The following is a 72089-nucleotide window of genomic DNA, read 5'->3' on the forward strand; positions in this document are numbered from 1 at the left end:
GTAATGTAGTAGTTGTAGAAGTGACATCACCCAATCTTATATTTTGAGATTATTAATGTCCAATGTTTTACCTTTACACTATCCACAGTGTTCCGTGGTAGCTCAAGGGTTAAATAAAGTTGTTTGTGTAAGTTATAGCTTCATGTAGTTTTTAGTCATTTGAACATACATCTGATTTTCATACAGTCATTATTCATTCGTATTAAATTCCATAACATGTAGAAAATACATTTTAGTTCAGCTGGTGAAGAAATTTAGTAACTGTAAAATGACTGTCATGTTTTGTGAAGTTGTATCACCGCGCTAATATCAAACTCAAACAAAACCACACCGTCCCGGCCAGATTCACATGAAGAGTATAACTGGGAACTCTGATGGCCAAGAGGAGACACAAGGTCTTTCTTTCGTTTCTCTGATCTCCTTATCTTGCATTTAATGTGCATTTCTACCCGCCTTCTGTCAGTCACAACGCAGGTAGGCCAACACACACCGGAGAACGGGACCGGGTCCCGGGTTTCCCTGAGCTCTGCCACGTTTGTTGTGTTTGATATTATGATGAATAGATGGAGAGTATCCGGTTGGTTGACCTCAGGTCTGGATGTCTACGTTTTGCTGGTGTCGTTTCTTTGGCTTCATGAGACCAAAACCCCCGTTGAGCACTTGACGGGTCTGCAGGCTTGTGTAGTAATGGGGATAGGCCGAACCTTAACCCTATCCGCCTGAGCCTGTCGTACAGAATGAAAAACAGTATCTCCAATTCATAGTTTAAACATTTTACAACCTTAGGAGGAAGAGACTTACCAACACTGTGGCCGTCAAGGTGGTCTTGTTAGTGTTGGTTTTCCTACTCAAGGTTTTCTATCCAGCCTGGAACTTTTTGGGGGGCAATATTAGAGCAATAATCCAAACGTTTACATACAAATTTGATCCACTTTAGATCAATAATACATACATTTTTGGACGCCGATTGCCACTAGCTCTGATGCTAACCATCCATTTTGTTTCCCATGATCTTTTGGGAGACACTTATTTTTGCCCTGTAAAGCAACAGAAGGCAGGTCCTTCAGACATAATACGAATACGTCATCCAAGGATCAACAAAGATTGTTTATTGTGAGGAGAGATCACTCAAAGTCAAAATAGTAAGATGTGACCAAAGATCATCTATTACCGTTCTAAGCGTTCCACAGAGAAGAATGACATCACTGTTTTCAGTTTTGAAGAAATGTAAAGTTTGTCTTTTAAATGAGTTATAATGTTCATTATGTTTATTTGTGTTTAACTGTTTTAGACAACACAAATGCTTGTTCAGCAATGCTCTGTGTGTGATATCAATAAACAAGACGTTATTATTTGGAGTAACGGCATGTGTCTGGACTTTATTTAAAAAAGAAAATGTAGATATTTTGTCAACTCTATCTTCCATCCATCTTCATCCACTTATCCGGTATCAGGTCTCGGGGGCAGCAGCTCCAGCAGGGGACCCCAAACTTCCCTTTCCCGAGCCACATTAACCAGCTCCGACTGGGGGATCCCGAGGCGAACCACACGGCAGTGGCCATGTGCAGATGTTGTAGAAAGGAATTAGTTTTGAAAAGTTGGCAATGGTGTAGTGGCTTTAGGAAGAGTTGCTTCTCTAAGGGATGCATATCAACAGCTGTTGGGGCGATGACTGTGATCCCTTAACCCAACTGAGGGGACGGAAGGTGAAACTAACTGTACACTTCTGATTTGTTGTGACAAAAGTTGAACACTTAAGGTTTGATGAAAGGTCAGCGAGGGGCTGGAATATGTGTAACTTCTAACCATCAAACCATTCATGGGAGCTGTGTGTATGTGTGAGATATGACACACAGAAAGCAAGGGGGAATCTAAAAGCATCAGGCGAGATCTCAGGCAGCGCTGAATCAATGTGTAGTGCCAGCTTTCTGAAACAATAAAACAAGCCCGCTGCCTCAATTGCTGAAGAAGTACTTAGAGATTCTCACTTGGATTCATATGAGAAGATTTGCCACATCAAGGCTAAGTGCAGTAAGCCAGGATTACTGCTCTCTATGTGAGGATAAAATGTCCTCATAGACCTTTCACTTCGGAGCAATGAATAAATACAGAATCAACAAAGGAATAATTTGAGGATTTTTAAAATGTATACAGTAGTGAATAAACCGCAAGAAAAGTGTTACGATATGAACAGAAGGACTGAAATGCAACGGCTCACCAAAAATAAAAAGGATTTATTTATATAGGGAAAAGGGAAGTGGAGAGGCCAACGGCAGGGACCGGGACGCAGGAGACGGGAAGCTGGTGAAGTTTCGGAGAGTGAGGATACTCTGGGAAGCATGGGGGACAGACGGGAGCAGAGATGGAGACAGGTGGAAGCAGGGGGCCTTGGGAGGGGGGCCGAGAGGAGAAGTCCGCTGAGTGGAGATGATAACTGGGGGAAGAACACAAAAAGGAGGTACATAACATGAAACCCAGAGATCCGAAATGCTTGAGGAATACTTGTACCAGCGGGACTGGAGAACGATCAAGCGACGTGGGTTGGAGAGCCGGGACCGAAGTACCGTAGCTGATTGGAGGTGGCAGGCAGGTGATGATGGATGAGAGTCAGGTGTGTGCGGTCAGCTGGCTTCAGCAGGAGGGAGAGTGAAGAAAAAAGAAAACAGCTGGGACAAAGAAGGCAGGCCAACAGAACGCACAGGTAGAAAACCAACCCCCCCCCGGCTAGCCGGACCCCAATCTTAACAAAAAGTAAGACACGGATGTGATTAAAGATTAAGAGAAGTAGACTGTTGATATTTGGAATAAACCAAAACTTAGAACTTATTGATTGATGAAACGTTACTTTGACATTGAGATATATGTCAAACATAATCTGTCTATGATGAAAAGATCTATGCAAAGCTGCCAACTTTTCCCAAAACCTTGGAGTGAGATTTGGGGGGGCCCAACGCATGTTTTGCCACGTACAAAGCAATGTCTTCAGCAATATTATCCTTCAAGGTTGAAGTTGGAATTTGTTATGTTTGGGGGGGTGGGGGCACTCCCTAGGGGGGTCTGGGGGTATGTCAAGTCTTACATGATATATAAAAAACTGTAGGGTTAAGAACCTTTGCATTGTTGTAGTATCAACAGGTATTAGAGCATTGAGCATTTACATTATTTACATTATTAACTTCTTATGATATAACAACTGACCCAGACAATGAGCCAAACATAATGAACCACATGAAGAGACAGTAGCATATGTCAGCAACAGCTGAGAAGATTTGGGTCTGTTATGAACAGGTCCAGGGGTCCCTGCCTGGTGTAGGGACCAGGGACCCAAAGTTAAATTAATGTTGAGGGATTAACTAAGACCACTGACATTCTAAAGAATAAGAACCATTGAGTTACATAGATTTTTATCCTTTAACCTTTGTGCCAAGGATCAGTCATGTTTGGCCCTCATCCTCTGTGCCTCACTTACTGGATTTACTTTTTTGGGAATTAAAGACTGTTTGTTAATTTTATGAAACATTGAATGAATCCTTTACAGTTACATTTAGAGATGCACCGAGGTTGGAGAAGCACAATAGTGGCCCGAGTGTTTACAACTTTGTGCACATTCAAAATTTAACTCATCCCATCTCTGTTGTCTGAGATTTGGAGAGTTGTAATATAGTCTGCTATGCATGTTATTGCTCCGTTGACATAGTATCTCATTCAGACCGTCACACAGACACAGAGGCCCATTTGAGTCTGAGTGGGCCGCCCTGCTATGTGTGTTCAATTCAGGTCTGGAATAGTCCCTCTCCATATTGAAACAGGACGTTTGTCAGGCACCAGTGAGAAAGACAGACATTCATTTTGCTTTGTATTGTCCATATCATTATTTAAGATTATTTAACAAAGTTGAAGTAAAAGAGATGAGGCAGAATACAAATCTATTAGTTTGGTTGTTGAGACAAAACGTTTTTATTTGCAGACTTTTTAGAACAAGCATGGGCTCAAAGGAAGCCTGCTTTGTATCAATGAATCTCTGAGTGGATGTGACATTCCCTGTTATTAGGATTTTTTTTATAAATAACAGTGGTTTGTCTTTGCTTTTGTTTTTTGAGTGGCTCTAGTTGGATAATGTATGGATTGCAGTGTTGGGTTGTGGCTGCTGTTGTATTGGTGTCATGTGATTCCCTGTGGGATGGGCCACTTAGTGGCATGACACATAGCTAAAAATATCATCATCACCATCATAATCATCATCATCATCATCATCATCATCATCATCATCATCATATATTGTTAACATATGAACTACACAATGTTCATTGTTAGTAACACAAAAAGCTGTCTGTGTGATGAATTAGACACACAAAAGCAGTAATACTTAGAAGTGTGAATCAAACTGCTGCCTCGTTGCTCAATATGGCTGAATCCAACTGTCCACTGTCTTGACTTTGGTCATGCATATTTACACTCACGGCATCAGGTCTGCAAGGGCAATGAGTCCTAAGGGTAGACAATGTACACTAAAACGAGATTACAAATCTGCCATACCGAGTCATGGTGTCTCTGCTAAATAGTCTCAGGAAGGAACTTGTTTTGGTGGAACATGTGTACGATCAGAAGAAGTTTGAGTCGTCAACAGAGAACTCTGATTGGACAGATAGTCTAGCTAGCTGCATGTATGTACACTGCAGAGATCTGAGGACCAGGTACCCACAGTCCTCAGATTGGACAGATAGTCTAGCTCGCTGTCTGGATGTACCCTGCAGAGATCTGAGGACCAGGTACCCATAGTCCTCAGATTGGACAGATAGTCTAGCTAGCTGTCTGGATTCATCCTGCAGAGATCTGAGGACCAGGTAACAATAGTCCTCAGAAATCCACCAGGTTAGAACGCCAACACAGAGACAGAGGAAGGTTTTGGACATCTGGCCAAAAAGCGGGACATATGGCGTAATTTCCGACGGCGCCGGAGCATTCCAGAAGTGGTTCATCGTGAATATAGACTAGACACTGCTAAATCAAGAAACCAGTTGAAGTGTCCCAGCATTGCGGTGTACGTGGGTAAACAAATCCCACCACAACGTCCATGAAGGTTTTGGAGCTTTCTATCACGGTACATCATTTCTCAACTCAGTTCCAACACTGTGTTTTAAAATAATAGTTGACAAGTCAGAACTAGACTGGAAACACAGAAAAAAAAAAACAATGGTCAATATTCGAAAAAAAACAATCTAAATAAATAAAAGCAATATGGAAAAAAGTGAAAAGGGAACATTGTATAACATGATGCCGTTACACGTTTTTGACCTTTTTTTAACGACTGATAGACGGAAGCCAGATCTCTCTGTGTAGCACCACAACCTGTGTTCTGTTTCTTGCAGGCCTCCATTGAGAGTTTCCCAGCTCCACTGGACTATTTCAACTGCTGTCTGTTTTTCTCTTGTTAACTGCCACCAAGGACTGGAGATGAAAATACCCAACATTAGGAAATTTCTCCCCCATTTGTCCATATGCTCAGGCCCATTAAAATCCCCATCATTCTTTACTCACGCCATTAAACCTGATTCCAGCTCTAACCTATGTGTCCTATCTGTGATGCGCATTACTCCAGTGTGCAGCACATTTCCATGTTGTTTGTAATGAGCGGACGTGTAGAGACAGACATACAGCTCTGTTTTGCTAACAGGCTCAGCGGTAACAAGCACTATGCTAATCGCAGTCCTAATGAAAGCATATCTGCAGGCCTGTTTCGGTTGGAGAATAAATGCCTTCATTTAACTCAGCACGGGGGCCCTGCCACTGGAAAAATGCAGTTTTTAAATACACAAGTGGAATGGCAACGCTTAGCTTTTCTACATAGGAAAACAATTAGTTGTGACTGTCAGTGAGCAAGGTGAAAAAACCTTGCCCCCCGACACACAACACGCACAAAATACTTGTTATCAAAAGATTTCCCCTGCAAATAAAGGCAGACAATCACAGGTAACCCGTTAGACAGACACAACACAGTTGGCTTCCTATCACGTTTGAAACATGTAGGGTTACCTTAATCCTCCAGTAGCAACAGTCTCTCTCACTCACATCAGGGGAGCGATGTATCAGCTCCTGCAGATGGTTCTCCAGATACATTTGCTCGCTTGTGTGATTTTTGGATGATATGCACATCTTATCTCACATGCTCCAACACTCACCTCAGTGCGAAGCCAGTGTGTAAAGTCTCAGAGTCAGAAGCACATGAGACATAGATTCTCTGTTTGAGATGCAGATCTGACAGTCTTTCCAGAAAGATAAGCCCGATGAATAGCTTTCACAGTTGAATTTGTGTCAAGGTGTGTGTGTGTGTATGTGTGTGTGTGTGTGTGTTTGTGTTTCTGTGTCTGTGCACGTGTGTGTGTGTGTCAGTTACTTCAGAGTGACTACAGATAAGCCTTATTCCATCTGAGTAACCTTTAATTTACTGAAAGGAGTAGTTAATGCATGGGAGGAAGAGAGCATTGATAGTGTGTGTATTTGTGTGTGTGTGTGTGTAATGTGTAATGTGTTTTATTTCTTAGCCCCTAATTTCGTTTGTTTTCTTGGTATGCTGTGTTGCCAGACGTCCATGTTGATAACCAGGCATTGTCTGCTGTTTGTCTATGTATTATCATATCCTAGATAAGTTATATTTTCCACATGGATATAAATGAAAGTTGTGCATTCAAACATTACCATAAGTGTGTTCAGAGGGCATATGAGTGGGTGTTTTGGGGGAACAAGGAGGGACTATGGAGTTGTAAAATTGACAAAATGAAATAAAACAATAATACAGTGAAAATAATTCAAACTTGCCATTTGCTGTCCCTGAGCACCACAGAACATTTAGACGTGTCAAGCAAGATAATTGTTCCAGTTCTCACTTATGGTGCAAAGTGCCTGAAACAATGATTATCAATGAATAGATCCCTGTTTTGTGCATGCATAATAGGAAGCATATGTGGACTTGACCAATCTTACTAATGGTTTCACACTATTTAGGATATGCTTCAATGTGCCAACAAAGAAAGTAAAGCAGAAGACGTGTACTGGATTTAAAAGACTTGGGCCTAGTCCACATGAACACAGGCATTTTTTAAAGCAGCTTTTTTCATGCGTTATGGCCTATGGTCACTGAGGACAGATCTTTTGTAAAACTCTCACAATGTGCGCTGTTATCTCCTTTCGTGCGACGGAGGACGCGGTCAAAATAGTGCCGGGTCTTACCGCTAACAGGACTTTTACGTTTGACATACTGATATACAGTAACTCTGTCAATATATTGAGCAATAGAGGCGTCAAAATGCTACGGAGCGATCAATGCACCATGGCAGCCAGGTAGATTTTCCCGACTTCTGATTGGCCAACATGGCTTTAGGGTTATTTTTAGGCAAAGCGCTTCTATTTTTTTTTTACGGCTAAAGGTTTCCAGGAGGAACTTAAGGTTGTGAACTTTGGTTCTGTCTTCCATGAGTGGGGGTTCCAGTTTTGCCTGAACAGTTTACAGGCCCCCTAAAGAGTCAGATTTAAGTGTAACTGAGCTGTGCGTGGGCTTGACGCAGATCGTTGAGATTGTCGTGAATGCGAGTTTGGGATGCCTGGGATGACCATCGGCCTGGGACCTGAATGGTTTGATCGGAGATGCCTGATCTGGCAGCTGTGGATGTACCTGGAGCTGTTGAATTTGATCGGTGGTTCGTAGGGTTGAGGTAGGAGGTGAGGCGGAAGATGGAAATGAGGAAGGAAACTCCCAACTGATTCGCTTTACTTCTTTGTAGTGTGAATATGAAAGAGTTTAAGGCGTGAATGGTGATGTCTGATAGACTGGGATGACGAGTAAGATTATAGATGGATGAAGTTGCTGCAAATTCTGAACACCTCCAAAAGCCAAAAAGAAAACGCAAAAACATGGATTCCAGACAAAAAAAGGATTTTTGAAGCCTCGAGGGTAGCACCGGAGACTAATTAGAGCTGGAACAAGGCAGTTTTATTGGTGTTGCGATGGAAGGGAATGCCTTTTCCACTGAGGTACCAGTGAAGGCGGGCCACGGTCCAGTCTCTGATATCGGGTGTCATCTGTGGAGGTAGAGACAGCCGCGCAACAGAGGAGGGCACGCTGCGCCGAGGACAGTAGTGGGCGCCTCTACGAGAGGAAGGCTGATGACGAGAAGAGGGTAGATGGCGAACCCAGTGGCCATGATTGTCTGACCTGGCAGAAGGAGGTGAAGAAGCCAGAGAGCCGCTGGGAGACGGGGACCGTTCGGTAGAGTAGTGGAGATCGAGGCGAGGCTGAGGCCCGACGACCGTGGACCGCAAGCGGTGCCATCGAGACACACGACGGAGTTCCGACTGCTGCTGGTGGCCGGAACATACCCTGTTTCTAAGAGGTCGTTGTATAGATTCTCATCAACGTATGGTGGGTTCAGTTCTATCTCAGGTTCAATGACGGAGAGCGTCAAGCAATCAGAGATAACGAGGCTGCTGTGTAGCACGGTATGTGTAGGCTTGTCTGGTGATTAGAGGTGTGGTTTAGGCTTGGCCCTGGTTTCCAAGCCTAAGTTAACAAATTAACTCCATCAGTAGTGGTAAGACAGTAAGGTTGCTGTTTGGTCTGTTTAAAACAAACCCTGAAGCGTTTGGTCAGATAGGTGTGTGCGTTTGGGCCGGTTTGAAGGCTCATCAGAACTCTGGTGCTCTCTTCAAAGCGACTAAAGCAGAACCAGAAAACCCAAGACGTTATACAGTTGGTGTTGCTCCAATTTTTCTGAGACCAGGAAGTGTCGGCGAGTACAAGATATTCGGTTCAATAAACAAGCCACCATCTTGATCTCGTGACGTGTTTACAGTGGTTGGTGCCTTTGACAAAGTGCAGTGTAAACGCAAACCAAACCAAATGAGAAATGCACTAATGCTGCAACTTTAGCCCTGAATTGTCCACCAAAACTTTAGGCGTGAAAGCACCCTAAGTAGTACTAAATGCTTCAATCCTACCACAGTGAACTAGAGCTGCTGTGAACACAGGGTTGCATTGCTCTCGGACTCTCTAGCTCTGTTTAAACTTCTGATAAAACAGTATGTCTGCTTTTCCCACACATTTAATTTCAGTTTCCTATGCTGATAAATCAGGTGCAGCAGCTATTTGTACACAATTCAATTTCCTCGTCCTATACTTCTTTTAATAGGAGTGTCTTAAATAAATAATGCATTAGGCTGAAAATACAGTTTTTAGTTGTTCCTTTAGTAAATGAAGGAAAAACTGTTTATTGGCATTCACAGATAATATTATTTCTCCCTGCAGCTCAGTCTGGAAACCTGCACGTTTAATTCTCCTGCTTCAGTTCACATTTTGTGGAAACCAATAACAATCTGGCTTATCTACCTGGCTCGCTATTGGCTGGTATAACATGATGATGATAGAGAAGAGACCAAGGAGCTTCTAGTTTACATTCAACATAGCCGTGGCCACCGAACGCCACAGCGACCCGTTGATGCCGCTGTCGCGTCTATGTCACCCGGATCATTGATCCGATTGGTTAAAAGACTTTCCAATTGCACACAGAGTCATCTTAACTGTGCCCCATGGGTCACGCTTCTTGTGCAGAGAAGATACAGAGCGGACTACCCAGACCAACGCTCAATCTCAAATCTGTTAAGCTTGGCTTGGTCGGCTGATAGCCGGATTAAGATAACATACAGTATGTTCAACATAAAACGTATATGTGTGTGTCACATTAATGTGGCTTCAGGTTTTGTAAATCACAACGCATATTTCATTTGCATTGAAATGTAGCTGAAAAGGGTTCTCATTACTGTGTATTTATCTGATAAAAAGTGTAGATCCATGCATTTCTTAAATTTGATCATTTAACTGTACATCGTGCCATGTGACCAGGAAAGCTCAGTTGGGAGAGCGGGTGCACGTATATAGAGGGGTTTGACTCCGACCTGCGTCCCTTTGCTGCATGTCATTTCCCCTTTCATGTCTTCATCTGTCCTGTCAAACAAAGGGAAAAAAAATGTCCTTTTTTTTACACGTTTCGTTCTGTTACCATAGTGTTACAATATTGAAATATGAAGCCTTGCTCAGTGCTGTACTGTAATCTTTGAAGGCTGCTGCGGTTTTTGTTTCCACTCAGTGTATTCAACTCAAGGAAAAAGATCTCTTAAGCCAATCAATTTGAATCAAATCAAAAGCGAAAAAGTCTTTAAAATAAACTTACTGTTTGATAAATGAGTCTGAAAACATGTTGTGGCCCTTGTGTCAAAGGCCAAGCATGCCAGTGATGAATGGCATGCTATTCAAAAGCCCTCGCTCTGTGGAAAACTTGTTTGTTGTTGCTTTACTTTGAAATAGAACATCAATCATGTGAGGAGTGAAAAGGATTTACACAAGCGCAGTCTTAATCTAATGGTCTGCCGCGCGAGGCGATGAAGAAATCTCAAACCAAATTTGACAAAGCCAATTGTCAAAACATGTCCTGGTAGCGTTGGCTCGGTCCACACCGTGGATCTCAGCGGAAAGTCTCCAACAGCAGAGGGAAGCGAAAAATGTAAATGGGAAGCAGAAGAAAAAGCAAAGGAATGGAAGGAGAGAGAAGTATGTAAACTCTTTCAACCATCCAAATTAGAGTTTTTTATCGGATCAAAGGCACCACGGCTTACACAGTGGCACACGCACACGCATACACACACACACACAGTGCACCTCCCGTTGTGTTTACGGCAGGGCTCACAGCAGTTCTGTGTTAATGCCAAGTGAGTAAAGGGGAAGGGAGGAGGGAATAAAGGCGACGAATTAAGCAAGGCTGGGAGGGAGCGATATTAGAGGAGTGATAAGTACAAAATAATTCTCTCCTCTGCAGTGCTGCACAGACTGACATTGTCAAACAAATTGTCTGTGTGGCTTCAACAATGAAAGGAACTTTTATTTTCTAAGCCTTGAAGGAAAAGGGGAAGGGGGGAGAAAAGAGAAGAAATTAAGGAAAATAAATCAAATTTAGACACATACATAAGCCCAATGTCAACGACAGGTCATCTGCATCGGAGGGATTGATACAACACACTCAATGCAACAATTAGCACTGGTTGCTTAAGGAAGAAAAACTCATTAAAAATTAAGTCATTTTGTACACAAGACATTTTGTAATCTTGCAAATGACTATGGAGCCAGCCTTGGAACATCACCATGCTCTACAGTATGCTAATCAATCCATTGGACTCAACATGGATCTCATTTGGTTGGATGACCCCAGATATCAGGCTGGACTAGGGAAGTAAAGCAACAATTCAGTCTAATAACTATCAGGTTAACACTGCGTTCCATTCAGCTCGGAGCTGGGAATGACATCACACTAGGATCGATGTCCCGATCGGATGGGAAAAGTCTTGGATCGGGTCCACATGGGCCTTTATTAATGGAGAACTTACCCTGATCAACTCACTCCAATGATTTTCATTAGTAAATTCTCCACCATTCTAAGAAGAAGTCAATTTTATATGTGAGTTACAGATAGAGCAGGTCAGACCACTCTATAATTTACAGATAGAGCAGGTCTAGACCACTCTATAATTTACAGATAGAGCAGGTCTAGTCCACTCTATAATTTACAGATAGAGCAGGTCTAGACCTCTCTATAATTTTCAGATAGAGCAGGTCTAGACTACTCTATAATTTACAGATAGAGCAGGTCTAGACCACTCTATAATTTACAGATAGAGCAGGTCTAGACCACTCTATAATTTACAGATAGAGCAGGTCTAGACAGCTCTATAATTTACAGATAGAGCAGGTCTAGACCACTCTATAATTTACAATTCTAGTAATTCCCCCAAGAGCAAGCATTCAGTGGCGAGGAAAAACTCCTTTTAGGAAGAAACCTTGGATAGACCCAGGGTCTTGGTAGGGGGAGTCTGATGGTGCCGGTTTGGGGAGTGATGAATAGTTGCAATAACTGTCAGAATAAAGACAATGGTAGAGTGACTAGAAAGAGTAGTAGCAGTACTTCATGTCATAGCATGGCGCTGCAGGTCATTAGAATATGTAGCAGGACACAGCCGAGCCTAGTAGGACACTGCAGGGCGTAGCAGGACACTGCAGGGCATAGCAGGACACAGCACGACACTTCAGGACACTGCAGGGCATATTAGGACACAGCAGGACACTGCAGGAAACAGCAGGACACTGCAGGACACAGCAGGACACTGCAGGGCATAGCAGAACACAGCAGGACACTGCAGGACACAGCAGGACACTGCAGGGCATAGCAGAACACAGCAGGACACTGCAGAACACAGCAGGACACTGCAGGACACAGCAGGACACTGCAGGGCATAGCAGGATGCTGCAGAACGTAGCAGCGTGTGGAGCAGAAGGACCACGGCGACAGCTGCAACCAAGATCTAGACCTATTCCAAGGAAATATGCTGCGCATAAAGAAAACATTGCATTGCACATTTTCAACATTGCCATGTCGAAAATGACATAACTAATAAGTGAATACCTTCTCAAGGATCTTGGAGAGAAAGGGAAGGTTAGCTGTAGGTCTGTAGTTGAGGAGGTTTTTTTCAGGAGAGGTTTTATCACAGCTACTTTAAATGACCGTGGTACATAACCTGTTAATAGAGACATATGGATTATGTCTAGTAAGAGCGGTAACCATGGATAAAGCTTCTTTAAGCAGCCTCATTGGGATAGGAGCTCATAAAGTGGTCACTACTCATAGCTATAGGAACAGATGGCTCAATAGAGCTGGGACTCTCTGTCAGCCTGCCTACAGTGCTGAAAACAAACCTGGGGTTGTTCTTATTTTTTTCTAGTAGTGATGAGTAATAGTCTGATCCGGCATTTCTGAGGGCTTTCCTGTACATTTTCAGATCGTCTTGCCAAGTTTGGTGGAACGCCATTTACTTTCAAGTTTTTGTGAGGTTTGTGTTAATTTGCAAGCTTGGGAGTTGTACCAAGGTGCTAGGTGCTAGATCATCTGATATCAGATGGTTTACTAGTACTGCTTTAGAGGACAAGGATCAAATATTTAATAGTCCACATCTAATTTCCCTGTTCTGTTCTACCATTGCAGTGGTGGTTATAATTCCAGATAGGTTGTTTAGTATAGCCCCTCTTTAGTTTTCCTTTGATTTAATCTCGGGGGACAGACACCGTGGTTATTAGACTACGAGTGGGTGACTGCTCCAACGGAAGCATCTATAAAGATGCATCATGTTCTGTCGGGTAAATTACCTGGTGTTTCAGGTGAAATGCCATAGTTATTGTTAGAAAAAAAGTGTGTTTTTGATTTGGCTTTTACACAGTAGTTTAAAAAAATAAATAAAGGTTTCATAAAAAAAAAAAAAAATCAGTATTTCAAAATACGGTTCAGGATCTTGGGGCCAAAAAGCTGATTGGGACATCCCTACATCAAACCCAAGTTATATTTATACATATATATTTATTAAGAATGTTCCATCATCAAGTCAAACACCGGTTTATTTAACAGGGGGAGGGTACTCTTTTACTGGTTAGCGTAAGGGGGGTGGATGAATGGGGCTGGTGGGTGGGATAATGTTTTATGTGTGTTTGTGTGTGTGGGGGGGGGGGGGGGGGGGGGGGGGGGGGGTTGTGCTACATTTACATTTACAAAAAGTGCTACAAAAATCGAGTCTGCTTGATTGATACTGGGTAGATTTAATGATACCCAAATAAAAGGGAGCTTTTCCGATGAAATTTCTGAATTATGAATTATATTCAGGCTTTCCAGTTCAACTAGAACGCATCATAAGTGCACAGATGTGTTTGTCCAACAGCATCAACAAAGTGGCGGCCCAACACAACAATCAGTGCACCTCTTATTTTGGCTCAACAAAAGATCAATTTCATAATCATCCGTGTTGTAAAGTGTTTTTAGTCGTTGGACCTGCAGAGAGAAGCATTAGTGTTGGTAAGGCAACAACAGGTCACATCCTGTCTGCTGCTCTCTTCTTTTAATGGCAACTGAAGACTCTCACTTTTGTTTGTGAACATAACCAAACATTAACCATGCGGGGGGTGTTGTAAAAGTGATGTGCCTCATGGATGGCACTGACAGTGTTGTTCAGCTAATAGAGGCACAAGATCAGAGAGTAGATTCTGAAGGCAATGACAAACAACGCAACGTGGTATTGTCGCTAATGGTTACCTTAATATATCCCCTGCACTTTGAGATGTATCCACTTGGCTTTAATGGCCACAGTGTAAAGTTAAAGTTACTTGTAATAAGTCTACAGCTAATGTCCTCAGGGTTGGCTCTGATGCAGTCCTGTGTGGACTCAATGGACATAATTCCATGTAGGGATAGCAAAGACTAACTGGGAGAGAAAGGTCAGTCACAGTCAGGGTCAGCACCTGGGTTTCTTTTCTCCGGACTTCTCTCTCACCCCTCCCCAACCTCTCTCTCTCACACACACACGCACACATACACACAGACCTCTCAGTCAACAAAATAAAGGCATGTATTTGCTGTTGTCGGGAACTGAGCTGGACTGCTGACCTATAGCCATAACAGGCCTTAAGGGGAGCTGTGATCGCTTTGCTCTTTGAAGGGTGGACTCTTGCCTTCGTCTTGATTATACAGTAGGAGGCATTTCAGCCAAGGAAAACATCCTGGGGTTTGTCTCTCGTGTGCATCTGAAAGCCTGTCATTCAGTCCCAATTTATTAGGTTAGAGGGAAGTTTATCTGCAGTGTAACACTGGGGGTCGCTCAAATAATTACAAAGTTCAGTTAACAATGAAATGCAATGATTACCAAATTGGGATGTTGCAACAGTAAATGATAATAGGATAAATCCCAATAACATCAAAATAACACGGTATGTAGAGAAGAGGGGTTTACACTTGGATGCGCATTAACTTAAACAATTCCTTTATGTACATGAGATGAAAGATCTCATGATTACAAGAATTCACTGCCCGCAAATGATAATGATGATCAAATGCTTATGCCAATATATGAGTCCTTAAAGTGCAATGAATAGCTACGACTGAGCATCCTCCTGCTGGTGATGAAGACGGTGATACGGTGGGGGTCCAGAAGAAGATTGGTAGTTTGGATTCCTTGTCGAAAAACATGTCTGAGGTCATGAATTAACTTTTAACCGTTACAGTTACCGAATAGCACACTCTTGACTATCCATTAGTACATAGATTGAGAAACATTTGCACAAAATATAATTTATATACATGTACATATATCTTTGGAAACTGAAGAAAGAAAAGTCATAAAAATAAAATGTCCCATATGTGTCTGGGCCATTTCCATTTTATTAGTACAGGCAGGTGTGTGTGTGTGTGTGTGTGTGTGTATCAGTTGCAGACAGTGGAGTTGAGAGTATTCTTGGCAGGCCAGAGTGTCAGGCAGCTCCGATAAGCAGTGACAGCTCACCTGCGGTGCAAAGGGCAGCGCTGGCCTGCAGGCAGACTGAAGGGGGGTGGCGATGACACGAACCCAGCATGACTCACCCACGTAGACACACACTGTGGGGGTTAACACGATCGCATTACTTATTGCACAGCACAGGTGGGGGATGGAGGTGTTGGCGGTGGTGGGAACCGCGGACGACGTGTATCGCCTTTGATGAATAAGGATGGAAGGCTGGAGAGGAGAAGGGGGGGGCGGGAGGAAGTGGACACAGATGGATAGAGACAGGTCTCCACTGAGAGGGGGACATTTAGGATATAAATGGAAAGCTAAATCTAATAAAATGCACCTTTAGATATACAAAGGGAGCACTTTAATTCAGCGTGCTTGAATACACAGTCAATGCATGCTCTGTTCATGTGACCACAAACCAGAGGACTTTGCAACACTGGTCCATGTTTAAGAAGCAACTGTGAAGCCTCTATACAACAGTACCAAGTAAAATTCTTACATGACATTAACTAGACTGGTGAGGATGTGGATGCAAACATTGGAAGGCCTTACGACTTGGACAATAACTAGTATGTGAGTGTCCCTGAGAGCCATGTCTCTCAGTGTGACCATCACTTTCACTGAGCTGTTCAAAGGCCTCCCAGATCTCCAGGTGTGTGTTAATCCAGGAGCCCCCACTGCTGGCGATCAAATGGTGCACACGCACACGCACACACACACACACACACTACATCTTTTGTTCATTATCACATCCAAAAATGTCCATTTTGGACACTGTATGCATGCACATGTTTAAAGGGTATACTTTTTCATTTGCTGTTTTACTTGTAGCTCTTATGTTCGTACTTGTGTTCTGATATTTGATTCTTTGTTCAGTGTGGTTCCCCCATGCCTGACTGGTCAGAACAGCACGATGTTCTGCTGAGCACAATCCCGCTGATCCCCATCACAGCAGGAGCAGAAGGGCTGGATGGTTGGCAGCCACATGGAGGAGGAGGAGGAGGAGGAGGAGGAGGAATAGGGAGTTTAGAGCGGTTGGAGCAAAAGGAGAAGTTTTGGATGGAGGAGGAGGAGGGAGGTGGACGTGGGAGGAGGGAGAAGGGTGCAGTATCTTAAATAGCCATTTGTCCCTTCTGCTGCTTGGCAGGCCAGCAGCACTAATGAAGACTGCAAAGCGGACAGACTGTCCATCGCTGCTGGAGAGCAGAGGCCGAGAGAGGAAAACAAAGGAGTGGGAGGGCGATGATGAAACTAACTGGCCCAAGGCTCGCTTAGAGCCGAGCTGCTTTTGGACACATTGCTTTGTGCTTTCCCCTGGCTGCGTGGTCCCTGTGTCAGCTCTGTCAGCCAATCAGGAAATAAAGATTTGAACGTGTACAACGAGCCTGAGTCATCAGAACATCAGTTCTGCAGTGTAGAAGTAAATGCCTGATGCCAAATGTGACAGTTCAAACAACTGTACACGGCTTTCAAATGAGAATGGACCACTTCAAATGCTCAGATGATATTAGACACTGCTGGTTGATCTAATGTTGGGTAGCTAGACGCCGGCTGTCAGATGTATTTGTTTGGTCAAAAAACATTGCAGAATGAATAAAATTAATGAAGATTAAAACAAACAAATGGTGCAGTTGTTACATTGTAAAGGTGGATCTCAAAGTTGCAACTGGGTGTGTGTGGCCACATGTGTATTTAGACCAGAGAACATCATGAAACACTAAGAGTGACACATTTGATGAGCTGGATGCACTTGCTTGATTCTTGCGTTTTTTGGGGTTTGTCCATATGGATGAATGTGCTCATTGTTACTTTGGATAAAAGCGTCAAGTTAAACACATTTAATGTAATGTAACATGTAATATGATATCAAATTTTGATACATCCACATGCATTTTGGATCATGGGTGGACTATTGTGAATTAATCAAGAATGTTAATGATTTGCTGTCATTTTTAATAATAGTTACCAAGAATTAAATCAAATTTAGATAGAAACTATGAAAAAAATGGGCTTTTATTTGATAAGAGAAAGATGAGGTGTGATGCACTTTTCCTTCTAACTGTGAATGGGAGGGTGATTAGCTGCAGGGGAGGGGGAGGGGGGGGGGCAGATTGGATTTATTTGGCCTGAGAGTCTCAGGGGCCTGATAGGAGTCTATCTAATGAAACTGGCCTAGAAGAACCCCAGACCGCCAGGGCAATAACTGTCCATCCTGACTGTGGTCAGGGCTAACGGGGGGAGGACTGGACCAGCTCATCACAACAATAGGTGTGTGCGTGTGTGTGTGTGTGTGTGTGTATGTGTGTGTGTGTGTGTGTGTGTGTGGGGGGGGGGGGGGGGGGTTGTAGGAAGATGCATAGAGCAATACCTTTTTATTCCACTTGCATATAGGTCCCTACACAGACATGTTTTAGGTCACATGAAATACTGGATAAACATAAAATAATAATTTGTCTAATATGTATTGTAGCTTTTGTTCACTAAACAAGTTAAATAATGTAACTCTTCTAGGAATACTTTGACTGTTACTTTGACAGACAATGTGTTTAAAAGAAAATCTAAAGTTGATTACTAATGAATGAAATCATTGACCATTTGCCAGTTTTGGATGATGAGGACTTTAAGAAGGATAAAGATTGTACGGAGAATAAAAGAAAATAGAAGTATAGATGTAGGAAAATGCAAATTGACTATATTAATCACGTACATATGTAACTGTTTATTCAAAATGTGTCTCTAAGATATTGGAGAAAGAATAATGCGAGGTTGGGTCGTTTCAATGAGAAGCATACATGAACAAACAAACAGAACAACATATGGCATTGATGGAGTTATTACAATAAATAACCTGTTATCATACATTTAATAGCATTCGAAACCATAGACCTTGACATATTAAAAAAATGGAAAATGGTTGAGAAGCTTTGAAGGTGACCGTCAACAATCAGTCCCAGTGGGTCAAATCAACATGTGTGAATGAATCTGACCGGTGGAGTCCCCCATGGGTCGGTAAAAGGTCATCGATTATTTGTTGTGTAACAAAATGAAAAGCGAGCGCTGTAAAAGGTTTACACACTTAAATTACAGGCGTGTCTCCTGTATAACTAACCTCTCCAGATGATAACTGACACACCAACCATTTCAAAGTGGCGAGTAGTGTTGGGTACCGTTCACATTTTGACCGTCACCGATACCTCAACCTGAAAATCAACACCAGAAGCAAGCAGTACCTTTTTCCAGTACTTTCCCACGGTAATAACAACAAAATCCAAACTCATTTATCTTATTCATTTAAAATATGCATATGCATCATGTCCAGATTTACAACAAAGCCTCTTGGAGCCATACCCTACCCAACAGGAAGTCAGCCATTTTGAATTTACTTGCACTATTTTGGACCGATTATCAATTTAATTGTTCTTGGTTTTATTAGTTAGTTAGCTTTAGTGGTTAATAATTTATTAACAACTTAAATACGGGTCCTTCTTTATTTTATTTCTACGTTCTCGTGAGCAACTTCTGCTGTTTCAAAGGTCTCGAACTTAAATCATTACATATCTTTCTGCTTTGTTGTAACAGAATGCTAACAAAAGCTTGTTGTTACCTAATTGGCATTACAGAAGCAGTGAGGTTTCTTCTCCTCCATGCCCCAAACCAACACTCATTCAATTTGAGCGATCACGGATTCAAAGAGGCAAGTTGCACACAGTTGCTCATTAGTCAGAAGTTTTTTTTAATTGCCAGTTTGAATGAACTTCTTTTAAGAGTTAAAAAGTGACTACTGACAGTTCCACCCACCCTTCATACCGATCCAGGTTCCACGCTGCTCAGAGAAGCATTTTTCCAACTTTTAGTGATGTGGTGGGCGCTGACAGGACTGGAGCAGCCTGCCTGACAGACAACAAGCTGCCGCGCGACTTGCTGCATAATTTATGAAGGCAGATGTACAAGGCGGGTTATTAGCTCCCCATGCTACGCTGCTCCCTTGATTTACAGTTTAAGGAAGCGAGTATAACAAATAGAACTCATAAACAAATCAAACCGGTGACAAGTTTGTTTGTCTGCGGGTGAAAAGGTTGCAAAACGGAAGGAGACAAGGAGCAGGGAAGAGAGAAGAAAAATACACAGCGGCCAATTAGTGGATGTTGGGGTGATTGTTAATGACGCAGAGGCACTCGGCATTCTGGGTGGGAGATACGTCACCCTTGCTACCTCTCATTATAGGAGATGGATCTCACAAGTCTACAGTGGCTGGAGCTATTAGGCAACAAATAGGTGGCTATCATGCAGGACATGGGGCAAAGACAGCTTCATCTTAATGAGAGCTTTTCTTATCCGTAATGCGCCTAACTAACCCTCCCTCTCTTTATGTTTTCCCTCTCTCTCTTTCTCCCTCTGAGGATTTCATCCAGCTTTTCTCACCCCTCCCCTCTGTCCCCCTCTGGGGGCCCTGTGGTTTATGATGATGGAGCTCTGAGGGTAATATACATTTTAATGCTCTGTAATGGGAGGGGATGGAGGGATAGCAGAGGAGGGGAAAGGAAACAAGAGAAACAGTGTGTGGATTAGGAAAGGCCTCCTCTCTGAATGTCTCAGTTTTAAATTAATGAGGCCGAGCGCACCATGATAAATTTAGCTTTCATGTTTAATTATGCTATGACTGCGGTAGTTCACTGAGAATAAATCACAGAATTATTATGCTCCTCACCCAATGTCTGTTGTTTTCTCCCTTCTCTGGTTTTCTCCTCCCATCTATTTGTTGTTGTTGTTGTTGTTGTTTATTCATAAGCTGATCGTGATCCTTAATAGTGCTGTGTGTGCGCCCTGATGTTCCTTTCACAGGAAGCAAAACTCCCTCTCTGACAGGTGGAGACAAACTGAAGAGAGGAAAAGGAGAAAGTAGATCAAGAGAGAGAGGACGACGAAAAAGAGACTCAAGTCCCTTTAGCACATGCCCTGCAACAAGAACTTCTCTAGCATCACCTGGACAACCAGATCTCACACAACTCAGTGGAATGAACACAGCCCCTCCACTCAAAATCGGTGGCAGATTGGGCTTGATGGGTCCACGGAAGACTTCTGTGGAATAACCACGGCCCCTTAAGGTAAGGAAAAGGTCATGAAGGGGGGAAAGGCCCCATGACCCGCGTGAAGAACGGGACGGATGGGTTTAGGAAAAGAAGAAAGCGACTTTAGGAAACGTTACATGAGGACCTGACAGTTCCTCATCGTTTCACAGGATTCTGTGAGACCAGGCTGACCCGGAGCAGCTGTACGTGAGACGGTCTTTACCCCACCAGCTCACGGGCACAAAGTCTGAGTAATGACAGGTCATGGTCTAGAGAACTCTCAGCGAGCATCGTGCCGCTGGCGCCAAACCGGAAGAAAACAAACATCCGAGGGTGAAAAAGAAGAAGAAGGCACATCTGTTTTGTAGTAGAAGAGGAGGTCATCAGGATGAGGCCAGTTGAATCCATTCTTCCAACCCATCTGTTGCACTTCTTCATCAACTACCTGAATTCAACAAACGGCTTTTCATCATATCATATTGTTTCATAAGCTGGTCCCAACTCTTCAACCGTTTCTAAGCAAAACCCTATCAGCTATCATCACTGCCATATCACTACTAAATACAACTGAGTCAATGTTGACAGTTTCTTACATTATCTAGATGCCTGCCTCATTTTCAAAATATTAATATTACTTGCACTTCCACCACTGAGTGAATTTATACTACAGAAGAAGAGTAGTGCCCAGGGGAGTTCTACAGCAGTCTCTGACTGAGTCCACTGGCTTTATCAGCTTTGTTCCACTTTAAACAGCTGCTTCTGGAGAGATGAACCAAATCATGAGTTAAAAGGGGGGAAGCCCACAGAGTTGGGGATAGTTCTTTTTGGGTTTGTCACTACAACTGACTCATACATCATATCAGTTGATTAATGGAGACACATTTGTAGTTGTGGTGTCAGTAGTGGAGGTTGCATCAAACCAATCATTTTCTTTTGACCTTGTTGCTCTCGGATCATTACGACTGCACTCTGCTCTCCTGAAGCTCAGCTTCCTGATGTCAATTTTAAAGTATGTTCTCTGCACAGCTCCTTGGTAATTGCTTGTTTTTCAACAGTTTTAAGGTGTGTGTTTTTGTGTATTTAGTTAGCCTACTTCTCATTGTCAAAATGCTCTTGTCTGATTTTTTTTAGCTTGCTGCAGTCTTGTTGTTTTTTGTAAAGCAAATCAATGCTGATGCTTTTGACAAGCTTGGTCTTACCCAATTTCCTTTGGCCAATTTTGAGATTTTCAGTTTCAAATGAATAGGGGGACCCCTGTCGGAGCTGACTGATTGCATTTCCACAGAGCCTCAGTGGCATGTTGTGCCTGAGATCAACTTGGCATCCTAGCATGAAGGCAATTTCCATAAAAACGCACAACTACTCCCATGTCTCTCAGTTTGCACTACACAGAGGCACACGTCTGTGCAGTGATACAAATTAACACCACTACATCAAGTCTCTCTCTCTCTCTCTCTCTCTCTCTCTCTCTCTCTCTCTCTCTCTCTCTCTCTCTCTCTCTCTGTCTCTCACAGAGTCAGGACCATGCCCAAGGCTCTGTGTCTGTGCAGCAGTCTGGGGTGGTCACATGTGTAACCCTCTCCTGACTGTCATCAATATGCTAATCGGGAGGGGGGGGAAATTAACGAGTGAGGGGTAACTTCTCCACTTAAACACACACCAAGAGAAGAGCACGGGCCTTGTCTCTCTCTCTCTCTCTTTCTACCTCTCTCTCTCACACACACACACTATAAACTGTGGATGTTCTGGTAGTAGTAACTGCAGCAGGCAGTACAGGACATATGAGTAAGGTCAATACCCGACGAGATATCCATTGTCAGGTATTAATGTTTCTCGGCAACCAATAATGATAACAAACTTTAATGCAGAACACCCTTTACACAAGATAACCCAATGACGTGCAGTGAGTGTTTTTACATGAACATAATTAATGCAGAATAAGATGGGATAACAAATGGTGATGAAGTAATATTTTCCACTGGGTTGTCCATGTTTGTAGAGCCTGCATGAACAACCCGGTCTCACGGCAGTGAGATGCGTCAACAGGGAAACCCTTTGCTTCTTCATGGTCACCACGGGCGCCAGGACACGATCTGCGGTCTCCAGGGGACGCAACAACAGGGAAATGAAACACTACACGCCGGTGACAGCAACGGGACGGACCGCCACACGCGGGATGCGCCACAGCAACGGGACGGTTGTGGTTGGGAGAAGAAGAACGCAGCAAAGACCTGCAACACGCAGGACACGATCTCCAGTTTCCGGGGTGAAAGTCCTGTGTTGACCCCCCGGACCAATCTCCCCACTACTCGCTACCATAGTCGTGATGCTTCCCATTGAAATACATGAGGTAAACAATCGATCGCACCACACACAAAATCGTATCCGTGTAAACAGATCAATAGATTGAATGACGTCACCGTTTCACGAGTGTCCACACAGGTGTCCCCATGCCTTTCTGGAGTCCACCTTCAGAACAGTGGAGTTAGACCCGCAGACCCACGTCAATAGCAACAACCATCACATGATTGCTGCTGAGTGTAAGGACGGTCAGACTCTCCTCTTTTCCCAATTCTTCTTCACAGCTTTCCTTGACCTCATGGCGTTTACTATCAGGGTTGAGGAAACGTGGTTAGTAAAGGACTCAGGATGTCATTCTTGGACTTCTCGACCGCAGCAGTCCTTTTGCCCAGAAAGGTCCCTAATGGAGCTGAGGTATCTAAGCAGCAGCCGGCATAAGAGCCAGAGGCATTGTCCGCGTGATAAGGAAAGATGCTCCACTGCTTCCTTTCTTATCTCCTTGAGCATAGGATCCACTGGACCATCTTTTACCAAAGTAAAGCACATAATGCTGTCCCATAATTCATTGTGGCAGCAACATTTAAAGCGATGCATCACGATTCAGCCGTTCATAATCACAACATTAACAACAGCACACCATGCAGATGCAGATCTCTAAATATCTCTAAATAAAATATAACATTATTTTATACAAGAAATGCAGCTCAGTGCTTTACAACTCCACATGATGATCCACATGAATACACATAATTTAAGATTGAAAATAAAATGGTATTTTTCTACTGGGTTGTGCACCTTTATATAGCCTGCATTAACCCTTGTGTTGTCTACACGTCAACATTGAAAATTAACTTTTTCTTACGTTTTGTCCCTTTTTTAACACTTTTGATGCTTTTTCTTCAATGTTTGTCACTTTTTTTTGACGTCTTCAACACTACGTAACACTAACTTATTAACATTAACTTTAAAGTTATTCAATAAACCTCATTTATAGGAAATTATACCTAATGTTTGAGCTAGAAAAGCAGAAATTAGGAATTATTTAGACAAAAATTGTCTTTGATGGATAACCACGGACTGGAATATGTCAACCTCTACTCAATACTATTTCAAAACCATTTAAATTTGTTTTTCAAATGCTATAAAATAAAATAAGACGCCCCAAAATGAATGAAAGTAGAGATTTGTACTTGCCAAAGAGCGTTGTGTGGAATCGATCATGTTATTTTGGGGAATTAAAAAGAACACTATTATAGGAAAACGGGTCAATTTGACCCGAGGACAACATGAGGGTTAAACAACACGGTAGGGATGCTCTGTATGAAGTATTATGCACTTTTAGTAGTCCATCATGGACCATAGTACTTACACAGTGGCAAAGCCAAATCAATGACATCCGCCGTCACATCATTACAGAGCAGACTGTAAGTGCAGCCCGATTTGCCGCGGGCACCGCTGTCTCTATTCCTGAATCCTTATGAATTATCATCTTCCCTTCCACTTATGACATTTTCCATTGAGGTCGAAGGAAAAGTGATTAGGACAGGACAGAGGAGGTAATTGACTATTCAGCCGCAGCCAAAAGCTGGAAAGCTAGGGCAGCAAACTAGACGTTCTGGCAGGGAGTGGACATGGCTGATTAGGGACATGGGAAGCAGGTGAGCATGTGGGCAGGGAAGGTCATGTGATGGAGAAGGCAGGGCAACGAGGGGGGGGTCTGAAGTGACAGAACAGTTAATACACAGAGCAGGTGACAGAATGGATAGCAGGAGCCGACTGGAGTTACGACAGCTTGTGTTTCCAATACTGATGTAACTGGAGTTTGCAGAGTTATCGTCCGCCTCACATCAGCGCTTCGTTTGGAAATCGTCACAAAGTGACGTCTTCAGTCAGCAATCAGCAGGTTTTCAGCTGATGGGAGCTTCGCAGCACCTTCGGAACATGCTTCCTGCACTGCTTTTATCAGCATGGCCTTGCCGCCACTGGCTCTGTTGTGGATATGATAATGCATTCAATAACATGGTTTTCTCTCTCAGATTCTGTTTTCCCCAGAAACCATCAGGGACACTATTTTTTTTCTTCCTCCTCCCGGGAAACCTCGACTTGTTTTCACTTTGAAACTAAATAGCCTATTTCCAGACAAGCTGTTAAGTGCTGGAGGTAATGCTCTCTGATTCTGCTTCACCTGCAATGCACAAGAAAAAAAAAAAAATGGAGTGAAAAAGAAAAGAAAAGAAGAAATGCTCAAGTGGGATATCTAGCTGGCACAATCCATTTGGAGTAAGCAAGCAATTGCTGCTCATTGACACGGCAATGTCTTAAGCCTGGTCGGTGAATGAATATTTTTGCAAATATATTGCATGATTTTACAGTAGAGGGCCTGCCGCAGTTGCAAACACAGTAAAAAGCAAGACAATAATCTTCAAGGGAAGCACGGCGTGTGACTGCGATCAGCTCTTATTTCGCTTTCAGGAGCCCAAACAATTTTTCAATATCATGTAAGATGCACGACAACACAGCAAGAGGAAGAATAAAACTCTGCATATGATAGCGAAAGCGGGACGCTGAAGAGGATTACTGTTTGTTTCTCCTCCTCTGCTGTGTCTTCTGTGGACAGTGAGCCTACGCAGACACCGTGTGCGCTCTTAAATGAAGAGATACTATGTAACTAAAAGCTTATTAGCTCATCAAAGGCTTTTGGAGTCGCCCCGCTTCTCTGCTCACTACGCTCAAAGTGTCAATGTTAGCAGAAAGGATCTCATTAATTTTTGGTGGATGAAGAACAGTGGCCAATACTCCAGAGTAAACAGCAAGGTTTTAATAATAATGGGCCGGCAGCTGGGGCTCTTTGTCTGTCTCCCTGTTTGCTGTCCTCTGAAGGCATAATGAGAGTGTGTTGGTGTAGTTGCTCAGCAGAGGACAGGAGAACACACTCTGCAAAGGTAAGAGATGCACCGCCAGGACCGCTTCGACGAGAATGAACCCTGAGGAACAGACAGGCAGAATAAAAGAGAACCCTTTGCAAACTAGACCAATTTAGACCGTTCTCTTATCCACAGTCACTAAGCGAGGGGATCCAGAGTTGTAGTCTTTCAGGTTAGAACACGTCTGTCTTGTTAGTCCCAGTCACAGTGACACCGGGGACCTTTCCTGTATTATGATTGGATCCTAGAAATACTGTGATCATAGTGTAGTTATTGCATCCTCATAAACGTCAGCTCACACATTATCAGTGTCAAAATAAAACATTAATAAAATCGTAAATGCATAGTGAAATAAGCAAAATATCAAAATAAGTCTAGAAGCAAAGAGATGATTTACAAATATTAATTACAGCAAGATCACACAAGCATAAAACTCAGACCACATCAGATAGAAAAGATGTGTGATCTGACAGCTACCAGCATGCCCTTTCCCATTCACTACAGTTTTAATATTCAGAAACCAGAAAAGATGTGCAACTGATCTGATTAACTTCTGCATGAGGCAGAGATGGAGACTATCGGCTAATCTTTTTGTTTCCAGTTAGATTTAAATATGCTTTAAATCATATTGTATTTAATGACCCAGTTACGCAGACCAATTCAAAAGTCAGGAAGCTGACAACATGACTGCATTTTGATAACCTCTTCCTAATATTGATATTAGTGGCGTCCAGTACTTCCTTTGTCTGTGAATGACGTGGTGTACAAGTTGTAGCAGTTCTGGCATGTGTATTTCCTGGTAGGATTGTATAGATTTGAGAAAACCTCTCATTTTACTGCAGCAGGGTCTGACACTGCCTGGCTCGGTCCTGCTTCTGGTTCTCCTGTGCCTCCAGTGGGCCGAGCAGTACGGCCTGGGCCTCCAGCAGCCTGGTGTCGCCGTTGGCTCCCAGGAAGCAGGCCGTTAGGTCCAGTTCCTGCAGCCGCAACCTGCAGCTTCTCCCCGTCTGCCTGCACATGCAGGGAGACCGAAGTCAAAGTACAGGTCCTCCTGGACGATGCGGAAGATCCTCCTGACTCCCACCTAGTCTTTGGATGGACCAGGAGCGACCAGCTGCTGCAGGAGTCTAAGCTGAAGGAGTATCTGCATGTTGTAAATCACTTTGTCTAAATTCACGTGAAATCAGACCCGGTAGCACTTAGAAATAGCCTTCACTATATATAGACTTGTGAAAGCCATCCCGCACCCAGTGAGAGTCCCTCTGTTGAGATCCCAGGCCAACAGATATATTAAAGGATTAATCTGGGCTCCTCTGCAGCTAAATAAATGTCCTCTGTAATCTATCAGAGCCCTGGCGATGAAGTAGACAGGGCGGCATGTGTTTTATCAGCCTGGTAATTGTTCATGTTGACACACATTGTCTTTAAGAGGATGGGAGGTGAGAGACATTCCGCCTTATTAATGGTTTCTAATAAAGACGGCCGTTTATCAGACATTATATTGCAATTCCGGACAGATCAGGGTTCACACACACATACGCACACAACACATGTGAAAGAGTTTTTTGTTGTCTTTTCACACCTTGGAAATGCCTTATTTCACAAAGTGGACTGCAATCCATTATTCTTCATAAAAGTGATTGAATCACCATGTGGCGGTTGTTTATTGGTGGAGAACACGCCTGTCTCTGTCCAAAGCGAGCATACATTTTCAGATCTGAAAATTGAAGCCAATGCTAAAGTGTCTTAAGACCCCGATGGCCAAGAACTAGTGGTAACGAAAGGCGACTGTGGCGTTGCGTCACGTTGACTGTCGTCATCTTTGTCTTGGCCAAAAACGAGCACTGGAACACATCGGAGACTACGGCCAACAGCCAGTACCACGTCCATTCTGTGCATACGTGCAAGGAATTCCCTCTTCATACCAGCAGGCGTTGGTAATCTATTCATCGTTCTTAAAGGAAACTAACGTTATGATAATAGAGATGCTAATAGCGGGAGATGCAGGTGCTTTGAGCTTCTTAACTAAACTACAACATTGGTAAGTTGCATATTATAGGAACATGTGTTACAAGATTTTCTGATGACTTAGGCACATTTTTTGTAACCACTGGCTATTTTTGCAAAACTCTACACACAGTCAGCAAAACATTGTAGTTCTCTTGCAAAAGCCTACAAACCTTGGTTAACTCTTCAAACCTTTGTAAAATGGTATTTTCATAATAAACAGTTAATGCAAGCCATCGCATTAATAAGCACAAAATGCGGCAACGACACAGCGATGGCATGAATAAAAAACACACTCGGCTTGTGCACAAGGTAGGCTATGTCAGTCTGAGGTCATACTTTTTCATAGTTCTGTAAAAATACAGGGATCCAAACTTCAATTATTGGTGTTTATCTACATACATAAAAAAAAAATCTGTCTACATTGTGTCGTCTCTCTGGGTCCGGCCACAAAGTCACACGCGATGTTCTCTAGTTCAAGGCACCGGGGAAAATATCTTCTGGAATGCCGTATCCAGCCTGACGTGATTCCTGGTCAATATCTCCACATGTGTCATCTGTTGGCTGTAAAGGGCTGTGCGCTGATGACGATGAACCTCGTAGACCTTCTAGCGCCGGGCAGAGAAAAACTCTTCATTTGGATACAACAGTGGAAAGTACAGTGAAGAGTGGGTGATGTGTAAACCGTTTGCGGACCAAAGGAGCCCTATGGAAACTAACATTGTCCCATATAATGACCTACCTGGTCGGCTCTGGTCCCTGAACCTTGGTGAGCATGTCATTGTTATGGTTTTTGTCTTATTTTATTGTGGCAGTCTGTTTTCCTGTCTTTATTTCTTAGCCTGGTTCAGTCATGTCTTGCGTTTGATGTATGGTATTTTTGGTCTTGTCCTGTATATGTTCTGTTTCCTGTTTTATTTTGAAGTCTGGTCTCTGTCTCGTCTTGTCTTCAGTTTTACTTCCTGTGTTTTCCCGCTTTTGTGATCACCTGATGTTTTCCACCTGTTTCCGGGCCCTCTTGTCACCTGCCTCTTGTTACCTCGTTACTCTCTGGATTTAGTCTTTGTGCTTCCCTTGTCTTGTGTCAGATCATTGTAGTGTCATGTCTCCCTGTGTCAGTTCGTCTCTGGGTCCTTGCTTCCTACATTAATTATTGTTCTCTATTTCTGGTTTGTTTGGCTTTTTCTTTCGTACTCCTGTGCTTGTTTTTTGATCTCTGGATTTAGTTTTTTGCCTGCCCATCTCAGTACTTTCCTTTGTTTGTTTGAACTTTGTATTTTCTTTTATTAAAACTCTCAAGCTTGCTTCCTCTCTGCATTTGGGTCCACAAATTAATGCATCTCCCAACAGTCACGTGGGGTGTCCAGGAATGTAATGATGTGTACATTGCCTGGAGTTGCATGATGGTAAACAACACCATTTTAACTTATAGCTGCACACATAGTTATGTTGCCACCATGATGTCCTGGGACATTGGTTATGGGACAGTGTCCAATAATGTTCCGGCCACGTGTCCTTGTTTCAGTGAGGTTAAAACCTGCCTCATCCACATAAAGCAGCTCATGATCCGTGGCATCTGCCTCTAGCACCATCACTCTCTGGACAAGAGTACCCAAATGCAGCACAGCAGGCCCGTGCACAGCACTCCAGTATGCAATTCCAGATTCAGTACCACTGTCTACTATAGCTTACCAGTGCATAGACAGTTTACGTATTTTTACATGTATGCCATTGTTGTTTCTCATTAGAGTATTGCAGTGCTACAAACCTTAGTGCAAAGTGACTGTACTAACTCATTCTCATTTTGAAATGACCTTATGATGCTTGATACAGTGTAGCGGCTCAAGTTAGGCTGACCCCTCAGGGTCATTCCATGGTTGAATATATGGTCCATATTGTAGCTCTGATGTCATGAGTAATTCTATTTCTTACTTTTCGTATCCTCCCTCCATCCCATCCTCATCCTCCTCTTTGTCTAACGTCACCTCCTTGTCCTTGTTGTCCTCTCCCTCCTGCTTCTTCACCTCTGGGTACTCTTCCTCGGCCTCCTCTAATTCTCACTCTTCTTGCTCTTCTTGCTCCCTCCATTGTATTCCACACGGACAGCTCACCTGTGGCTTATTTGCAGTGCTTAGGCTGATTGCAATGTGGCCTAATTATCTAAACCAGTTTTCACATGTGACAGTGTGCCAGTCAATTGGCCAAACGGTGTAAATAATAGCCATACATGTGTATAGTTCTGCTAGGCGTGTTGGTCATTGGTAAATGAGTGTAAAGCAGGGAGTTGTTTACAGTTCCGTAAAAAGAGTGCTGTGCAGTGGATTGTACCCGCAGTTTGGCAAAGTGTGTGTTACAAAATTGCAAACTGAGTGCAAAGCAGTGTTTGGACTTTTAGTTCCGCAAACTCAGTGAGTGGTTTTGCTGTAAGCATTAATAGTTTTAAAAATGGTGCTATGACATTCATGGTTAGGGTTTAAGCAGTCAGAAAAAAGAACTGTAAATGTTGACAATCACCATGCTGCTGATATGTTCAGCATGCATTGTATTGATATGTTATGCTGATGAAAGCTCGTAGTAACTTCTTGTCCCACTAGAGCATTGCGCCCCCAGCATGCAGAGACCTTTGTGGTTCCTAGAGTCTCCAAAAGTAGAATGGGAGCCAGAGCCTTCAGTTATAAGGCTCCTCTACCGTGGACCAGCTCCCAGTCTGGGTCCGGGGACCACAGCCTTCAGCTCTCAGGCTTCTCTACTGTGGACTGGCTCCTAGTCTGGGTCCGGGGACAAGAGCCTTCAGCTATCAGGCACCTCTTCTGTGGACCAGCTCCCAGTCTGGGTCCGGGGACCAGGGCCTTTAGCTATCAGGCTCCTCTACTGTGGAACCAACTCCCGGTCTGGGTCTGGGGACCAGAGCCTTCAGCTATCACGCTCCTCTACTGTGGAACCAGCTGGGAATCCCAGTCTGGGATCTGGGGCAGACACCGTCACCACATTTAATAGTAAACATAAAACTCTCCTCTTTGTTCACCTAGACCGGCGGGTGAGGGTGTATAGCTACAGACACGGCACCACTTTACTTCTCTGCTTCTCTTTATAGTTGTCAGACTCATCAACCGACCCAGAAGAACTGGCTAAGGTTTTCCTCGCACCAGCTCTTGTTATGGTGTAATAGTTTTAAACTGCCTGGGGACTTCCTCTGACACACTGAGCTCCTCTCTCTTCTCTCTCTCCATCTGTGTGACTCCATGTCCCAGAAAAACTTGTTTCTAACTTCAGTGTGGGGAACTTATTCCCCAGAGTCCATATATTTTCTCGTCCAGCAGTTTTCATTAGATTAGGGTCGCACCTAACCCATGGTTTAAGCTTTTTCCGTGTTCTTGCTCAGTGCCCTGCCATGCCCTACTACACCCCTGCTATTCCACTGTTCATCGTACCCCCAACCGGCACCGTCAGACACCATCTCCCAAGAGACTGAGTCTTTCAGAGGTTTCTCCCTATAAGGAAGGCTTCCCTCACCACTCAAGGTTTCTGCATGAAACGGAGTTTGAAAAGTAAAATTCAGTTGGTATTGCACTTCCTACATAACCATGTCATCCACCAACGCAGCACCAGGCCCCCACCCACCAATGAAGCACCTGACCCCCAACAACACAGCCTCTGCACCCAAACCACCAACGCAGCCCTTGTCCCCCACCAACACGGTCCCTGACACCTACCAACGCAGCCCCTGTCCCCCACCAACACGGTCCCTGTCCCCCACAGACACGGTCCCTGACCCCTACCAACGCAGCCCCTGTCCACCACCAACACGGTCCCTGTCCCCCACAGACACGGTCCCTGACCCCTACCAACGCAGCCCCTGTCCCCCACCAACACGGTCCCTGACCCCTACCAACGCAGCCCCTGCACCCCACCTACCAACGCAGCCCCTGTCCCCCACCAACACGGTTCATGACCCCTACCAACGCAGCCCCTGCACCCCACCTACCAACGCAGCCCCTGCACCCCCCTGGCGCTGTTTCAACACCCACTAAAATATGTAATTATGTGTGACACAACGTTAGCTGAACAGTCTGTTTTTTTGTGTAGTTACAAAAGTTGTGTTGTAGGAAAACAAGTCTTTCAGAGTCCATGTCTTCAGTAGCTTAAGTCTTTTACATGTGGTAGCGTGTGCTTTTATTGGTTAGCGTCTCCCTCCGAAAACACTACTACTTGCAGATGCTGGGTTTAATCCGATCAACCAAATCCCCCCCCCCCATGTGTCATTTGTCAGTCTGACCCTCTCATCAGGCTAACTACACAAACTACTGTCTATACAAACTATACTGTCACTAAAATAAAAAATATAAAAGAAATGAATGAGAATGGATTGGTTGCACTCTTTTTTAAATATGACTATTTTCCCACACACACCTGGACAATAAACACTGAAAGGTAAATCATCTGTGGCTGTGATGAATGGCTAACGCAGACCGTGGTGCTGCTGAATGCGGCTGATTGGATGGAGAGGGGGAGTTGTCACAGTGCCGTGTGCTGCTGCTGCTTGTGTAACCGGCCTTGAGTGATGTAAGTGGACTCAGTGGCCTCTGCAGCCATTCTTACTCTGGTCAGGATCATTATTTTAAAAGCCTCTTTCCTCCCTTTTTCATTCGGTCTCTGCTTCTCCTCGTTCCCATCCTCTCTGTACACCATACTTGGGGAATTTCCCTACATTTGGCTAAGATGTCTCACCACTCTTCTTAGCTCCTCCTAACACGGATGGGAGGAGCGATGCAAGAACAAGATGCAAGGATGGAAAAATGTATTATCCAAAAAGGAGATCAAATTATTTACAGAGGACCACATTAACTGAGGAACCAATTTCCTCACTAACCTACTCTCTCCCTGCTCAATGTAATATGAGTACATTGGTTGTACAAAGAGCATGTCTCTTTACTTTCTGTTAGCTCTAATGTTACATTACCTTCACCTGCAACCAATCATAATAAAGGCCTTTTCACTCTTTAGTTGGTTTACTAGTTTATTCTCAGATCCCATTGTACATTTTATTAATAGTTTTTATAGTTCCTATGAAGTAGTTTGGATCATGTTGATAATAAGCTAATAATTGGCTAACTTTCTTTAAAAAAAGAAAAAAACTCAGGTCTATTTTAATGTCCACAGTGTTAGCATGGTTAGCTTAGCTAATCCTCTTTCCTGATTGACAGGTCCTAAAGCATCCCTTGCTTTATCGGCTGTTAGAAAATAAACGGGACCATCATTTACTAAGTGAACATCATGCTGTGTTGAAGAAGACTTGAAACTAGCGATTAAGAACATAAACTCATTATAACATAATTTACTGAGGGAATAAATCAAGTGAGAAGTAGGGTCATTTTCAGACAGAACGCAGCTTTCAGGAGTTTCAGCCTAGAAGGTGCTGCTTGGTTTCATCTCAGTGCGTGTGACAGGAGAACCGGAGCATTTATGTGGGGGAAACTGATCTTATAGTTCTAAACTGTTTAATATACAGTATGTGTACATGTATTTAAATATTGTATTTATATGTAGCCCATACAAGCATTTGTCTACCCACTTGAAGTGAGACTGTTTCCAGGTGTTGGGGAGTGAGAAAGCCTCCAGTGTGTCCAGAGGGAGCGGTGTGAGTGTGTCTAATAAACAACCTCCAGTCATGTCACTTGAGTCAATCGCTGATACAACTGTCAGCCGTTGCATTGTGGGTAACGTAGGCGTCAGGTTTGGAAAAGGAAGTAAACTGTGTGTGAAATACAACAGATGATGTTTTGACTCTGCCTTTACTTGGAGCAGTTCTACCGTAGTTCCCCAACAAGTCTCTTCAGTGTGGCTAATGGAGCTGTACGCCCACCAGAGGGCATGTTCCATCACCTTTAATGTAAACGAAAAATAAAAAGCTATAAATATATGTGAGGAAAAATAAGTTATTAGTTTGGTGGAATAATTGCTCTTATGACAGTATCTCCCAGCACACACACCCACAGCCCAACCTTTTCTTCCCAGCGGCCAATTATCCAGGAATAATCAGGGGAAACTCAAACTAACACGTTCTATCTACACAACGGCATGATGATAATGATGATGATCATGTTTTTACCTATCGGCCTATCCGCTCGTCCCTCATCTCTTGCTCTCTCTGGACCACAGAAACGACGGGGAAGGGAAAGCGGGGGGGGGGGGGGGGGGGGGGGGGGGGGGGGGGGGGGGTTATGCAGCCCAGTGAAATGCCCCCATGATTGTCATTTTCATGAGGGCTATACTAGAGTAACTAGTGCTTATACTAACAAGCACAGAGATGACAGCGGATGGTCAAGCCCCCCCGCGGTAAAGACAGACATTATGGTCACTGTGAAATCATCACAAGGACCGGGGCTGCTAATGAAGAGAGATGGATGGCTGTTGTTGCTGTTATTGCATTCCACCATTGATTGTCAGACAAAACTCTTTCCCCCTGTTTCTAAATCCCTTTCTGTCTTTTTCTCCTTCTCTGTTCTTCATCTTCATTTCTTCTCCTTAGTTCAGCAACTGGAGGAGTAGTGTCTATCAGAGTCCTTCCCCAGCACTAAACAAGGCATGCCTCAGTAAGCTTGTTTAAACAGCTGACCAAACTCCCACGTAAAGCAGATAAATCTTAACACCTTCCTACAACATGTAGCCATGCCCTAACTGCCAGAACCCATCACCACCCCACCCACCCGCCCACCCCTCCCATCTCCCTGCAACACTGTCAACGCTTAATCTCGCAAATCAATGTCAATTACATACTGATTATGTTTAGTGCGCCTAACCATTTGTCTTGATTTGGGAGCCGTGTAAGTGTGGAAATCAGCAATCCGTGTACTTGGATATTGAGGGTGTGGGTGTGGGGGTGTCGCGGTGCCACAGTACAGTATAGTAACTTCAAAGGTCATGTTTGACTGTTTCTGCATCATTAGATATGAATAGTGGTCTTGATTTACTGGGAAACACAGAAAGGTCAAGCGTGAGCGCTCTCCCTCTGCCTCTCTCGGGTCGTGGCTGTGCTGAGGCTCCATGTCACACTGGGAAGACAAAATGGCAGCAGCCGAGGGGCCAGGGCGATGCTCACTGCAGCCAGCGCAGCGGGGCCCTGTCTGCATGTTGTCCACACGCCACTATTCCTTTGCGTTGCCATTTCTCGTCCTGTACAGGTTGAAACACACTGACTTGAGTCTAAAAATAGACCCAGAGTCCACCTGTTTCTGCTTTGAAGTCTACTTCTATTTTCCTTCAGCTCTTTTAACTGCGTTAACAGGCCTGAAGCTTTTGCTACGTGCAGATAAAATGACACCAAGCATGAAACTAATCACAAATGTCAAGTATATCTCAAACCCTGTAATCCAGTACACCCTGCTAGTAGTACTCAAATACAACATTAATGCTGCTGCCCTGTTTTCAGGTAAACATTTGTCTGTCTCAGTGTGGTTGATACAGTTATTGAAAATGCAATTCTGCTTTGTGATAATTATTACATGTTAGACTAAATGGAAATAAATGGTCATTTTTAGGTCCAGCACCTGTGATTCATGCACTTAAGCAGTTCATCATATAAATCATGTTTAAAACACATAATAGTTTTGTCGCTACTAAAATACAAAGTCAAAGTTCAGAGGTCAACAGCACTGTGAATTCACAAACCACGCTTTTGGCCATGAAGAATGAATCCTCTAATTACTAATACACTTTTTAAAAATTGCTTCAAAGAAAATTACTAACGACCTTCTAACTGCTGCAGACAAAGGACTTGTCTCCGTACTTGTCTTACTAGATGTTAGTGCTGAATTCGACACCAGTGACCAACTAGAGACTGTAACATTTAGTTGGCTTTACAGGAATTCCACTAAGATGATTTAAGTCCTATTTCTCTGAGAGATCTCAATTTGTTAATGTTAATGATAAATCCTCCAAGTATGCTAAAGTTAACGATGGCGTTCCACAAGGCTCAGTGCTTGGCCCAGATCTATTCTCCTTATATATGCTTCCTCTAGGAAATATTATTAGGAAACGCTCAATTAACTTTCATTGTTATGCGGATGATACCGAATTACACCTATCAATCAAGCCAAATGAAACCAGTCGGTTAGCTAAACTCCAAGCATGCATAGATGATATTATATCATGGATGACCTACAATCTTCTGATGTTAAACTCTGTATGTGGATGACATAGCTGCTCTGGATGGTGTTACCCTGGCCTCCAGCACTACTGTCAGAAATCTAGGAGTTGTTTCAAATCATGATATATCCTTTAAAGCCTCTAAAACAAACATCAAGAACAGTTTTATTTTCACATTGTTTTATGTATTTGGTTGTGTTGTGTGTATTTGCAGCGTTTTTGCTAAATGCTGGGCAGGTGTTGTCAAATTAATGAAGATGATTTCCTAATGTGCTTGTGTTTTATCTATTTGCATGTGTTTTGTTAAGTTGCCAGGCATTTGCCCCTGTCGGACACCGTAGCATATGAATGTAAAACCATTTAAAAATTCCAATTGAAATACAAGAAATGAAAAAGAGGACATTATTACTTTGTCATGCGTGTTCGAAAAAGTTTGAATTCAGCCACTTTGTAGGGGTGATGAAGAGGAGTGCGAAAGAAGGAATAAATCAATCATCAAGTGGACAAATAATTGTGCGAAATGTTTACTTCTGCATTCATTGCAAAAGGCAATGGATAATTAGAATGACATTTAGCATAACCAACGGTTTCCAGGAGCGTTGTCCAGCGTTGAGTTTTGTTTTGCAGTACATCATTAAATATCAACATGGCATCAATCTCCAAGCTGCCTCCATGAATAAACAAGCAAACGCTCATCTGTGGCGATGGCGGCGGTGTCAGGAGATTAGGAGGTGGGTGGAGTATTGCCAGCTTCCCTCAGCTTCTATTTAAGATGAAACCATGCTTTCTACTAATGTGACCCCCTATCTGCTATAGAAGTTCTATCTCCTTGCTCCTCTCCTCAAGCTATGCAGAGAAATCCAGGAGGTCACATTAGCAGGCTAGTTAGAACAGAGCATGTCTGTCAGCGCATTCAGGAATGAAATGCCGTAGCTACACCATGAGTTGCCATCTATCTGACGTTTAATGTGACAACACTGGAGCACTCATAATGTATGGGCAGTCATTACCCGAGAGGGCAACAGGGCCTGCATGTGACATGATCCCTATCTCTTGTTTTTCATTTCTCTCCCTCTTTCTCCCCACACTTGAATTAATGACACAGGCACCCAGGAGAGGAAGGGTTTGAGTGCTCTCCATGTTATTTAAATGAGTCTTAACCCTTTTTCCACTTGGGGGGGAGGTCAAATGTGGCGGTGCAATAGGAGTGATGCATGCAAGAACATGGCTTTAACATAAGGGGCCAAGCAACCGCTGTGTATGTTTTGCCATTAATGCAGAAGGGCATATTGATCCTGGATGCTGACTCTGGAATGAAGCCAGTGAATTTGAGCAAAGCTCATTAGACCCTGTGCATCCCTCTGGCTGCATTCAACAAACACACTGAGATAAAAGAAAGAAGAATAGACACAACAACACAAAACTCATATCACGTTCACGTAGGCCTCAAACGCTCACGTAAAGGAGAAGCGTGTTGAATATGCAGCTCTACATGAATCCTTTCTCTGGAGGTGGAGACCCCTCAACATCTATTGGCAACTCTAGAGCTCAGTATGGATTTCAAAGAGTGGTATATACTGGACAACACCTGGATTGGCTAGAATGTAAAACTATTTCAATTTGGTCTCTATCTGATGATGTTATGAGGAAAGCCTTCATCCAGCACTGTACACATCAGTCGATCACACACTGATACGTGGCGTTTGCTTTTATTTCATTTGTTTTATTTCACCATTGTTTTGTTTAATTATTCATAACTATGATTACCATAACTGTCCTTTTTACTATGATTAATAGCAGTATTAAATAAAGAAAATACAAAAATGAATTATTTATAAATGTGATGTATTACAGTGAGGCTGTTTGTTTTTCTGTAGTTCTGCACAAATGTGACCTTAAATGTCATCAGATCTTCATTCATGTCTTAAAACTAAATACAGAGGGCCGTATAACAAATAATACAAAAAAACATTCTACTTATTGATAAACTTACGTTATGCATTGTGTTTCAATCAAATGGGATGACAATCCGCTGTGAGTTTTAGCGGCCCCTGTGATGTTAAAGGAGTCTAGATCTGGGTCTTCACCGCACATCTGTACCAACTGGCAGTACTCTGTAAGTAATGAAGGTACTCAGTGTGGACGCAAATCAGAATGCCGGCCCTGCTGCTGCTTAAAAGGGACACACCAGGTACTAAATACAGAAGTTCACGTTTGTTAGCTAATTTGAGATAATTAATACATTTGCTCAATAGAATATGAACAAAGTTGGATGCGTTATTTGTGGGTCCTCTTTGTGTATTTTTACAACTGATAACATTTTGACCTCTATGCAGAAATACGGAAATATCTAAAAGGGTTTACAGAGAATAACATTGTTGCATTGTTTACATCATTATTTACTTGCTACGAGTCTTCTTATTTGCTGCCTTTTTAATGCATTGCTATATTGTGTTACATGCTGTAATTCAGCTGAAAGGTTTGAAGCTACAGGATGTGACTCTCCCTGCAAGTAGTGGTCAAAATCCCAGAAGTTACCAGTTAAGTCTGCAGTCTACTCATACCAATGCTTCTCTGTGTGTGTGTGTGTGTTTAGGTTTGTACTCCCTGCACACATGCATGAGGTCTATCCTAATCCAGCAGCTTTATGCTTAAAATGTGTAATTGGATTTCTACCGGTAAATTGCAATGGTTTGGTGTACCACAAGTGCCCAAGACCACCTCAATCCTTCGATGAGAATACATCATCACACATATTTGAGTTGCTGAAGGCAGGTAAATGGGGTCTCTAAAAAAATGAACCAGAACACACTTTCAAAACCTGTGTAGATATTAAGTGGATCAGCAAAATCAGAGCATCCACAAGTGTGGAACAGGTCTGACGTTGGTATACGTTGACGTTGGCTCCAAGGTTTTCAGTCTCATTACTGGGGAGATTTGTGCTCAGCAAGCTCTGCCACCTTGTTTGAAAAGAGCACATCAATGAATGTTGTTGTCATGGTTTCCTTTGTTCCAGCCTTCTTGAAGGAGTCACTTTGGATCGCTGTAAACTTACAGTTGCAAAGAAAGTGTGTGTGTGTGTGTGTGTGTGTGTGTAAGAGAGGTAACACCAGGACAGAAGATCTGTGGCAGACCCAATGAAAGCTCCACTACCCTTATAGACAGACAGACAGACAGACAGACAGAGGGAGGGAAAGGGACAAAGAGAACAGAGACCGCTGTCCGTCTGAAGTTAAGTCAGACTGCTACTGAATTTCATTTTTTCACTGTTACTATAGTAACACATCTCTTTATATGTGGAAATTATCTCAATTGAAGAAAACTCACCAAGCTCATGTCACGTTGTGATTTTTCTATAAAAGCAATTATTTCATTTAGGCTTAGACAGGAAAAGAAATGGCCGAGCTTGGTTTTAACTGGCAGCTTCAGAGCGAGGAAACAGGAGCAGATCCCTCCTACTTTAATTCTCTGCACTTTGGGACCGGGTTGACTCGAAAAAACACTCCACCCATTTTCTATGAAGACTTTGACAGTTTTGTTATTTTCCTAAATGCACATATATCAGATTAGACTTGCAGAGTTATCACACACCGACTCAACACTGACAAAAACTTCACATGCATGAGTGTAAAGACACCTATCGAAATGTAAAAAATGTTCCTTATGATCCGTTATGTGACAGAACATGAAGGTGGGGTACTGTATATGTTTTGAAATATTTGATTCATTCGGTCTGGGATTTAATTGGAACACAACCACCAGGATCTACTTCACTGATGAACAGCAACACCCGTCGAAGCAGCATTAAAGTGCTTTTAGATTGACAGCAGATTGATCTTCTGTCAGGTGGTCTGAGGTGTTGCTGGGTCCTGGGGGGCTGTAAGGTCTGGAAGACTTTCGGCCTACGTCCTCACATCACCGGGAGGAAAGAAATGAAAAAAGTTTTGGAAATGTAATTGACGTTTTCAACAGCTGAAATCCAGAGACACACCTCTGACTCATGATGCTTTTGTTAGCTGCTCGTTGCTCCAGAGCCGTTTCTTATCTGTGGACCGGATCAGCTGGGCTGAATCAAATAAATCTGACACTGACAACAGCTGTCGTCTTTTACTGCCTCCTCTGCTTTTATAATACCACACTGACTGGGAGCTGTCCCAGTGGAAGCATTACCACTCGTAAACTATGTTACAAACTCACTCATTCAGGCTACAGGCCGGATTGTGTGATGAATAGCCGAGAGAGAGCGACAGAGAGACTCTTGAAATTACGTTTTTTTTCCTTCCTCCTTTTCGTAGGCGGCGTTTCATTTCACACACCTCACCTCGCTGTCTAAACGACTCATTCATTATTCTTGGGGATTTGTTTAAAACGCGGGACTGATGTTTGGTGGTGTTCCCCTGACTACCTGAATTATTTCTGATCAAGTTGAAGAGACTTAGTGGCCCAATCCCACAGTCCGGACTCACAGACTTTGGTCCACCTTTTTGCTTAGGGTTCTCCCAATGTCCAAGTCCAAAGGGCTTGAGAGTGTGAGGACACACTCACAAGTCTTCATCGATGCAGATTTCACCAAAGTGAATTACCCACAGTTCAAAGCGTGGTGATCTTTACCGTGGAGACCATGGGGAAATAGGGAAATTACAAAGGCGCGCCACACGTTGTCCAGCTTGTAGAACAAATGAGGAATCAGCCAGCCGTCTCCTGGGCCTCGGCCGTGTGGAAAGCAACAAGCTTAAAATGAAAATAAGTGTCAGCATCATCTTTGTTATTAAACGTTGCCAAGGTAACATGTGATCTCATGAGGTGCTGTCCTAATCCCATTTCTACCTATGTAAGCCCATGTGGCCTCACTCACCATTCACTCAGCACCCGAGATCAATTAAGTCTGGTAGTCGTTGGTCCCCAGTCCTCAGGGCTCACTTTGCCAGTATTTTACCCCGATTGCTCACTCAGAACAACCCAAACATGGCCGAAGCTGAAGTTGGACAAGAGATCACCAGCAGCCCAAATGAAGTACACAAATAAAATCAACAGCGTCTCCGCAGAGGAAACCCCAAACCAGACCGAGAGTCTGCGGATGTCCTCTATGACTCATGGATGGAACTCTATTTTGTTAGAGTCATTGGAAGTATGAAATAGCATTATATAAAAATACTCAAGTACAAGTCCCGCCAAATAGCAGTTAAGTACAGTACTTGAGTAAATGTACTACATTATACTACTCTTCATTCAAATGGTTTACCAACTCTGGTCAATAAACGTAATGATAGAAGTGTTTCTACTCAGCACCCTAATTACCAACAGCTGCTGATATTTTAACATTACAGTTCTTACTTGATGTAGATTAGTAAACAATTTCTCAGGGTACACATTTCAGTTTTTTAACACGTGTAATTGTGGTCCAGACATGGGGTTACCAAGGCAACACAACACTACTTCCTAATCCCCCTAACTTGTTCTTTAATGTATGTAGGAGGTGGGGACATGCTGGAAGGGTTTCATTACTATGATTGTGATTTGATGTTCATTGCGTATGATTTTGCAGTTACACAGATTGTATAAATGATTATGTGATTAGTAGTTAATGATAAAACATGCAAATCCCCTTGGGGGTCTTTAAAGACGAGTTTCAAACTGCACTGAAAGAAGGAAAACTGCAGATACATCTACTTTGACTTGTTGGCTGGGAGTTCACCTCTGTGATCTATCAGACTACCTGCAGTCCATTTTGCATTCTGGCCAGTGGCATTTGAAATGATCTCATCTCAAAGATTCAACCGGACTTTATTGCTTCCTCTGCTGAAAGATTAAAGTTTTTGGCATGTCATCTTCAGAAATCCAGCCTGGAATTCTGTCACCGGGGGAGTGAAAAACAACAGGAGTGGTTGACAATTGTGGAGAATGATGGAAGGTTTATCTGCCGATGGGTAGCAGGACTCTGCCAGTGACAGGAGGGACTAGAAACTATTTGCTGAAACTATCTGAACCTGCGAGCCATTTATCAGGTGGACTGTAATAGACAAAGGCACTATCTCAGAACTTTTTGTCTGCCGTTCGATACCATATCTGTCCTCTGTCCCTATCTAGTTAGTGCTGCTCTGAGGGATCGCCCTGTCTGACATTTGGGACTTGTCAGACACAGTGATGGATGATTGAGTGGGTTGTGGTAAAAAGTCTACCTAAACACTCTCTCTCTCTTTCTTTTGAGTGATTCAAAGCTTTCTCTTTAAACGGCGCTAGCCCTGGGTTTGCGCCAGCAGGCTGCCAGTTGTCCAGCAGTCCTGCAGAGCTCGGTGCAGCACGCATTGTGTCCAGCTCTATTTCTCAGGATGAGGTGAACTTCTTTCTGAATGCAAGAGAACGTGAATGCTAAGATTTTCATCAATGGTGCAAAAATGTTTACAGTTATTAGACTTAAACTTCCTGTCCAAATTATTACCTATGTTGCACATTCTTGATTGAAAAAGGACTTTTACTTTGGGTTTCTCCATCCCATAGTGCCCCAGCAGTAATAGCAAGGTTTCTTCCAGCACTGGTGTTTAGAAAAAGAAAATCCAAGAACATGTTTTGTATTTATTTCCTTAAACTCTCTTTTCTGGGAGGTTTGTTAATGTGAATGTTCTCAGTCGTATTCACAGACTAATTCCAAAAACCTTTTATGGCATTGAAATTGTTGAAGAGATTCGGGTCATTAACATAATCAATGCTTTTACAGTTGCTATATAAAGCTCTCCATCAGGCTGCCTTTATGGACAAGTTTCATTCTCAAAAATGCAATCAAAGAGTAAAAAGAAGCCTTTAAGTCTGCAGAGCTTTGCAAATCTGTAGATTAAAAAGTGTCAGAGGACCCAAAACTATAAGTAAAGAACAGTGTGTCGTCAGCGCAGCACTCCCAGACATGAAGATGGAATAGTTTGTCATGAGGTAAGATGCCAAGAATCATCTTTCTAAAAAAAAGAGCTGATGATATGGATATTTTGAAGGCTAATAATGGAACTTGAATCCATTCTCTATTGTTGTTACTCTCAACAAATCCCTAGCAACAATGTCATTCCCTAAAACAGCTGGACCATGTTGTTTTACTCACGCAACAACCCAACTGGAAGAAACTGTCAGCTTTCACTCTTTTTAAATGATCTGCCATGTGATAAAATGGTGTATGGTGTATGTCTGTGATAATCATAACAGTGTTAATACTTAAACCTTCATATTTATCACTTCATGGTAATATTCATATTTCATGTGAAGACCCTGTCATTCTCAAAGTCATCAAGCAATAGTTAAAATATGCTGCACACGTACAGAGACGAGGAGGGGAGGACAGACATGCACACCATGACTTTCCTTGACTGATCTTGCAGTTGTTTACTGGATGTTATCAGATGCCGTAGCGGTACAGTCCACCAGCCCCGGCTTTAAGAACAGACAGACCGTAGATCTGCAGTCTCATCAGTGGACATAGTCCCACTGGACCTTTCTGATGCTGGTTCAGCAGCTTGAGAGAACATCCACGGGTTTTGGCTGTGGCTGAGAGGTTGGCGTTGTTGTCGAACTGTTAAATATGACCAAACACAGAGAAAGATATCAGACATCAGACTTCCATTGCATTCACAAATAAAAGCAGCATGTTTAATAGGAGCCTCATTTTAACATATCAATGAGATAGCATGAAGTTACAGATCTACTACCATGATATATATGTTTTTCATTGCTCAGAGACTAAATGACCGACTTCCAGCTATTAGTCCAGATTGTGCACATGCCATTTAAAGCTGAAGTGCATAACTTGTATACATTGATGTATGTCTGGTACATGCAAACCGTTGCCAGATGATTTGACACAAAGCTAATTAAGACTATCAGCTCCACACACCTCTCTGTCTTTCTCAGTATGGCTATGTTCAGAAGACTGTGGTTTTCAACTTTTCACGGAGGGTTTGTATCATGTGGATACAGATCTGTGTCATTACTTAGAATTCCTCATGGGGGAACTCAAGAAACTCCACATCCCACTTGGAACCAAACATGTTGTGTTGCATCCTGCACTTGGGCTTCTGTTGTGTAATCATCTTTGGTCAGGTTTATGCAGTCAACTGTAACCACTAAACTTGTGACCGCTCGGCTAGTCTTTGGCATGTGACCTGTCGGAGGTCACTGTAGTTTCATAAGATATCATACATGCATAGTTTGTTTGCATAAGTTTTTGTTTGATATCATCCGGACCCATTTATGAGAATGTGTTGGTTTGTAATGCCACAGACGATACACAATAATTGTTGGCAGATCCCTTCCAGGTTGGTTTGGCTCTGTAAATGTGATGTGTTGACAAAGGAAGAAATAATCAGAATTAGTACAATAAAAAAACATTTACATTACAGATTAATCACAGAATGTTTATTAATGCTATGTACTGTCATATTTAATTATTTAATGTTGTAATGAACACTGTGTAAGTGATAAATGTGCACACACATGCACACAAACACACACACACACACACACACAAAGCCCCCCATGAAAGGTGGTGTAATAGCAAAGCAGGACAGGTGAGAAGAGCTTCCCAACGCATGGTTGAAAGGTTTGGTTTTCCTTTTTACATTCACAAAGCCAATTGCCCAACCTCGATATCTCTGACACACACACACACACACACACACACACACACACACACACACACACACACACACAAAGCTCTCTGCTTCCCTAGTTTCCCCTCTCTGATTGCAATTAGTGAATTATGCACTTGGACTTTGGCCAGCTATGCAGGATTAAATTATTCATGAATGTTAATAGGCACTGCCTTTCTCTCTCTATGTCTCTGACTCTCTCTCTCTCATCCCTCCAGTCCCTGGCTCATACAGCCCATGCCGGAGAGATAATATTGACCTTTTCATTGGGGCATGTTATTAGGAACTGCTCTCTATTAAAACAAATGATGACATTGTCTGTAAAGCACAATACAATAAGTCATTTCAAAGGGATTACTTTGGCCTCCGCCCGGCGAGAGCACGAGTAAACTCAACAGAGCTCTGGAAAGGCAAAGTAAAATGAACAATGATGAATGAAGTAAACAGTAGAACCCCACGTTTGGCAGTCTGCAGGCTCTGTGATGCAGCCTCGTTGTTTACTACCAATGTGCATTTACATACAGCACAATACAGCCATTAATTATTATTTAGGATTATTACTACAATTGGACATACTGTGCCTGTCGAGGGTTTTGGTGGGGACCCCAGACAGGACTCCATCGCAGAAGTCCAGACGAGAGGTTATGAATGCATGAATGAGGGTTTCTGTCACAGAGTCAGAGGGTGATGGCCGGAGTCTGGAAATGTTTTTAAGATGAAAAATGGCAGATTTGGTCATAGATTTGGTGTGAGACTGGAAAGAGAGAGTGGACACTAGGATTACACCAAGTTCTGGAGCTGCTCCTTAGCGTTATATCTTGGTACAGTTATTACTGTTCACAAAGTGTTGGCTTCTGTAGAGGTAACAGCATGGTGAGATTATTAGTGTTGTCATTTGTTTGAATGCCTACTACAGTCTACACAGCTGCAGTTCATGTAGACTAGACTCTTACATACACATCACATTCAATATCCTCTCTAGCAATGCAACGACGGATAAATCTTCTTGCATGCCTTGTCCAACCTTGACATTTCTCTGCCCCTATGTCTTGGGCAGCAGCAGTCATTGTACTCAGCAAGGGCATCTGCTCGAGGAACGTTGATCATAAACCTTCTACCTCCAAGCACTGAAGAACTCTATGGGATTCAAAAATGGGGCATATGCTGGAAGGAATTGCATCATCATCCAAGGGTGCACTGCAAACGCCACATTGTCCCGGAAAATGACAAAGAGTGGCATGAAAGGTCTCAACAGCCCTCGCTCCTTAGGTGGGATCAGTCTGTCATGAGATGGCAGCACACATGGTTTTGTTGGCGCCCCACTGTCCTGGAACTGGGATAGTGGCCCTGTACCCAATGAGGTTCCTTCCACATCACCTCACTTTACAGAGAATGAAACGGGCTTCATCAACATAAATGAAGACATGATGTGCCCCCTCAGAGTCAAACTCCATTTTTCTCTTGTTTAAAAAAGGCAACTTTACAATGAAAAGTGACTCCAGTTGACTATGACATGTAACTGCATGATATGACAAGTATTACAGTATACTGTAGTAATGTTTCCTTACCTCCACATATTGGCATCTGGCCTCCTTCGCAACATCAGAGTTCCTTTGAAATGGAACTGTATAGAGATGCTTCATGGCCATATGATTAATTCTTAGGATGCCGTCAGGTACTTATGGCATTGTTTGCAAAAACCATGTTCACAACGACTGCCTCCTGCTCAGCACGAAAAGTTCTCCCTGTCCCACCAGAGAATGGTAGCCTCTGGATTCTATGAAAAATCTATTGGGAAGGGGGGGCAATAACAGTGAATATATTTCAGATTATACTGTATGAGAACATTTCCTGTTTTCCTGTAAAAACATTCTGACAACGGATGTGCCTGTGTTTCAGGTTTCAGAATTTCTTTAGAAACCTGAGACCTCCACATCACACTCCTGATCCTCTGGCCCCTCTACCTCTTCCTTTCACTCTCATCTGCCTTAGACCTTTTACATCCATGTTGGCAAAGAACAACACAGACGCTGCACCTTTTAAGGCGTGCATTCTGATTGCTAATTGAAGATTTGTGAGAAGGTTTGTCCAACAAGTACTTCAGTGATTTCACACTGATAGTATGGTAGGTAGGTAGTTCCTAATGGTTAGGAACTGATGGTTTTTGTTTGCTTACCATAGAGTTTGGACTGTTTGAATGAATCTACGTAAACTTTTCTGCAAGCAGGTCAAAGCGATCAAGAAAAAATGTAATCAATTCAATTCAAATTTACCCAGGACTTTTGACCTTGAAGTCCTAAAAAGGTTCTTCAATTTCATGACATCTTGGCATTTTTTTGGGGGGGGGGGGGGGAAACATGGAGGACTTGTTGCTACTTGTGTCTTTCTCTCAACCCTGTAATGGATAAACACTTTGGAAGTCATATTTCTATCGGCTTTTGGCTCTTTCCTTATGTGATTTTAGAAAATGTATTTATTAATGAACCTTTAACATATTCCATTATCTAATTGGATGTAAACTTAAGCAAATTTTCACTTTCCTTTTGTCTCCAAACCTCCTTTTGTCTGGACAAAAGCTTGTTTACCACATTTAGAATTTAGTATTGTATATGTCCTTTATGATATCATGCCAATTTATTTTTGCTTTACTGGTATTTACATTCTGCTTCATGTAGTAACATTTCAACAATTGGTGTGAATATGGAATCAATTGCCCCTTTCTTCCCTTGCTTCTTTGTCAGACACGCAAGAGACTGACTAAGCTGCTGTTGGTCATTATGCATGTTAAAAGACTGGACAGCTTCACAGCTCAGTACACCCAACTGCCTGTCAATCACTCTTAAGTCGAACATCCAGTGAAAGAGGGTGGTGTGAGCATCAGGCTGCAGAGGCCGGGTGAGATTGACAGACGGAAAGAGAAAGACAAGATTATAGGAGGAATCTCTGTGTAGTTGTCCATCCTTTTTCAAAGAAAGCTCAAATATTTGAAGAGCATATCCTTCAGTGAGGGGGCCTCTGAAATGGTTTGTTGTTGTCTTTTTCTGCCCATTTGGGTGGTCACAATTGATACCTCAGCACAAGTTGTGACATTTCACAACAAACACTGGACAAATGAAAATGAAGCAGGTGAAAGCCCGAAAGTGTCGGATCGTGGACTTAAGTTGCTCCCAGTTGTAGTTTAATAGAAACAGACAATGTTGCTACCCTGCACCCCTTGGACAAATGTGACCCAGCAACATAATGAAGACCTAAATGAAACACACAGACCATTTTCACCTGGATAATTTATTGTCTGAAACATGCTATTATCTAATAAAACGATACACAGGCTTACAGTGCAAATGTGCATCCCTATAATTTCCACATTCTGACTTTCAGTGTAGAGTTTAAAGGTTTGGTTCACCCAAATCAAAAAAAGAAAAGGAAAATGTCTCACTTGCCTCTAGTGATGTGTGGCAAATTTCATTTTCAATCAGGAGAGATAGATTTAAAGATAGGCTTAGAATTAATTAGAAATACATTTATTTAATTCAGTGTGCAAGATTAGATAATATTGCACACATAACTATGTAAGGTGTCTTGGTGGACCCCCTCTGGAGGATGTAAAAGAGGACCCAGCTGTGGGTCCGGCCTATGGAGTACCGTGCAGGAGGCCGGCGACAGGACAGCTGAGCAGGGGTCCCCTGGTTCCAGGGACCCAGGAACCTGTAAATGATGCCACTGTTGAAGAAACTAGTTACACCTGTACTTTTACTGCCACCGCATGTCAAAATGTCCGCTGTGACGCGGCAGAGTTTGACTGGGTACAGGACGTCATGTCGTCAACTATACAGGGAATATTTCTCCTGTCAGTCACTGAGTCTTTGACTCTTGTCAGTCTCTGTGTTAATGTTCAGTTTGTGTTCAATTAATGCTAAAACACCACCCTGTCAACAGTACAACTTTATAATCAGCCAGGGCTGAAATTAGTTTTGCATCCCTGGGTAGCTCGTATAAAAAAGGACACAAACAGAAATACAGACATACATGAAACATTGCCACAAATGACATAAACGCCCACTTAAGGAAACAAAGCACACGTGTATAACAGAAAAAGAGATGAATATACACACAAACAAGGTCTTGGAGACGTGTAACCCTGAATAAAGAATGCACTGGACTTAATGCAGCGGGTTTAACAATAGGATGGATTGATGTATAAAAGAGGATATAGTGTAAATCTGATGTGATTGGAAGCGAATGAACTGCAAAGCGTCTGTTTGAAGGCAGGAGCTTATATTCTCTGTGCAAAACATGTGAGGCGTCATTTGAAATCTTCTTGGCCAATTATTTAATTATAATACCAAAGAATAAGATAAGGATTATTTTAATCAGAATCGTTTTGGATAAAAGTAAATCCGGTTGAACATCAAGAAACAGAGCTCTACAGTATGGTTCGAGATAAGGTGCACCAGTGGAACCACTGCATCTTCTGTACTATGACCTTGTTTATATGCAAATTGAAGGGGGACTTGTTGCTTCCATAGATATTAGTTAAGGTGTTGAACCATGATCTTTTCCAGTGACTTCATGATCACATATCAAACAGCTATTGACCAAAAATGATTATCTTCTTTGGGACATTGTTTTTTGGTGAGGGGCCTAATATGAGATGTTTTCCACAGTAGTGGGATTTTGTGTGTGTCATGTGACAACTGAAAGGTGGATTGGCACACGGGCTAATTCGATTTTAATATGTATGCACGGGTGTGGTCAGGCCCTAATGCCTTCTTTAGGTTGTTGCGCTGGAAATTACCCCTGACCTCCGCCACAGTTATGACAACCCTCTCAGCGTCTTAATTACATTTACACATTCCTCACAGTGGTCAGTAGAATCACAGCAACAGAAAAAAAACATTTTTTGCTCATTTACAAACATAAAATCATTGCAGGAAGCAGGAAGTAATACTAGAATTATTTGGAGCCAGTTAAGAAAACTAATGGGACATAATGTTAACACCGCCAAATCACTTGAACTTGTTGTTAGTGGAAAATTAAGAGACAAGCCAGCTGAGCTAGCTGATATTCTCAATAATCATTTCATTGACTCAGTAGAAAATATCATTAAGTATTTTTCCTTTGAACAAAAGAATACTCCTTGCCAAGTCTGTTAGAACCAGCCGTTAATACAGATTATATTACCGAGCCAGATCTTATAAGAGTGATTTGATCTCTGAGGCCACTGCGAGCGAATGATGTCCTTGGTATGAACACTATTATGTTGAAAGACCTTTCTTAATCTTTAGTCTGCCCAATTACAAACATTGTTAAGCTTTCATTTGCTCAGGGATTGTTCCCAAATGTGTGGGAATTAGCTGCAGTCCTTCCTGTATTTTAAGGAGATAATCACTTGTCCATATGAAACTACAGACCCATTAGTATCTTGTTGGTGTTTTCCAAAGTGGCCAAAAAGCCTGTCTCAGAACAAATGACAAATCATTTTTTCTAGATTTAAAAAAAGCATTTGACACCATTAATCATAAAGTTCTTCTTTCTAAATGACAAACTTTTAACTTCTCCCCAGGCACCATTAAATGGGTAGAATACTACTTAACACATCGGACTCAGTTTGTTAGAGTTGGGAATCATCAATCACGTGCTTTCTCCTTATCTGCAGGTGTTCCGCAGGGATCGGTTTTGGAACCACTTTTATTTTCTTTATATTTTCTTCTTTGTGATATGCCTGATATTTGACCCAATGCCAACACCCAAATGTATGCAGATGACACAGTAATCTTTATACATGCTGACAATGCATTTCAAGCTGCTGATCTGCTAACAATCTTATTGCAAAAGATAACAGAATGGCTAAATCACAATTGCCTTCAACTGAATGTATACATAGTATTCCAAAATTGTAAGTACTTTTTTAATTTAGTAAATCTAAAAGCAGAACCGGATGCAGTCGTAGTGGGGGAGAAACTACAAGTCGTTTCATATTTTAAATACCTTGGAGTATACATTGATAAAAATCTTAGTTTTAAATGACATATTAAGAAGGTTTGTAATCACATTAAGTTTAACACGGCAAACTTCAGACATATCCGCTATGGGCCACTAAGATGTTCATGCACTCAATGATTTTATCGTATATCACCCACTGTTTGACAACCAGGTCCGAAGCAAACAACTCCTCTCTCAAACCACTAATCTCTCCATACAAAAAACTCTTAAAATACTTGATAGGAAATCCATACACTATCATCCTTGTCATGTTTGAAAAAAAAATATTTGATTAAATGTACAGATTTCTGTCTTACCTAGGACCTGCTAGGATAAACACAGCTTTAGAAAACTGTTTCTGTCAGACTTTATACCATTTGTCCTTCAAGGAGAAATGCAAAGACATAACCAATCCAGATGTCTGACACAACGAGAACACACAGAGGACAGATTCAGAAGTAACATACTCTGAGAAGCATTGCAGATTTTCTTATGAACAATTAATAGGAAAATCATTGGTTAAATGTAATTTTCCATTACACTGGATAAATAAAGGTTAAATTATAAAAAATTAAAAATTGTTTGCCTGTGATGGTATCTTTCTTTTTAAAAGCCACCTTCCTTGGGTTTATGATATCCTTACTGTCCTTAGACACAAAAAGTTTATTGTTTGGATATATCTTTTATTATTTTAGTAGGGATGACCTGTTGTTCACAAAAATGAATTCAGTAGTAAATTCCTCTAGGGAATTTGGATTATGGAATAACTCCCAATCGGTCAGATCAAAACCCACTTTAAGCATCCCACTTAAATCAGGAGACCATCGTCTAATTTCTCTGTCTGCTGGTTTAAAACTTTTTTGTTTAGTTTTGAAGGTTTGGATCAAGTAAACAACGTTATGATTAGTATTTGCAATAGGAGGTCTGTGTCTGGACTCATAGGCATTTCTAAAATTCACATAGCATTTATCAAGTATTCTGTCCTTCCATGTACCTTTTATCCTAAAACCAGGTAGTCCACTGTCCAGTTGACAATGGTTTAAGTCCCCAAACACTATGGCAGAAGCATCTGGAGGTTTTTGTAGCAGTCTATGAACATGGTCTGCTACAGCTGGAAGATCTACCTAAAAAAAACAGCACACATCCAAGTCCACGTGGCTTAATGTCAGCCAACGCATCTCGACGTTAGAATCACATACTGATGCTATAATAGTAAACTGGCGACACCAGAGATGATTGTTGTAAAAACATATCACGAGTTGACGTCTCTGGTGAGCCGGGTCAAAGTGAACCCGTTTATCTCAAAGAGGGAGTCGGCCATGTTGGATTAAAGCCAGCTCTCTGTAAAACACATTAAAGAAGCTTCACAGAATTGGGAACAGCATCTTGTTGTCAATCTTGTTGTTCAGAGAGCATAGCTTGCTAAGAATAATGAATGTAAGCGTTCTTAGTTGTCTTGTGTGCCTTTGCCACAGCCGGTGGCGTATTCCAACTCTCCTAGGCCTTTCTAGGCTTTCTCAGCTCAGGAGGGATGTTATCCAGGGACATCGGGGGCAATAGGGTTGATGGATTAAGGCGTACTGCAAGCACATTGTCCCGACTGTAGCGTGGACTGGGTCGAGGTTGCAAGTAACTTTCTACTTCTCTCATATCTGCAGTGGGGTACTTCACAAAGGCTTCCGTCTAAGGGTGTCAACCCCCACTAGAGTTAATATAATCCATTAAAAATTCATTTTCCAATTTACATACGGCCAAACATGGAACAAACAACATTTAGAGAGGTAACAATCAACTCAATTACACTTACTAAAACATAATACAAACTTAAAACGAGTAAACTAACCCCAAGGAGGAAAATTGCAGCCGAGCATTTTAACCATTTAATCATAATTGCACCAAATGATTTCTCAGCCATCACAACAAAGCTGACATGTACATGTATGTAACAGGTTGGATTCCTCTAGAAGCCTTGAGTTTTGACATTTAAAAAAAAGAAAAGGGGTATAGCAAACTGCTACTGTGTAAGTATTCTCCCCATGAAAAGGCCAAACCTTAACTTATTGCCTTTATTACGAATCAGTGGTGAGAGACCGCAGGCCCAGTCTGACATTTTGATGGAGACGTTCTGCGCCTGATAACATGCAAATTCAAATGATGCTGCTGAGGCTACAGCACAGCTCATATATGTCTTTCTCTCTCTCTGTGTTCCTCCTCTCCATAGCTCTCTCTCTCTTCAGGGCAATGGTGCGTGATGCTATCTATTACATTGCTCTGTGTATTTGCATTCCTCTTCGGTAGCCAGTGTTTTTAATAATGTCACAACAGATGATGTTCTGTTACTGGTGTGTGTGTGTGTGGGGGGGGGGGGTTGCTTTCATCAACAGAGGAGGGGGTGTACTGAATTTAAATGTCTTTATTCATGTGTGACAGGAGTGTGTGTGTTTGGGGGGGTTGATGTACAGTATGAAGGTTCGGAACTATGCATCTGATGGCATAAATAATTCTGACTTTATAATTAAGCTTTGAAAGAGTTCAACCATTGTGTTTTCCTTAACTCTGTGCCTTCATTGATCATCATTCAAAAATATATAGTCTGAGTAAAGATAACCCTATGGTTCCTTGCTAGAGGCTCCGGAAGTAACTCAGATTGGACTGTTTTTGGACAACTCAGAAACAGAAATCTGTGGTGAGGAAAGCCAAATCTCATTACTTTCTGGAATTCCTCTCTAGCTCATATTCAAACCCTACAAAATATTTGGAAGGCTGTAAAATCAAAAAAAGTATAACTTTGCCTCAAATCAGATAAAGGTCAACGACTGTTTGTAGTCTGACCGTAAATATATTATTTTCGTGTTCAATATTTATTTTTGTAGCTGCTGGTTTCAACTTTCAAAATGTATTCCGTTACAGAATACAGAATACATGCCCAAAAATGTAATTTGTAACATATTCTGAATACTTGGGTAACTTCCACATTGAATTGCATTTCCTAAGTGGAGGAATGCGGCCATCAGATCCTGCTTACCGAACAGGCCTATTCTGGTGTGTTCTTCTCTTCCAGCTGGCTCAATGTGTACACGAACAAGCAGAGAGATTTTTAGTATTTGTAGACCAGAACTGATAATTAAATAAAATAACTGACTTTAAGATGCTCCAGGTTGGAGGAGGAGTCATCTGGATGCTGAAAGGAGGGTGGTTGCTGCCAGCAGAGCTTGCCCTGCCCAGTTATTTTTCCTTCTCCCTGTTCTTTCTTTAACATGAAATGCTGTTTGAATTTCTGAGATAGAACACATTCCTTCCCTGGCTCTGTTTTTCTGCTCCATCTCTACCCATATCAATGCTCATACTAAAAGATAATTTCTTTATTTTCATAGTGGGGCTTCTGGAAAATACATGGAGTGGCCCTAATATATGTAGATAGTGAACAAAAAGTATTGTCATGTAATCCGTTGATTTCAACAATGTAACTGTATTCTAAATACCACCTATTTAAATTAAAACTGTAACGGTATACAGTTACTCATAATATGTATTCTGAATACGTAATGCTGGTACATGTATTCCGTATCTCCCCAACAATGATTATGGATGGATGGCAATGTATTTTCTGTTCTTCACAGTCTAGCATTTAGCCTTGATCGTGTCTCCTCAAGTTTAGATGCTCTCCTTACTGTCAATCCCAGGAAGTGGACTGAAGAGGACAATTTAGATCCCTTATATTCTTAGGCTCTCAGCCAATATTTTAGACTAAATAACTCATATTTTTGATCACTCAATTTCCTCAGGTATTGTTCCTAGATTCTGGAAAATGGCTGTACCCCAATATAAGGGAGGTGACAGGAACAATCTCAACAACTATAGACCAATATCCAAAATGCCATGTCTCTGTAAAAGGTACAGGAACATCTGGTAAAATGATCAGTTGGAGGTGTTTCTGTTTAAAGCTTACATTTTCAGCCCCCTTTCTGATTGGCTTTGGAACAGGGGACAGTACTATTACTGCTGTTAATTTGGTCGTGAATAACATTGTATCAGCTTTAGATAATAAAAAGCCCTGTGCGGTACATTGTGTTGATCTTTCCAAAACATTTGACACCATAGACTATTGCCTGCTCTTGCAGAGACTACATAATATTGGATTTTATATTAATGCATATAACCCTATCAAAGAGACAATAATCTTTTAAACTAGAAAGCTACAATTGAGTTTTTATCAGTAACAAAAGGTGGGCTCAATTTCGGGTCCAGTCCTTTTCACTATCTACATCAATGATATTGTTTCATCTTTGGCATGCCTATCCGTATGCAGATGACACCGTGCTGTGTTAGGTGGTTGATTCTGTTAATCTAGCAACTTAAAATGTACAGCGTTCCTCTAACATTCTACAAGAGGCTCTTAAAGAAGTAGGACTTGTACTAAACGCTGATAAAACAAAGTTCATGCTATTTTCAAGAGTTAAAACTTCCACTATGATCGAATTTACTATCAAGAGGGGCATAGAATACAAATATCTTGGCATTAGGATTGACAAAAAGCTTTCTTTTTCAAATGGACAATCTTGCGTGCTTACTCGGGCCAAAAGTTGGGTATTTTTACAGAAATAAACGCCTTTCCCATGTTTTTTAGAAAGAGTATTGTTTCTGTTTTCCTGTTAGTACTGGACCATGGTGATTTATAGACACTTTGTGAGCCCTCATTTCTTTGATCTCTTGAGTATAAATGAAGGCTGAATGAATGAATGTATTGTCAGTGCTACTCCCTGTAAAATATAGATCTGTTGTGTTTTTTTATTCCACGTAGTCTTCTTCAAAACCAGGCACCAACATTGCCCATAATGCATCTGCTGAAAGTTAGTCAGGTGTGTCCTGCTAGCAGCAGCTGATGTCTCCTGCAGCAGAGGTCTGCTCAGATCACGTCTTTCTAACTCCACTCCTCCACACATTTTTCTTCTTCAGACCTGTAGTCTTCGACCGAACTCACTGGGGGACATTTATCAGACACAGTCACCTGCTCCCTCTGGACACACTGAAGGCTTTTCTCAATTGCCAACTCCTGGAAATACATTAATTTTTAACATCAGTGGAGTTTCCCCCTTTCAGATGTCACAATATTTAATTTTTCTCCCACAAACAAATGATTGATCGATGCTTATCATTATCTGCACCAATCAATTAGGCGGTTCGAGCACGACAACTACACAATGTCTCAACAACTTTTGGAAAGATGTGGCATTCATTGAAAAAGTCAACAGTAAAACAAGTATCCCATAATCATTTTTCGTGTTGCACTTTTTGACTTTCCCTTCAGAACACAAGACAAAATAAGAGTTTACTTGCTAAATGGAACATGTAAAATAATCGTTTTTCTTGATAGGGGCTGAAATTTGATTCATTGCACAGCCCTACAATCAAAAATTATATATGTCAAATGTGAAAATGTAGACATCCGTTTGCCACCATAGGTGTCAACATTGTGTTATAGCTTGTTCCACTGCCCCAAAGTGGCCAAGAACAATCAATTAATGTAGTGAACGTTTATTCCAACCTGGGCTAACTTTGGTGAGAGTGGTGTAATAGTATCCAAGAGAAGGATGTTCATAACATCAAAACACTGGTTGCACTGTTCTAGTGAGGACTAAAAGCCAAGCCACAGTAGTCATTGAGGTAGATTAGCATAACGATACAAAGCAACGGGCCAGGCTTTGGCTGCTAGTCAATGCAAAACCATGACCTCCTATAATTGCAACAGGCAGGAAGCTTCCTAAGAGGTTTTCAGTGTGTGTGTGTGTGTGTGTGTGTGTGCGTGTGTGTGTGTGTGTGTGGCTGTGTGTGTGTCTGTGTGGATGCCCTTCACATAAGGGCATAAATGAAATGTGAAATAACAAAGTCTTATCATTGTCTAAAAATGTGATGAGTTTGTTTGATGGCCACAGCCTGACTAAATAACACAGGAAGGGGGGGGGGATAGGTAGGGTAGGTAGGTTTGACTGCACAATGTGGTAGGGGGGAGTTTGACTGCACAATGTCATTAACAACAACAAGTTTGAATGCATTAGTAATTATAAATACTTGTATGTATAGAAAGGTATGTATAAGTCTGTATAGACCGGTAAGACTTTATAATAACAATCATTAATAGATGGTAAAATTATAGTTAATTAATCTTTAGTTAATTGTCATTTAACTGTTAGCAAACCACCTTTTTACTGTTAACAAACATTTAAATTATATTTTATAAAATAATAGTAGTGCTGTAAATTAACGTTTTTTGTTACACACATTATGTCCCTCATATATTATTATAAAGTAACAGATGACGATAATACCATCTATAAACATTATCTGGATGGCTTTTGTAAAGTTGTGACTGATGTTTTTCTTAGTTAGTTTTTGGTTAGTAATGATGCATTGTTCAATTCAATTCAATTCAATTCAACTTTATTGTCATTGCACTGTCACAAGTACAAGCAACGAAATGTGGTTTACATCTATCCAGAATTGCTATACAGGGTATACATATTGTATATAATTTTTTGTATTTTAATTTTATTGTTCACGCTTCATTAAATTATATGAAAAAATGATCTATATACATAAATATTTACAGTATGTTTATACAGTACTGTGCAAATGTCTTAGGCAGGTGTGAAAAAAACTGTAGACTAAGAATGTTTTCAAAAATATAAATAATGATTGTTTATTTTTATAAATTTACAAAATTCTTCAAAATGTCCGGTTTTCACTGTTGTTCATGGGACCATTAAGCGTGTACTTAAATTGACTGGCGCTTTGAACACAATACTACGGTACTTTGCTGCGTGACTTAATTCCCCATACAGCACATACAGGGAGCAGATCAGACAGGGAGCAGACCAGACAGGGAGCACATCAGACAGGGAGCACATCAGACAGGGAGCACATGCAGGGAGCAGATCAGACAGGGAGCAGATCAGACTGGGAGCACAGACAGGGAGCAGTTCAGACAGGGAGCAGATCAGACTGGGACCACATACAGGGAGCAGATCAGACAGGGAGCATATCAGACTGGGAGCACTTACAAGGAACAGATTTGACCCGATAGCTGGTTAGTAAATATGCAGGAACACCAGAAGTGGGGGAGGGGGGACGTGGGTTAATATGTGGATTAATACTGGGATGGGGGGGTTAATATATGGATTAATACTGGGATGTCTACACAACTGTGTGAGTCGACTGACTTCAAGAAGATCTCCACTTTACTGGAAACAAAGCTAAAACCCCCTGTTGATGTCCATGTCTTCAGCTAGTCGGCTTTTTCTCCTGGAATACGTCACTTACACATTTTGTTTTTACAACAGCATCTTTTGTAGTTTGTTTTCACATTTGTGCTCATCGTCATATGGACATTTTTAGGTGCTGGTGTTATTGTTGATTACACAGTGAATATATATATAAGTGTGAATCCCCGACGAGGGGTCTGATGGACGGTTGCCTCCCCCATTCTATATAAATTATCGCCATGTGTATAATTTCACAGCATGTTCAACAACAAGGAATGCTAGCTATCAAGCCATCTCATTGTCTCCAAAACAATATAAAGTCAATATTTTTGACAAACAATAATCCGCCATGTGTATTGTCAACTGCAGACACCAAACAAAACAGCAATTGTTTCTCTAATTGCCCAAAGTTGCAACACGTCACATTAAAGTGTGTGCGAGTTATGACTTCTGGAGGAAAGGAGGACACAGTGTGTTGTTGGTTGAGAGACACAGTCAACGTGGATTTCTTTTAAACAGGGATGTACCAGAATGGTCCAAGTCGACTAAATTTGTCAGGCATCTCATATCGTGATGCATCTTTTCTGTATGTTAGAAACCTTGACAATATCTCACCCAAAGGAACTGTGTGTGATGTGCATTGCATTTACAACACTGGAGAGACGAATTTATAGTCAGCCGTCGTTATAGTGTGTCATTATCACACATATTGTGTACAATATTCTGTGTGTTCAGGGCAGGTAACATGAGAAGAGAGAGAGTCAGTGGATATTTGGGCCTCAGTCTTAATATCCCATCAAGTGCAGCCTTATGAAAGAAAGGTCTGCATCTAAAGCTCCACTGCTCGAGTTCATTTACAGAGAAATATTAAAGTGTGATACATACCTCACTGTCTGTCAAGTCATCACTTTGATATATTCACATTGGCACACTCCTTGCGAGTTAAATTCCTATTCTAAAGCTCCAGTCACCAGCTTCACCGTCATCATCCCGCCAATGTCCCCCCTCAGAAATGATCCCTGTCGGCTAAGGACATGTGGCTGAGCCAGTTAGGCTAAATCCAAATCAATTCCTCTCCGATGGCAGTAGAAAAGTACCAAATCGAGTTAATGCTGGGCTAATATGATCAGCCTGTGGGTGGGGAGAGGATGACTGTGCCATCATGTCTTCCCTAATTTCATTTCGCCAAGCAGGCGGATAGGCAGGCCTGCTCAGTGGGCTTGGTGCTGGAGGGAGGCCCACCGCCACCAGCCATGGCTAGATGAGCTTGGTGCCAAATACCATGGCTGTCAAAGGTTTCACAGGAGAAAACACTGGGCCAAAACTCTGGGCTGGAGGGATAGACAAAGAAAGAGATTAATTGAGGCAGAGAAAGTTTAAAGATGGGAATACAAAGAAGCAGAATAACAACTAAAGGAAAATGCCAGACTATGAAGCAGTACATCTTTGAGCTAAGAAGCTTCAGTTAGGGTTTAGTTCTCTGGTATTGGAGAATACAAGATTAATTATGCTCTGGTAGGTTAATAATTTACTGTTGGCATTAAATTCAAAAACCTCACAAAGACTATATATGAATTGGCTTTGATGATGGCATAAGACACCTATTATTGGATGATAGGATTGTTTAGCAATCTGATCACTTAGTCAAACCGTTTCTTTTTGTAGGTTTGTCCATTGTATCTGTCAACATTTAACTTACAAGGGTAATTGCGACTATCTAAAAACATTGAAACACCACTAAAGTTTGGATTGGACAAGAAAGCACTGTCAATGTGGATGTGTCAAATACTGCTGCTTAAAATGAACATGGCCACAGTTCATTTAGCACTTTGTAATTTTTCTGATCACAGTTCAGGGAAAACCAAATATCTTCTTTGTTTTGATGATTCTCAAGTAAGACTTTAGAAAGGGTTCTACATCTGTGGTACATAAAAACATTCCAAAAACAATTGAATTGTTAGGAATTTTATTGTTACAAAATGTACAACAAGGTTTCCTTTAACTTATTGTGGAGATACATGGTTTTAATTGGTCAGCACTGCAGAAAATCTGCAGTTCTTTCTTTTTCTCCTTAGTTGGTTCCAAAAATACCACATTTTGGTTGAGGAGGTTGTCCCTTTGTACAGTGTCACCAACTATAAAAGTCATTTCTGACTATCACAAGAAAGCTACTGCCTGCCGGACCACTTATTGGACAGGTTCGAGAGTAAAATACGCTTGGCTTGACACTCCATGGCCAGTTCACATGGAAAAAAGGTAAGGGAAGTCACGTATTAGAGATCTTCCCCTTTTCTTAACCCTACTGCTGGAGTGTTGATGACACAGACACTAGTTGTATTTCTTAATTACTTCTCACCAGTGTGGTCTGGTGCAGCAAAACAGATGTCTAAGCTCAAAACAGCTCCAAATAAAGGACCAAAGCTGCGCTGGCCTGTCCATCAGATTGACACTGTGTATGGCTCAGAGTAGACAAGAGGTTGACATGCAACCTTATGATTTGTTTAGGAATATCTGTCTGAGTTAACCGCCAATATGTCTCCACAAGTGTACAAGTGTAGCACAGGGCAGACTGCTAGGGGGTATCTAGTCAAGCAACAAGTCCAGACTGATGTGGTGTGCAGGTCTGTGATCTTGTGGAATAGCCTGCCAACTATCCCCTAGGAAGAACACTTTTAGTGTTTTAAGACCACTCAGAAAACACTTGGCACCTTAACATTATTTCATCTAAATGTAATACTATGATGGACTGTAATTACTGGGATGTGATGGTGTTTTTCTTGACATTAATTCAATACATACACAGTGACATTCTTTTACTTGCATGTCTTGTTTTAAATGTAAGTAAAGATAGCATTATTGGTATTTTGATATATATATAAATTCAATTTCATTTTTATTCAAAGTATCAATTCATAGCAAGAGTTATCTCAAGACACTTTACAGATAGAGTAGGTCTAGACCACATTCTCTAATTTACAAGGACCCAACAGTTCTAGCAGTTGCCTCCAGCGCAAGCAACAAGTTTTAAACGTGTTTTTAGCCTTTAAACATGTTCGAAATGTCATTAAAAGTGCCCCCCCATGTGCAGCGATTCCTCCCGAGTGAAAACAGTGACTCTGATTGCTGGAGATGTGAAAGAAATGCATCAAAGTTGAGCTAATTCAGCTGTGATTAGTTCCTGTGTTGAAAGGCAGTTCGAGAGCTTAGGGACCGTCTACAAACTACAACACAGATACCCCCATCAATTTAGTGATTAAATCAGTTAGTGTCTCCAAACTTACACCAATTATAACTTGTCTCTTGCTAGTTTCACTACAGCTCTTACATTTCAACAATAAGCACATGCTTATTTTTTAAAGTGTGTTTGCATCTCGTTCCGTCGTTGGCCTCAGACGTGGAGGTACTGACTCGCATCCTGACCGCTGCAAACCGCCTCAGTCTAATGAAGCCAACAGAATCAAAACAGAACCAAAATGTCAGCCATATAAAACGGAAGATGTTAATAAAAGTCAATGGGTATGTCGGATTGCTTTGGTGTTCTTCTACCCCCTAGTGGCCAAGAAATGGACCAATGCAGCTTAAGATGTGTTTGAAGAAATAAAAGGTATAGTTCTATTAGTACGACCAAATGTTCGTGCAAGGCACCATAGCATTGCAGGAAAAGCCTTTTAACCACTTATACCCCAATGTGGCCCAAAAGCCATCAATTAATACTCATGGAGCTTTGGCACGCATTCATGGAGCTATGGAGCCAAGAGGCTCTCTCTCTGTTTCTCTCTCTACAGGAACATTTTGCCTTTTAGCGTGTGGATGCCAGCATAAAGCAGATGTTAGTAAAGTGGTCCCTCGGTAGGCAAGGCTGATGAACACTAATGGAAGTGGTTACCTCACCAGGAAAATGGACCACTCAGTGATGGTGCTGGCATGGTCCATTTGTACAGAGGGAGAGCAGGTGGATTGACTTGAATCCGGGGAGCGTTGGATATTTACTCCCTTGGCCTGACCCTGTGGTGCACAGTCCCCTCACATTCTCTGTTATCTATGGTATCTGTACCAACTGGATGTTTAAGACCCCATTTCTGCTTGTTTCATTTTCTTCTTTTACTCTTGTTGTGTTCCCTTAACATCTGTGGACATCTAATTCCATTCAATGTTCTATGACTGACCAACTGCGTGTTTCAGTTTCATCAAAATAAACCTCACACTAAATGTTCCGGTTTAAGTTGATACGTGGCAACAAGGAGGGGTTTCAACAACGTCGCACCTGTCTATTTGGGTGTATCGTAAACTTAGAGTATGTAATCCTAAACCTTAGCCCGGGAGACCTTCCATTGTTCATGCATGAGAAAGTTTGTCTTGGACCTCACAGTAGCTTAGGACAGTGGTTCCCAAAGTTGGAGCTGCAGCACCCTATGTGTGCCTTAAGGACAGGCCAAGGGTGCTGCAAGACTATTCAGCTAATTGTTCATTTACTGTGTTTGTGATGAACCTTTCACTGACATTTACACGGACTACCTTCTGTTACAATTTCAGACAAATCAAAACAGACGAAAAATCCAATTAATTTAAAAATAAAACTCTGTTCAATATGCAGTTATGCTGCAACTAATTGCATGACAACTCAAGGTTTCCTGTTGTCATGGCAACATGGAGTTTTTCAGGAGCTAAGAACTCATAAAACAGCAGGTCAGAGGAAGCAATGGACGGATGGGCTTATATTATTAGCTTATATTATTTAATTCATAAAAGAAAATATTAATTGTTAATTATTATATTTAAGATGCAGTCTAAATTATTTTTTTTAGAACAAGGCCTGTTTACTCACTAAAAAAGAACTTCTTCTTCTTCTTCTGTTCTCCTATCCTCAACCGGAGATTTGTCTTGCCATTGAGCATAGACAGTAGGTGTACCTCAGCCAGCCTTCATGAGACAGGCAGGGGGGGCCTCATCTCGGAGTTGTGGGAGTTCAGCACTCTGCAGGTCTCCGGTACAAGAGGACCAGACTGTCTCTCTACAGACGGGCATGTGGCTTTCCTTCCCCAGGCTGAGCTTAGACAACGTCCTTCAGGTCCAGAAGCAGGAGTCCTGGGAATCTTAATGATTTTCAGAGTAGTATTTCCATTTGGCCTGATCGAGTTCTACCAGTACACATCACTCATCACTAAGGTAACAGGTTGCTTTTGTACCAGGACAATCTTGTTTTCATGACCTGGTCCATGAGCACAAGTCCAGAGCATGTTTCTACAGGCCAATGTGCGCTAGTCTCCAGATGAAGAGTGGTTGTTAGATCAGCAAACATTCTTTAAGATGTGTGAAGCTGCTCACTCTCACACTCAGTGTGGCTTGTATCAATGTAGGCAATGGAAGATCCACACAAGTGTAGTTTTAGAAACACATACAGATATTTGTGCGTTGTGTGTCTATGGTATTTGTTTTTTTGTGCCTCAGCCTCATGTTGCATTTTTTCTCACTGATGTGTGTGTTTGTCTCTAGGTTCCTTTCTGCCTTGATGTCTACTGCTTTGTTTTACAACCCCCTTGGAGAGAAAGAGAGAGAGGTGTGTGTGTGTGTGTGTGTGTGTGTGTGTCCTGTAAAGGGGAGAACGGGGCTAGTGGAGTGGAGCTGGCCAATGTAGTGTGGAAAGAGCTGCAGTCAACGCTGTGGAGTCAATGACCCCTGAGCCAGTGGGAAACCCTGCAGGAGAAAACTCCACAAGTAGCTCAGCATCCACTGAGCACAGCTGGAGGCTGCGGCTGCTGCTCTGCACCCCCCCCCCCCCCCCCCCCCCCCCCCCCCCCCCCCCCCCCCCCCCCATCCTGCTCAGCTACCAGCTCTGTTACTGGGAGGGACCGAGGGAAAGCACCTCAGAAGAAGGTATTCTACAACTTCATTAACATGTTTCACCATCATTAGGAAATTGACCATAGTGCTGTGTTTTGTTCGCAGTTTTACTTCTCCTCAGTATTTGATATTACATAAGAGCATACGTCACACAGCACTACTCGGAGAGTAGAGGGCACACGGGCCCTTGTCCACTCTCAGCCCAAACAATCCCGATCGACCGCTAGCTGTTGGCTTAGCACTTTTATCAAATCCTTTCAATGAGGGGGGGAGACATCTTACTCAACACTCTGTCATCAGATGTTCTGGTTTCAGATTTAGATGATTATCCTAAGTGTTATTCCCATGGGTTTATGATATCTTGCGAAACAAAATATCTTTCACGTGTTGATGAAATGAAGCTTCATGAACGTGAGGTTGTGTTTGTTAAGCCCGCTAGATGGCGCTCTTGGTTTGAATGGCGGAGCGCCACAGAGTGGAAGAAGCTTCATGAAGCTTCATTTGGACATCAGTAGATGTGTGTCATGCTGGTTGATCAATCCCTCCCTGTAGGCGAATGGAGTACTACAGGGATTACCCCCCCCCCTTATAAACAGTTCATTCACCATCTCTGTGAGCTGTCTGTCAGCTGTGGCCATGGTGACGCAGGGAGCGCTGATAAAGTACCAGCCTCCGAGCTGTGAAGAGCTGCAGGAAGGAAGGGAGATTATACATTAAACACACTATTTACCACATTGAGGCCCACAGATACTAATGTGTATAATATGGCTCAGCTATTAACTTTTTACCTTTTAAACACTGATCTTCCCTTTAAATTACCAATCCAGATATTTTTACATGGACTAGTGGAAACCGTAAGATATTTCTCTCTGGTGCCAGACTATGTTTTTCTGTATATCATCAATTACGATGTGTTTGGGAGCTCAGGCAGCCGCAAGTAATTGTGAGCACCAGTAGGGAATCACACCGAGCGGGGACTTTATTGGGAAAAACATTATTCAGTGACGATACTGTGTTCTGAATCTGTAACATTCCATTTTATGAAAACTCTAAATCTGGCCTTTCTCATCTGACTTTGTATCATACAATGTTACACTGTTTTCCTTCCTGAAGATTCAGAGGGTGCAAGTGCCCACAGAGATCACTGTCTATGTAAATGTGTTCAGTTCCATTCTGCCACCGCAGTACCAGAGAGAGCATGACATTTAAATCAGCAGATTAGTCTAAAGGTTTTCCTGTAGGTGGTTTTTGACCCCAATGGCTCACATCTAATCACATTTGCCTCACAGTGGATTGCATTATGTTGTCATTTGTTTAAATCTCCTAAATGTACAGATTAGGGATGGATACCAAAACCTTCCGTAACGACCATTATCGACCGGATTGAATTTGCACCGAGGATTTCAGTGCCTCCCATACCTTTGGCCATGCATGGGGCTGATTTATTTCAGCATCACATAAATAAGTAATTTAACAATTAGATACACAGTTCTTACTCTATGTGGCATTGGAATACAGTTTGTAAAATGTATTTTCATAAAAAAGGACGTCTAGGAGTGAGATATTCAACACCTACTGTGCCATTTTGTATGTCTGCCAGTGTTGGGAAGGATACTTTCAAAAAGATTCCATCACAGAATACAGAATACATGTCCAAAAATGTAATTTGTAACGTTCAATCCATCTGAGTAACATATTCTGAATACTTGGGTAACTTCCACATTGAATTGCATTTTCTAAGTGGAGGAATGCGGCCATCAGATCCTGCTTACCGAACAGGCCTATTCTGGTGTGTTCTTCTCTTCCAGCTGGCCCAATGTGTACACGAACAAGCAGAGAGATTTTTAGTATTTGTAGTCCAGAACTGCATAAACTACAAAAACTACACAAATCCTATCCTACTACAAAAATCGAACTGCAGTCTTGCTGCCACAAGCTAACTTTAGCTAACCACTGGGGACCATGGGAAAGGCTGGGGTAACTCATAGTAATGTTAAAAAAAATCATAAAGTGACATTTTAATGCCATGGGACCTTTTTCCAAAATTTCACATAAACATCCGCAGGAATTTGACTCTTGACATGATGTGGAACCCTTCATCCAAAGCTGTGGGACTAGTAGTGTGAACGTAGTGCGCTGTACAGAATCTTCATGAACATTTGCATAAGAGAAATTCCCTTCCTCAATAACCTGCACATCTTTATTGTCCTTTATTCATGGAAGGAAAATATAGTTTTCTCTAACCTCTGCATTGAGTTCTCTCTTTTCTCCGTTGCGGCAGATCAATCCATCTGCCCTTCCTCTGTAGAACAAAGATGCCATGTCTGAAAGAGAGATAAAACAAACAGAACAAATGCAGTACCGCTGGAGCATGGCGTCACATATATTGTTAAATCTATGATAAAGTCACAAAAGGAATCCCTCTCCCTTGAAGAATCGGAGATACCCTGCCTGTATCTGTCGGGCTGAGCGCACAAAGAGAATAAATCGGCCCTGCCATGTGGGAGTCAAGCTCTGAACATTCACGCTTCCTTTCTGCTAACAATTGCTACATTGATAGAAGCTGTTTAGGGAGGAGTGTTGGAGGTAGTTCGGCAAAACACAAATGCCTCTGTACTCTAAACACATACACATACAGAGAGTTTTATATGCAGCAAGTCTGCACAGATTTTTCACATTAAGTTCAACTTTCATGAACTGTGACCTGTACATTTGTGCCTTTGGCAAATAGCAAGCGATCTTGACAGTGCTGGCCTTTGAGCTAACAAGAAGCCCGAACGTCCAAAATGAATACCCTATCGGAGTTTTCTAGCTCTGTTACAACATTCTCTTGTATGTAACCTCCCCCGCCAGAGCAAACGTATCCCCAAAAGAGGAATGGTTTTTAACAATTAGAGCAGTCGGTGGTAGAAAGGGTCAGGTGTTTTGTAGGGTTAGGGTTAGGGGTTAGAACATTATTAACCCTTTAGAGACTGAGCTCAGCTAAGTTTGCTTACTACAGTATATCTTAGCAAGCTTGCCGGCTCAGAGAACGTTTTTCCTCCCTCTTCAATACATTTTAATAAATGAAATGTCACGGTTGAGAGGAGCATGTGAACCCAAACGCAGGAGACTACAGACAACAGCCACTGAAAGACCACTCGTTGTTAAAGGATTAGTGCAGGAAAGGCAAACCGGCCTCACCATGACAAAACCAAGGATCCAAACCAGAAGGGAACTGAAATACACAACAACGTGATTTATGATATGAGATACCAGGTAGTCTTTTCCCAAAGAAAACTTCTTCTATGTCCGCTCTCTGTAAATCATAAGGTATTTTATCAGAAATATGGGTCGTAATCAGCTACTTGTACCAACAAGAGTTTTTTGGGGAGGACAGAGTTGAACCCAGAAGCTGTTTCAGTTACAGTCCCATGGACAGCTGATGGGCTAACAGTGTGATTTTACCAAACAGACTTTAGAAAATATTGCCAGCTGAGGCTTTTCACATAGTAAAACCACACTGGTCCTGAATGATTCAAATCTGACTGTGTCATTGTCCAACAGAGCTCTGGCTGTACTCTGAACCTCATCAGAGATAAGTACTCTAGGGGGAAATTATTACCATTTAAAGTTGTTCCTCTCCATGTCGATAAACTGAACTTTCCGTCAGATGTCCTATCAGAAAAGAGTCCAAAACTATTTTGTTCTCATACCTAATGAGAAGAACTCCTGGTGCCTTGATTTAGCATCAGGTCAGAGTTGATGTGCTTCATGTGGGCCGATAAAAGCAGCTGAGGGAGTTAATTGAGTTTTTCAGCTTGTTGACAGGAGTTGTTTTCAACGCTTCTAAAAAAGTGATGTAAATCCTACGGTAGTTGGCGGAGCTGCGGTGATGCTAGATAATTGTGAAGCTGTCTAATTTGCAGATGCCCCGCTGGTAAAGGCCTCCCAGACTCACCTTCTCTCCTGTCAAACACCTCAACTGGTAATTATGTACTAATTACACACACCCACACACATGCACTCACACACACACATACAACACAAGCACGTGGTAAGCCTCAGAGCAGCACATTCCCAATTGTCTTGAAAACCTTTTTGTAACTTGGATACATTGAGGAGAGACTAACGATGTAGATCAGATACTGTAAATGAGCCAATTTGAACGTGTTGAGGATGTGATTTTTGTTTAGAAGAGGATGGTGGACCTTCAGGTTTTATTGTGCAGTTGCTTTTTTTGTCACCATGATGTGAAACGGTCCTAGTGTGATTTTAAAGGACAACCAACAGCCAGAAACATTCCTTCCTCACATACGACTCTTTTCTCTGCGCTACAGTTCCAGCTGTAGTGGCTGTTGTATTTGGTATTTGTTTTTTTTTTGGTAACACACATTTCTGTTTTCTTGGTAGGCTTTTTCAAAACTGTTTTGACAGTTCTCTTAACTGACATGCATCTCAACACAATTCCACAATCAAAATGTACTAATGTCAACAATAACACAATGGCAACGGTACCTCCAACCACCCCAGTCCTGGAACTGCACTACCAGGTTCAGGGCTCCTAAGTACTCGAGATGTAAATATGTCACTTTACTTATATCTAACTGATACTTGGACATGGTCACTTAACCATCATGGTACTTTTAATTATGGTATACTATATACATACACACACATTTGGTCTTGGAATTATAATAACAATAAAGATAATAGACCTATTAATTATAACACTAGTAGTAGTAATGCAGGGTGTAGCAGGGCGTCGAGCAGGACCACGGCAGCAGCTGCAACCACGATCCGGGTGTCACCACAATCAGAAGAAAAGTGCGAGGCGAGAATGCCCAAGGACTCAGGGGAAGAAGTTGTAAATTAGTAACAAGCATTACTGGGCCACATGTGGAAAGGGAGGAGAGAGGAGCTCAGTTTGTCAAAGGACGACCCCCCCCCCCCCCCCCCCCCCCCCCCCCCGACAGTTTAACCCTATAGCAGCTATAACTAGGGCTGGTCCAAGGCAGACCTAGACCCTAACAGGATCTGGGAACCACAAGGAACTCTGCATTCTTAAAGGACTTATTTTAGCAACCTGATAATAAGGAATTACAATAGACCAGCCTCGAGGTAACAAATGTGCGGACTAGTTTTGGGGTTAGTTAATAGATTTAACATAGTAGCTCTTTAGAAGCAAGCTGACAAGTATAGTTGTAGCAGCTCAGCCACATGTGCAGGGGCCTGACCATGCAATGATCCGGATGTGAGAGAAATCCTTTTAAACTGATTCCAATAGTTGACATGGAGCCAGTGAATAGTCTCTCAGTCCTAGTGGCAGCATTCATGATTGGCTAAAGGTAAACGAGAGCAAACATACTAAGTGTGGATGTGTTGATCCACTGTGTCAAACGCCGAGCTGTGGTCAACAAGTACCAACACAGAACAATCATTAAACTGGCATTAGTCACCCTCAGGAGAGCCGTTTCTGTAGAGTGCTGTTTCCGTTCCCATTAATGAAGCTTATGATAAATATTAGATAGGCGGGTCACAGGGTCACCTAATAGTTGTTACCTTATCAACAAAGAAGGTACTCAGCTGACACTAAATGAACAAGGCTTGTAGTTAAAAAAATGCTCATTACTTTAAACCTGAAGCAGTTAGTACAACAAGTGGATTTTACTGTTAGGCAAAAATTATTTATTTCAAAGAGTTAATTAATTTGATCCGACTACTCTCCTTGTTTTTTGTCTTTGTAAAAGGTATTGTCATGTTCTGGCAACCCTCCATGGAGTCTGTGTGTGAGCTGCCTTGTTATCCCACATGCTATCATCCTCAGAGCGGGGCTTCCCATCCAGCCCAACTCATCCGAGCCTCCATCTGCTCTCTACACGACCCTGCAGAACGTCTAGTCGGCCTGGCCCTGGTCCAGCTGCTGAATGCAAATCAGAAATGCTGTGCTCTTCTGAGGGAAACCTTGTCCACGTTTTGCCCAACATAAGGGAGTGGCGTGCCAGGCTCCATTCAGGGTCCGAGCGTGGTGCCGTGGAGAGGACAGCCCAGTGTCTGTACTCAGTGCTGGGTGAGCTGGATGAGGCTGTGTGTGAGGCACCACACACCCATGATCAACCGTTACTCAAGCACTCAACTTACAAGTGTGAGGAAGTCTTCTTTTTCTTTTTTAATTATGCATTTATATTTACATTATTTCACAAACCAAAAACAAAATTAAAACATCACAAGATCCTACATATTGAGAACAATACATCTACCCACCTAGGTAGAAATTCACAATGTAGTGAGGTAAAAAAAAGGATAATCTGCCTAGAATTATAAATGTTGCGCAAATAATAGAAATAACCATTTTGCAAACAATGTACCATGTTAAGTTGTTGTGAAGTTGTCAAATAATGGGTTAGGGACCTGTACAAAAATATGTGAGGATACAAACAATTACACAATAGCAAAAATATATTATGAAATAATTCATACAAATGATACATTACATTTAATAAATAACAATAATAATTCAAGAAAAAACAATAACAGGTGGTGTTTCTTTTTTGGATACTTACTTGCTAACTGCTTTTTTTTCTGCCTGCTAATTATGAGTTCTAACTGCTGCTATAAAGAACGACCTGGGATGTTCGAATAAGAGAAGTTGCATTATGGGAAGCGTAGGATCCAGTAGTCCTAGGGTCTGAATATTAGGAAATGTCCTCCTCTGTTGCTGCGATCGGGACTTCTCATGTATTAACCTGCCTTATGTGAGTGCCTTGACTTTCCATCCATCCATCCATCCATCTTCGACCGCTTATCCGGTATCGGGTCGCGGGGGCAGCAGCTCCAGCAGGGGACCCCAAACTTCCCTTTCCCGAGCCACATCAACCAGCTCCGACTGGGGGATCCCGAGGCGTTCCCAGGCCAGGTTGGAGATATAATCTCGCCACCTAGTCCTGGGTCTTCCCCGAGGCCTCCTCCCAGCTGGACGTGCCTGGAACACCTCCCTAGGGAGGCGCCCAGGAGGCATCCTTACCAGATGCCCGAACCACCTCAACTGGCCTTGACTTTCTAGAAGGGCAATACTAAAATGTTGGAGTGCCCCTTTAAAATATCATTTTTTCCATTGTTCTACCACTGATCTCTTCATGGTCTAAAATACATATAAGACATCCCTTGTTCCAAATTCTGAAAAGCTCTGAGGTCCCTTGTCCAGGACATTTATGTCCTTTATGAACTAAAGAATAAGAAAAGAAAATAAGAAAATGCCTCCATCTGGATAAGTATGAAAGAAGTTAGATTACATGGTGAGTAACACCTCCCTCTGGCTGGGCATGAAGAGGATGATGAAGGAGAAGAGGAAGAAGAATGAATATACCACCAGCACTGTGGGCTTCAACCCCGACCCATGAAAGAAATTAAATCATTTGAAATAAACTGAATGTCTGTGTTACACACCACACTATGTTTGGATATCACTGACACTGAGGAAGTGTTATAAAAACACAGGTCTTAAAATCAGGTTCAGATGATGTAGATGGACATGTACATGGTCTCTCACCAGCAGGTTCTGAGGCATTGAGGGGCTTTCACTCCTACCTCGTTAGGTAAGACTTTTCAGTTGGGAAAACCTCCCCAAACACAGGCTGGACCAAACGGCCGTCAGCTGGAAAAAAAATCACAAAAACTCCAGAGAAAGGAGCCGAGAAGACTAGGAAGCTCGTCTACAAAACAATTTGTCCATATCCTTGATGTTTCACTTACAGGATTGCTCCAGGACCACCAGAACTTCTACTGGGTATCCGTCCCCTTCATCTGTTTCTGAGTTAGCGTTAGGGTGAGGGCCTACCCCAAACATTATCCCATCAGAGTTTTCTGTTGATGACCAAAACTATTTCTGAACATACACCTTAGACTATTTAGCAGAGGCGCCATGGCTCTGTCCGGAGCTTAGCCCCGCCCAACATGATTGTGATTGGTTTAAAGAAATGCCAATGTTGCTGGGGGAACTAGACAGACCTTCCTTTGCAGGGGTGTGGAGGAAGGTGGCAATGCAAGACTACTAACCAATCAACTAGGATTTTCGGGAGACGCAGCTCACGTATGTGATAATGACAGGATGTAGTTATGTCATGTAATTAAACCCGGATCAAAGGTATTCAATGGAATAGGGGTGACCCCGCATATTCGATGCTTCGATCGAAGAAGCCTGCTCTGAGAGTCCTATCTACTGTAGAGGTGCTATGAAACGAGCATTGTGCAATTTTGGCTATATGGGGGTCCTCGATGTTCGATTTTACACAGAACTACCTGTCCCTATAAGTTAATATGCAGCCTGTTATGATACAAATATCCCCATTCACCAGAATTAGGAAAATTAAGTGTAAAGTGTTATTTATTATTTCAAAAATGACCTTATCTGAAAATGGTCTCCCAGCAGTCTGCATTCCAGTGTTATTAATATGCAAGTGACTTCACTGCAACCAGAATATTCTAACAACCCAGTTTGTCCTGAAAAATATTAAGTTCATATCTTGAATGTAGACCACAGGGTTTATGTTTTAC

At 42.2% G+C, this 72089-nt stretch overlaps 1 long non-coding RNA gene across 1 annotated transcript; it reads right to left on the reverse strand.

Moving 5' to 3' along the window:
• Positions 1 to 13134: 13134 nt before the first annotated feature.
• On the reverse strand, positions 13135 to 34371 carry LOC117937906. The gene is made up of 3 exons (XR_004655277.1): positions 34362 to 34371; positions 21755 to 21759; positions 13135 to 13201 (listed from the first exon to the last, which is right to left on the reverse strand). It is a non-coding gene; the product is annotated as an uncharacterized LOC117937906 (long non-coding RNA).
• Positions 34372 to 72089: the final 37718 nt, after the last annotated feature.

This window comes from Etheostoma cragini, chromosome 22 (genome assembly GCF_013103735.1).
Source record: "Etheostoma cragini isolate CJK2018 chromosome 22, CSU_Ecrag_1.0, whole genome shotgun sequence".
Lineage (NCBI taxonomy): Eukaryota > Metazoa > Chordata > Actinopteri > Perciformes > Percidae > Etheostoma > Etheostoma cragini.